The sequence below is a fragment of the Eptesicus fuscus genome, chromosome 3, assembly GCF_027574615.1.
Source record: "Eptesicus fuscus isolate TK198812 chromosome 3, DD_ASM_mEF_20220401, whole genome shotgun sequence".
NCBI lineage: Eukaryota > Metazoa > Chordata > Mammalia > Chiroptera > Vespertilionidae > Eptesicus > Eptesicus fuscus.
The window spans coordinates 40866079-40938167 of record NC_072475.1 but is presented as its reverse complement, the minus strand read 5'-3'; the positions used below and the strand labels follow the sequence as shown (position 1 = coordinate 40938167).

Genomic DNA, 72089 nt, shown 5'->3' with positions numbered 1-72089 from the left:
TAAGTATTTTCTGAGGATCCATGAACATTGTACAGGACACAGAAACATTGTATGTTTCTGCCCTAAAGTAACTTGGGGTCTAATTTAGAAGATGCAATTTAAGTGTGAATAATTAAAGAACAGCAACTGTGATCCATTTTCAAGACATGGCATGGAGATTAGGAAGTTATTGAGCAGAGGGTTTTGGAGCCGTGGAAAGGGTCAGTCTTCCTGCCTACCCGGGGCTGGTTTCTAGATCACAAATGTTGCAAATGCAGGTTGCAGGATTCACTTGTGCTCTGTGGTCTTGATGAAAGCCCTGATTTCAGAGGAAAACATCCCTGGCCTCCACTGATAAGGTGGGTTGAGTAATGCCAAATGGAACTTGCGGTTCCATTTTGGTCCAGGGATTCCTTGTCTTTGGTATAGCAACAACCTAGGTCTTCAAAAAAATTGTTCTGGCAAATAGACCATGCAGTGTCCTGCCAAAAATAGACAGGTAGCAGGGCCACCAAGCATGTAGCATGGGAGAATTAAGTTGAGAAAATGCATTCGAAGATGAGATTTTTAATTCGCCACGTTTGAGAGAGAACTACAAAGCAGCTCTGATTTCAGATGTTCCAATCCCATCCCACAGATGAACATAAGTCTGAAATTCAGAGGGATAAACTCCTGAGTCTACGCAATTTCTGATGAGGTAAAGAAAATTCAGGAGAAATTCTCATTTTGACACTTCTATTTGAGGTATTCTAAAACAAAGGCATGAATTCAAATGTACAATCTTCAAAAGCAAAAGCAACAGTGAAAAAGGTTTAACGCTTAAGTCTTTTCTTATTTTTATTTATATGTTATTTGGTAAATACTTAAATGTCTATCTTTTAAACATTAAATGCCATCACCACATTCTGAAGTGTGTTAAGTTGCAGCTTACATGTATAAAGAAACTCCAGGGTGTGGTAGAAATCTGTTCTTTTACCTTCTCAGCAATGCTTCCCCCCGTCTCCCTTTATAAAAGTATATTACTACTCTCTGAGTAAGTTGTCTTGCCCTCTTTGCATAGGTTTCTGTGGGACTGTTTATCAAAGGCCATTATCCCTTCTTCTCCAGGCTAAACACTCTGAGAAAATGTTCCAGGTCTGGCCCATCAGAGTATCCCATTGTGCTGGTCTTATCGGACAGTCAATTAGAATCCTTCACTGGGTTTTATAGATAAATCCTAGGGAAAGAAGCTCACTCTTCATCCTGAGGTCATTAATGTGCTATGATACAATTCCAAGGCTGACCAGCCTCTCTGGTTCTAATGGTAGAGGATACTTATCAGGTACAAGAGAAAATGAGGCCAATAATCAAGAGAAGGGGGTGGGGAAGCAGAGACAAGAGATGAAGAGAAAAAAGAGTGAGTGTGTGCATGGAGGTATGTGAGGAAAAAAGAGCTTATGGCACCTTCTGAGTCCCCTGTAGTCTCTGAGCCCAGCTCCATACCTGAATTTCTCAACCATGTGAACCAAATATTTGCTTAGGTTAGCTTGAGTTATATCTCTTTTCATCTGCAGCAGAAAGAATCCAGCCATATACATAAGGTTAAAATGTTATACTTTAATTCCTTCCCTACCAAAGAGGCAATAGAAACTATTAATTCATTCCTATATAATTCATTCATTCATTTATGCATTCACTCATTTATTTGTCCATCCATCCATCCATCCATCCATCCATCCACCCATCCATCCATCCATCCGTCCACCCACCCACCCATTTATGCAGCAAGCATCTAATAAGAACTTGCTGTATTCCAAGCTCTATGCACAGCATTTTGCGTACAAAGGTGACCAAGACACGATCCCAACCCTCAAGGATTTTCCATTCTAGAGGGACAGATAGATATGTAAATGGATCATTCATAATAAAATGAGAGAGTTAAAAATATTGATATAAGCATATACTCATAGAAGTGGTAAAGTAATAGGCAGGGGAATATAGGCAAAGAAGACTTGAAGAAGAAGTTGGAATGTATGAACGAATGTGTAATGACCTGAAAGTGCCTGGTACTTCTGAGAACCAGTGAGGAAACGACCACTGTGGCATAAGGTGGGCATAGTGAAGGTGGTGATAAATGAGGCTGGAGAGATGGACTATGGTGGAAGTGTGAAGGACTCAATATGGCAGGCTAAAAACTTTGCATAATCTTAAAAGCAGTGAAAAATGAATAAAAGGGTTTTGTGTTTTGTTTTTTGTTTTACTGTTACATGTTGTTTTGTAAGGGGAAAAGGAGGGCATGGTAAGCTTACATTTTTAGGCACCTTTTTATTTTTGAATGAATGAATGAATGAATAAGAAATTCATGTACTATAGACATTAAGAGAGGAAAGAATTTTGGAAGTAGGGAGTGGATTGTCCCTCTCTGAAATTTAAAAATGCAATGGTAAGTAAAACAGGAGAAAAAATTAAAAATGATCAACACTGGTCTGCTTTTATTTCAATGTTTCTTCATTTTTTTTTTAATGTCTGAAGTCTAATGGCTCTATAGCCTGTAGAATTAGACCTATTATTTATCCAAGTGGAAAGAATCAGAATATGCCCATGACATTGAAGGGAAAAGCTCATTACTAAGAACATGAAGCTTTTGCATTGAAGACCAGCCTCACTGTGTTACTGGGGACTCCTCATTGACATTCATGCCACGGGCCGCCACTGAGGCACTGTATGGGGCAGAGCCCTAAGGTAAGCCTCAAGGCTGCCATAGCACACTTCCACCACCTTTCAAAGGAGGAAGTGCTTGCTTATCAGATGTCAGGCTTCTTGATTCTAAGAATCTTCTTCTCTGTTCCTTGGAGGAATAGCTGACATTTTCTTCAGGCTTGTAGAGACAACTGGAAAAAAAACACACAGGTTCATACAAAAAGGAAAAATAATCTTTTTACAGCACCTTCTACAATTGCATCTTGATAATAACTCATTTCATTTCAGAGGCTTCAGGAGTTCAAACAGAGGGAGCATGATTCATAAACTTTAAATAGTAGCAGGTAGAGTCAGATCTGTGATAGGGAGCAGGAGGCTGCCACGGTGCAATTAGAGATTTCTGGATCATGGGGCCGAGAAGGTGAAACTAATTAAAGTGGCTGGAACTCCAGGCCATGGCCTTGCTCAGAAGACTTTAAAATGTTCTCAAAATGTTGATTAGCACATTTAAATGATTAACTCAGCTGGGGCTCCAGCTCGCTCAAGTAAAAGTGGCCAAAAGGTGGATGTTAGGCATGGAAACGTAGAAGACCATGCACATTACGACCCACTTAGGCAGAAGAGAAAATGACCTGATAGGTCTTTTCCAAATAATAGTTAACACACCTAGAATCCACCAAGTGCCCTGCACTGTTATAAGTGCTTTAGTTATTCATTTAATTCTTACAACTCTGTGAGTTGGTATCATTACTACCCTTGTTTGTGAGGAAAGAACATTAAAGTACAGAGAACAGAACTTGTCTTAGACCAGACAGCTGGAAAATGGCATAACCAAGGACTCAAACCCTCCAGGTTTTCTAGCTCCCATGTCTGAATTCTGAGAAGTCTGAGAGTGGTATGAACTGTTTACGTATTAGAAAGCATCGTGTAGGGAGAAGTGCTTTGCCAACCGTAAACACCAACATAATAGAAAGAGGAAACATGAAAAAGAAGACAAGGGGAGGAGCAAGAAAAATGTCAAGATAGAGAAGAAGTAGGAAAAAAAGGTAGGAGAGAAAGAAAAGGAGGGAGAGAAAATGGATGAAAATAAAAAGAGATAAGAGGGTGAAGCCTACTATGAACTAGTAACATCAAGGCTAACTAGCTCAGCCTTGTGTCTGGCTCCACACTTATTGATCAGCTGGATTTCCTGTGGTGATTGTCTAGCACATTCCCTCACTCCAGCTAGGATGACACTCATGGCCCCAGAATCATTGCTTATTCCTTCTAATTCCTGCTTCCCTGAATGTGCGTTCCCTCTCCCAGATTCCATCCACAGAGTCCCATCAAAACTACCTCCAGTCTAGTTCATCTTGGCCAACGTTTGCTGACTATTCCAGCTCTTAATGATTTTTTGGATCACTTTGATAACCACAGAATTTTAGAATTTAACCACCTTTAAGCATTGTCTGGTTAAAACCACTCATTTCATAAGGGAGGGAAACAGAGACCCAAAGAAGATAGGTTGTTTGCCCAAGGCCACCAACTAGCTATGACAGTTCCAGAAGCCATCCCAGTTCTCCTGCCACTCTACACTACTGTTCTGCATTGTTCAAGCCGATTGCGTGTGTCTTCTCTGTCCAACTGGACTGTCACACTCAAGAGCCAGGCTGAGGTCTCCCTGACTTTTGTGTCCTCCGCTTCATGTAGCATGCTGGAGCACATAGTGGGTTCTCAATAAATGACTGACTGATAAAGAGCCGTTTGGAAATAATATGAAAACTTAAGAAAACGATCAGCAGCTCTGCTTTAATGCAAAATAAATATTTTCCGTAGCATTTACCTAAGAGCAGTTACAACTCATGCCTATTAGAGATTATCTTTGATTTAAAAAAAATAAATGTTTTTCTTAATAATGATTGAAACCATTGCATCCTCATTAGCCCTTTTTGTGTTCTGTTATGCAAACAGAATACTTGTCTCTTTCTCAAGGCAGCAGAAGAACTTCTCCAGTGACAAAATATATGAATTTTCCTTTCTTCAGTTTCTCCACAAATGGTAAACGGAGCAAAGGGGCAACTTAAACCATGCAACAAAGGCCTCATTAACACTTTCTGGCAGTTGATCAAGTTAATGTGTGGGCATATTTACTGGACAAAGTGCATGGAAGACTCTTATTAAACATAACAAATTACAAGGAAATAAATTGGTTCATTACCTTTAATTGTAACATCCCCGATTGACCACATTATCAGGGTCAAATATGACAACATATATGAACTTTGGGTTAACATCATTTTATACTATACATTTATCAATTACTCCAATAGTAGTATTAATAACAAGTAATAAGCACATTCTTAAAAGCATTGTTAATAATGTTGTGAAACCAGAAATCACTAGAAGAGGCAGGGGAACTTGCTGCAGACATGAAGAGAACAAGAGAAAGTCCTCTAGTTCTAATGGGAACACATACGCTGAGAGCTATCCAAAAGGGAAGCCAAGGGAAACGGAAAAACCAACAGGCATTAAGTAACTATTATGTGCCAGGCTCTGTGTTATACCTTTCACAAATATGCCTTGTTTAATCCTCACCAATCACCTTTGCAGTAGATATTCTTAACCCTATTTTCCAAGTGAGGATACCAAAATTTCAAGAGGTAAAATTGTCTAGGTTTGTAAATGGCGAGCCTGGATGCAAACCCAGCTCTGTATGACTTCAAATATCACAAGGACATTGTTGGTGTGCTAGTCAACATCCATTGCCACGCTGGCCTGCTTACCAGTCCCAGGCAGTCAACCTTGACTAGTGTAGGGACTTCTTGCCAGTGATGAGTTTAAGAGTAGACCATGACCCTGCCTGGCCACTGAAACATGAAGGGCAGTGTCTGCTCTGGAGGCATCTGGAAAGATTCTTCTTGCTCTTAAAAATAGGTCCATGGAAGAAAGACACTCGTTGGCTTTTGGATACTGTTGCCACCTGTAATCAAGAGAGATATAACTGACCTGCTGACATTTAAGGGAGAAAAGATGTGAAGTACCTGGGTCCCTGATGGTATCTTTGAATTGTTGAATTCTCTGGCCTAGGGCAGCCCTAGCCCCAGTCTCTTGTGATGTGAAATAATACATTTTCCTTTTTGCTTAGGCTACTTTTTCTTTTGCAGCCCCAAACATCTCAGACACAAATTATATGCCCTTTCAACAAAACCGAGGTTGAATTAGAAACAAAACAAAACAAAACAAAACATTGCTGCCTGAGAGAGTTCCTGGGTGAGCTGAAGTTGTGCAAGGCACGTGAGGAAATAGTGTCTTAGAACAAAACAGCAAAGGACAGTTGAGCAGGAAAGTGCTGAGCGTGTTTGCAGTGATTGTGCTGGGCCCAAGGCTTAATACCAGCTGTTTCACCTCTAATGACACCTTTCCTCTGGGAAGCTTAAGGGACTTAAGGCGGAGGCAGCCCTTTGTTTTGGGTAGGTTCTGATGAATGTATTCTCTTTGGTCCTTAGCTCTCCTCACAGAAGGTAACAACCTTTGGAGTGGGTCCGACTTTGCAGAAAGGAGTAAAAGTTGGCCAAGCCGGAAACATGTCTTGCCATCCCTTCCTGTCTGCACATTCCATGGTCTGTGTGCACTGCCCAGATCGTAGAGTAAATAACAGTACCATTATTTAGGATTGGTTCCTTGAAAACCAGTTCTGTGGGTCCCTGATCCTTGGCAAGACTGACCCAGGTTATTGCAGCTCTTTTAAGTAAAGTGGGTACGTACTCCCAGGCGCTGCTACAGAGGCGCTCTGGGCATGTTCACAGGAAAAAATGAGAAACGTTAGAGTTGCCTCACACTAGAGATGCTTATGGTTGTAGACCAAAGCAGGATTTCTGGGAAATAAGAGTATACATAACTATAGACATATTTATGTATAAACAAAGCAAGAGGACCAACTGGAGAAAAACACCAGTGCGTGCAGCGAGAGATTAATGGAAGAGAATAGATACAGCATAGTAATTCACCTGGTGCAAATTCTGACTCTGCCATTGGCTAGCTCCGTGACCTCCGGTAATTTATCCAGACATCTCACGTTTGGCTTCCTAGTCTATTTGTCAGAGGTCACAGTGCCGATGTCACAGGAGGCCTCTAAGGTTTGGCGATATTATTAGCTTACATCTTGGACACTTAACACAATACTTGCAGCCCCAGCACATGGAGTGGGTTACCTCACAACTGCATGAGGTAGATCTTTTCTTCCTTGGCCCATTTTGCAGATGTGGAAATTGAGGACCAGAAAAGAACAAATAATTTTCTTTTCTTTTAAAAAAATATTTTTTATTGATTTCAGAGAGGAAGGGAGAGGGAGATAGAAACATCAATGATGAGAGAGAATCATTGATCGGTTGCCTCCTGCATGCCCCCCACTGGGGATTGAACCCACAACCTGGGCATGTGTCCTGACCAGGAATTGGGACCGTGATCTCCTGGTTCATAGGTCAATGCTTAACCACTGAGCCACGCCAGTCGGGTGTGGATAAATAATTTTCTGAAAGTCATGCAGGCATTGAGATGGAAAAAGGAGTGGAATGCAGGGTTGCTGACTCCTTTCATCCAGGCTCCCATCAGGCCCTGGGACACAGAGCTGGATGTGCTGCCCCATTCAGGCCCTCCCCTGTGAGCCACCCAGGGGAACTCCTCTTTCCTGAGGCTTGCTCGCTGCCTCACTTAGGATTTCTGAGTACTGGCCCATCCTAGTCATAACCCACTCCCTTGTTCCCACCAGAATTTTTTCCTTTTCATAATCCAGCCCCAAACTAAGATTAATCGTAGTGGGTAAACTTTCGCATCCAAATGTAAGCCTCCTTTCATTTTAAAAGGGTTTATTCTTTCTAGTGAGATCCTTAGTGATTGTAAGAGCCAGTACTGAAGCCTCTAGAAAAGAAGCCGTTGAGACAAAGGCCTCTGCCAAGAGCGAAATTGTCCAATTACAGGTCATCAGTGTGCTGAAACGGGTGTGCCCTTTCTACTTTCTGGGTGGCCCGCATGCCCTCCCTTCCACTTCGCAGACAGCCTGCCTGTTCCTCTGCCTCCTGCCTCCACCTCCAGTCAGTGGTTGTCGGGTTTAAGAGGATTGGCCCCAGGGAATTCCTTCCCTCCAGCTTACCTTATGAGCCGTCCCAGTCAGCCACAAATCCACTGGGGTGAAGATTCCCACACTGCAGACTAATCAGGCCGGCATCAGAATTTATATGATTTGCTGGTGCTGCAAAGTCCTCTTTCTGACCCACCACACATTCACAATGTGCTGCTTCTGGGCTCTGTCTGCGTGACCTGAGCTGTGTCAAGCGTTATTAACATGTACAAGCTTTGCTCAAGATGGATGTTTTGGGTCATCTGGGTGGTGTAGTTTTCCTTTTTCACTTCACTCCTTTCAGAGTGACATGTTTTCCTTCCTTCCTTCCTTCCTTCCTTCCTTCCTTCCTTCCTTCCTTCCTTCCTTCCTCCCGTCTTTATCTCTAGCATTTTGTTTATCCTGCTATTCAACTGTTTCCACTGGTGTCACACTTGGAATTTGAGGATAATCTAACATCAGAATCATGTTTCTTTGGGCCTGGGCATCACTGTGGGTCCTGGTTTCCTGTGACAACCCATCCCTGTGTCAGCTACAGAGCAGGGGCCTCCAGGTAAGACTGCATCCCAGGTAAATGAGTGCAGCCCAGGAGTCCCTGAAATCCGGGGGTGGGCCGTGCTCCACAGCCCAGCTTAATATCGGTTTCTCTGGAAAGCCTTCTTCAAACCCACAGTCCCCATTCCAGGCTGGCTTAAAAAGTCCCTCCTCCGCCCTCCCCCAGCATCCTCTGTTTTGCAGTACCCTGACTTGTCTGTTTCTCCAAATAGACAGTGGGATCCTTGTGGACAAAGGCTGTATATTAACATCTCTGTATCCCTAGTGCCTACTACATTGTCTGGTACATAATAAGGGTCCCCAAATGTTTATTGAAACAATAATTGAATGAGGTGGACCTGTGAATTCTTTTTAGAAAACACTGGTTCTGACCTCGTTTCACTTTCTTCTCTTTGGAAGATGCTCGGGCTGTATCAATACATAACGGATGAAAATGATGGATAAAGCACATCACAAATAAGTGGTGTGAAATAATTAAAATACCTCAAAGCTTCTAAACTGTTAGGGATACATGCCAAGTAGACCATCAAATAAGAAATAACAGGATTTCGCCAAAACCGGTTTGGCTCAGTGGATAGAGCGTCGGTCTGCGGACTGAAAGGTCCCGGGTTCGATTCTAGTCAAGGGCATGTACATTGGTTGCAGGCACATCCCCAGTAGGGGGTGTGCAAGAGGCAGCTGATCGATGTTTCTCTCTCATTGATGTTTCTAGCTATCTGTCCCTCTCCTTTCCTCTCTGTAAAAAATCAATAAAATATATTTTTAAAAAAGTTACCTTTTTAGAAAAAAAAAGAAAAAAAAGAAATAACAGGATTTTGTTTGTTTGTTTGTTTGTTTGTTTTAGCAAATGTTGTTAGATAGGTGTGTCTGTGTTACTTATGAAGGATCTCAAGTTGTGGATTGTTTGGGTGATCAGGTATGTCATAAGTAATGCCCTAAATGCCATAAAGTTATACAGGTGAAGAAGAGAACATTTAAGGCATAGCCAAAGAAATCTCTGAAAATGTGTATAAAGATATGCTTTAACTGTGTTCCCAGGTTGTGTTATCTTCTTACAAATACTGCTCCCTTGTCCTGTGTAATTTCCTGTCTTGAAGTCAATGGTCACCTGCACTTTTGTGGTCTTCCGCATGCATTTTCAGTCTCAGCCTCCTTTTGGCTTCCAGTTCTGTCTGGCCTCTTCCTTAATCTCCTTTGTAAGCGATGTCTCCGGAGGAGCTAGCAGTCGGGATGCCTCTTACAGATCAAACAGCGAACGCCCTGAGCATCTTTATACACCTCCCTGTCTCTAACAAGGTATCAGACCTAAGTGGTTTCCTCAACTTAATGGATGATATGTTGCCCTTTCCCTAAGAACAATCCTGGAATTTGCTGCAGAAAAATTCACAGGCTACTTTTTAGGAGCTTTGTGATGAGTTGATACCAGCTGACAACCTTTTATCTTGGTTTCCTTGAGAGGAAACAATTGTGCACTTGGACATCCAAGCAAAATTTGCTTTCTGATGCCAAACTGGCAAAAATTCCTGGTTCCTGGTATTGGCCTGTGAAAGGGTACAGGATAAGGGTGAGAGTTTCTTATGTAGTACATCTCTCCAAAATAATCAACAGGTTAGTTTTTTGTTTGTTTGTTTGTTTTAGAGTACAAGCAACAGATTGCAGGATTACTTACTTGAGCTCAACTCACCTTGCCAGTCGCTCAGCTATCTGGCAGTTAACAAAAAGGTTTTAAGATAGAACCTGGACTATTTAACCTTCATTAATCATTCATACTGTTCAAACACATCATCCAGTAACTGAAGAGGGGGGTTAATGGTAGCTAAGCTTGAGTCTGTTGTCAAAAGTGGGTTTAACTTTCTATGAACTCACTGGACACAAAGAATTCTGCCTGCTTACTATTCCAAATGTCACCAGCTAGGAGCAAACGGATGACTACTAATGGTAATTAAATACCTCTGAAGCCATTTGTACCAATAACAAAGAGTTACTGTCAGAACTTGAATGAAGTCCATCTGCCCATTTTAAAAGAATGTTAACATTATATAAGTGATAAAGCAGACAGCAACAACTAAATAAATAGACAGACAAATAAGTTTGGTGATAACATTTCTCCAGATGAACACTTGATTTCTTTGGTCGTTCCTTAGGAAACAGGAGATTAATGAAAATATTCTGTAGTCCTTAGTGGTTTCCATCCCTCTTTGGCCCATGAAGTAATTAGAAGGAGGTTTTTAGTAAAGTTTCTCCCATCTTTATTCCCAAAGCTGGGGGGGCGGGCGATAAGGGGGAGAGGGGAGATGCATTAAATTTTTATTTGACATTTTTTTTGCTTTCTGCCTTGCAAACTTTCTGGATTCTGTTTCTACTATTGATTTTTAAAATTTCATATACTCTCATCTCCTTAAGTGAAAGCAGGGGAAAGAAGGGTGGATTTTTCTGCTTTTTGTCTTCAGAGCAGAGAATCCCACAGTTGCTACTTCTTGCACAGGTGGATTGGCAGTCTGGGGTTTTTCTTTGGTGGGATCGTCTATTCAACTGCCTTGAGGCTGCTGTAAGGGGCCGTCTGACTTCTGTTGGACGTCCACTGTGGTTTCCTCTGCATCTTCATCTTTTTCTACTGTGACGAGACAAAATATGAAAAGATATTGCATGAAAGAACTAAAGGGTGAAGAATACCGAAATGCTTTTGAAATGCACCTAAAATCCTAGAGCAGCCAGAATAAAAGTGCACCGAGGGTTCTGAGAGGGAGCCAATGCATTCATCAAGCCTTTGGAAAGGCAGTTTCTTGTCAAGATATGGACTTCATTAAATCAGTCAAAGGTTTTTAATAGCTCTCTTTCTCCAGGAGGTAGAGTACTTGTATATCTGATGGCTCAGTTCTAGTGAGATGAGAAGGTGGCAGGGGAAGAAGAGGAATAGCAAGAGTATTAGTGACAAGGGTACAGTGTGGGTAAATGAGTACTGAGAACTTCAACATTCAGCCATGCCCTTACATAATGTTCACAGCAGTGCTGGAGAAGGAATGCAAAACATCTTGGAGATATAGAGAACAAAGCGAAGAAAGAAAAATGGGGGTATAAAATAAAAAATGGCAGCCTGTATCAATTAGGTCTTTTAATGTCTCAAATAAAAAAACTTAAACTGTTTAAAACAATGGGAGAATTTATTGACTTACATAACGGAGCAGTCTAGAGGTAGTGCAGGCTTCAAGATTGGTTTGATCTAGCTCAGCAATGCTTCTGAAGGCTCCATCCCTTTGCTCTGCCTTTTGTTCATGGTGCCAGTTTTATCCTTAGTCTGATTTCACACATGGTTGCAAGATGGCCCCAACAGCTCATTTTTTTTCCTCCTATATATCCAGAGAGAGAATGAGAGAGGTAGATGTCTTTCTCCAAACCAAACAAAAATCTTGGATTTCATTCTGATAGGACTAATTTAGATTACATTTGTAATGACAATGGGCTCAAAACTGATTAGCAATTCAGTGCTCAGATCTAGAATTAGGGGTAAGGGATCAATGATCCTCAAAGTGCAAAATGATGGTGGTGGGAGGAGAGTAATAGAACAGATGTGGCAAGTCAGTCCACACAGCGTGCCATTCACCAAGCATTTCAGTTCTGCATGGTTCCTGAGAAAGAAGACATTCCATCAAATAAATGTTTTCCCTGCTTCCTTAATAGAATTATCTTAGAAGCATTTACAATGTAGTTCACGGACCAAAGTGTAGTTCATGGACCAAAATGGTAAGAGTTGATTAAATTCGATTCCAGGGCCCCTTCCAAGACCTTCTGAATCATCATCTCTGTGAGTGGCAACTGGGAATTTGCTTCATTAGCAAGTTTCCTAGGTGGTTTTTATGCCCATTAAAGTAGGGAGATTTCATAGGAACTTTCTCAAAGGTAAAGGTATCAGGATACTTTCTTGCCTTTGAAAGATTGACAAAGTTTCTTACAGTACCTGTGCAAGCTGTCTTGAACAAAAATAGCTACCAATAGTTGGCATCCTAGTTATATCTGATGTTAAACCGGACCGTATTTTATCTCAGTAAAGTGTAAAAATCTTTTAATAAAGTTATCTATAAAATTATATACATATTACTTTATGGGGGAAATAAGTCTAGCTCTTTGGCATCATGCAAACAAAATACTTACACATCACATTTTTTTCTTTTTAAGAGATGCTTTCGGGATTATCCACATACACTTAAACTTCATCTTCACTTCTTTTGGATCCAGGGATGGATATTGCCATATTTATAAACATTTACTGAGAGAGATGATTCTCTATTATATTTGGGAAAAAAGGGTAAGCAATGTCTGAGTTTACTTGACTTCTTTATATCAATTAAAAATTCATTTTTTTCTGTTGAGAAACACGAAAAGAGGAATGAGGTTTTGTCCTCTGGCTGACTGGTGATTTACAGGCAGAAATCTACCAAATTGGTTTATTTTGAATAATTTGTCCTTATACACTGAAATAGGTAAATATCAACATCTTTATTATCATTCTATATTATTCTGGTGGTGATGATGAGTGTCATCAGAGAACCTGAGTGAGTTTCCCAATGTGCTGGCATCTTAGGGGCATAATTTCTGCATGAGTTATGTGCACAGATTTTAAATTTACTTTTCATTTAAAAATATGATTGTGTAACTAATATATACTAGGGAACTGTGCTAAATGTTGAGGACATGGCCATCAGTAAAATATATGTGGTTCCTGCCGCATGGAGTTCATAGTCTAGTACTGTGCTATCCAATATGGTATCCACTAGCCACATGTGGCTCTTTATATTTAAATTAAATAAAATTAAAATGTAGTTATTCAGTTGGATTGGACACATTTCAAGTGTTTAACAGCCACGCATGGCTAGTGGCTTTGTACTGGACAGCACAGATACAGAATGTCTCCATCATCACAGAAAATTCCACTTGGCGACACTGGTAGTGAAATCAAAGAAACTTTACTTTAATTCATGGTTCCAACACCTAATAGTGGAATGATCTTGGAAAAGTTATTTAATTTCTCTGAACCTCAATTTCCTGATCTGTAAAATAGGGATACAATAGCTTTGCATAGAGCCATAATGAAGAGTGCATGAGAAAATGTTGGGAAGGCTTATAGGTGAATATCTAGCACATGATAAACACTCAGTAATTCTGGACCATCAACAATACCTTCGGCAGTGAACATTCTGTTGATCAGGGGGGCACTATGCCTCTTTAATTTTCATTCAGTGGACACTGGAAGGATGGGAGAAGATGGGTCTTGGCTGTGATCCCTTTGGCCCTTAGATTCCATTCTAGAGTTCTTTGAGGTGTTGTCAGATCTCCTGTTTTATTTACTTGAATTATGAACTGGGTGGGTGTTGCAAATCACTATTTCAATATATTAGACAGCTTCTAAATATGAGAGGATTTTGAGAGCCAACCAACTCTTTCTTCTTGTGCTAAGCAATAAACCAGATGGTTATATTTTGTGACTTTAAACAAATTCTATTATAGTAAGTGGACACAGCTAATTGGGCAAATTCATCAACACTATCTTCGGCAGAATTACCTGCTAATATAGGTTAGCAAACAGTTTTTCTTTCTAGGGCCAGCTACAGCCACCTGATACTAGCTTTCTATAGAGCTTTTGAGAAGTATTGCAAGGCCTATCAGAACACAGCAAGAAAAACTCTGTAGATTGATTAGTGTTGCCTGCCATAGACATGAGAGTTAGGGAGGCATATATATATATATATATATATATATATATATATATATATATATATATATGGACAGGAGGAGGTTGCGCGTGAGGCCCGGAGTGGAGATGGAGACAGAGACGGGGGGGCCTGCCTGAGTTTGTGCGGTGGCTTGGGCGGCTCTGGGGTGGACACAGACAGGGGGGCCCGGGGACACTGCAAGTCAGATGAGGGTCCCGGCCCCCACAGTGCTGGTCCAGCCTCCCGTGGCGCCTGTCCGGCCTGACTCCCGTGGCGGCCTGTGCTGCGCAAGTCAGGTGTAGGTCCTGGCCACCTGTGGGGTGCCTCCTTGCACAGCGAGAGGTGGGGTGCCTCCTAGTGCGATTTCAATCGCTCACTGGGCCTCTAGTCTATAATAATCTATAATAATAAAAGCAGAATATCCTAATTAGACCAGACGACCTTCCGGATGAAGCTGGGGCTGCAAGAGAAGCCTGGGTCCCAGGTGCCAGAGGGAAGTCCGTGCTGGCAGCTGGGGGAAGGAAGGTCTACTCTTGCAAAGATTTCGTGCATCAGGCTTCTAGTATTTACATGTTTATTAACTTTTTTTTAGAGGATAAGTTGATTTCAGAAACAAACAGGTTTCTTGTTTTTGGCTACTATTACTAATTGAAGCCAGCTTCAGTAGATTAAAGTTTATCTGTTTGAGGTCTAAAGCCATCTCAGGCCTTTTTATTTAGACTTTAAACCCATGAGCCATAGGCTTTGCCATCTGTAAGTGAGAATAAGGTTTAAAATCCTGTACTATGCATTACTTGATGACAGGGAGCAGATGACAACTTTTGAGATATGTACTTTATACTACTCCTTAGCTCCCAAATGAGTAAGAAGTGGGAGAAAATAAATACAGACCTAAATGTCTCCCGAAAGTGCCAGTTCACTATGCCACTCCCTACTCAGGAACCCACAGTGGCCCCACTCCCTACTGCTAATAAGCTTCTCTTGATCACTTTCTAGGTAGCCTATAATCCAGCTCCACATCCTCTGTCTCTAGTCTTATTTATTTATTTTTTACAATTCACCAACAGCAATGGTCCACCCCAGAGCATACCAAAGCCACACAGTGCCCACCTTATTTTTCTTGATAATAGTCCATGTGTGTTGATATGATTCTTTCCACCAGATTATCTGCATTCTAAAAAATAGGACTACATCTTATGTGTCTTCTAAACTTCCCAATTCATTGATTACAGTGCTAAGTAGGTACCAAACAAGTAAGATCCTTGAGGATATGGACCTTCTTAGCAGTTACTGGGCTTAATAAATATTTGTATTTCAGTGAATGTTTGATTGACTCCCTGAATGAAGAAAAACCAAAATGATGTATTACCATTATTTTCTGTTAGAAATTCATTGCAGCAGGAATTCTGTCTGATTTGTATAAAAGAAGTAAAGTGATGTTTTCTACAGCAGGGATTGATTGACAGTGAAATGAAAGTACATCATTCTTCTAATAGCTTCCCTGAGGCAGCTTTTTGGGAGAGACCTGACTATCTGACTCTAATTTCTGAAGGGTGATTTATGGTATATTATGTATAACTAATGAGAAAAGGGTAACTCTAGACATATATGTATAGCCATAAATTATGATTAATAATTCCAAACGTAAAATTCCAAATCATTAATATGTAAAAAAATTGACTCATAAATACTTTTACCCTAATATTAAAAATTTATATTACCTCAATATGTTGTAAAATAATTCTAACAAAATTGGATTCTCTTGCAATTTTTTGGACTATAGATTTAAAGTATATTAGAGTCATTTCCAACCCAAACATGTACTTATTTCCTTTTGTTCCAAATAACATCATGGATGATTTAAAGGGGCAAAACTGAGAAAGGGTGGAAATGGATGAAACCAAAGTGATATTGTTTTATTAATAAAACAAGTTTACATAGGAATTGTTAAATACAAAAGAAAACAACTTTGTTTAGTGACAACTAATAGGCTGGTATAGAAATGTTATATATAATATTATTGATAATTGTGGGGAAAATTTACTCTCAGTACTACATTTAAGTCACAGAAGTAGTAAAATGATTTGAATTCTGGAGGTGTAAGATTATATGATACCTCTCCTCTCCTTCCCTGTCCTCCCCTCACTCATGAATTTGTCTGATTATATATTAGGTCTACCTTCTTATTCAAAACAATAGTTTTACAACAAAATTCCAACATGGAATTAAATCCTGGCATACAAGTGCACAGATAACTTTTTTATGAACTACAGTTTGGTTTGGTTTGGGACTCTTCCCAGTAGGCTAATATCTGAATACGAAAATGAGAGTGCATGCTAGTATTCCTAAGTAGGAGGAATACTCTGCCTCTGGTCTTACTCACCTACTTGACATCACCCAATGCACAGGTCTCTTATGGCTCTACTCATGCCATTCCTTATTGCTAGAAACACTTCCCTGCCTGTCTTAACCTCAGTAATTTATCCACTAGGTCCTGCTTAGCCACCAGCTCCCCCAGCGTGTGTGCGCTCACACACACATACACACACGCATGCACACACATACACACACGCGTGCGCACACACGCACACATTTGGCTAGGTCAGGGTCATTTTCTGTTCTCACAGCACTCTGGACTTGCCATTATTACAGCAGGTAAACTCTGTACTGTCACTTGTCACCTTACTTGACTTTCTCCACTCTTGCTCTTTGAGGACTGGAGATGTATTAATTTCCACACAACATCAGCACCTAGCCCAATGCCAGGCATTGAGTAGAAACTCTCAGTATAAATGGTTTAATGAACAGATAAGTCAGTAAAATTTTATTCAGGATTCCAGAATTACTAAATTAATAAATGCAATTTAGCATTAAATTATGAACTTTTCAAGGACAAGAACTATATCTGGCAGATTTATTAATCCTTAACACATAGGGCAATTTTTGCTCACTAAAGTGTTGACAGAAATGCTTGCTATGGGGATTGAATTGTTACTGTCAGGTATAATCAGTAACTAGAATAAGGTTGGGATAGATGGAAATTGGTTTTCTCAACAGAGGCTACTGGTTTGTACTTTTTATATAAATTATTTAGTCAATGCCTCTAGAGCAGCATTTTCAAAATTTGTCCGAGTGAGAATCATGTGAGGGGCATTTGCTAAAAACCTAGCTCTCCTGTTCCCATGCCAGACGTACTGCGTTAGAATCTCCAGAAATGGAGATTTTTACATTTTCCTCCTGTGACTCAAGAGGTTTGGGATACTATTCATAGGACTTGAAAGCATTTTCACCTAAGCACTTTAATAGCCTCATTTTATATTCAAAATTATAAATTTACTTTTTTTTTCTCAGATTATACAAAGTACTTTCCAGCTTTGTGCATCAGAATGATTCCAAATACTGAAAAATTCCAAATTAGAGGCAGTCCATAATAATGAGGAGTCTTTTGTGAGCCAAACTTTCTGATTTGAGCAACCTGGTTCTGTTCAAAGTAAATTTAAACACAAGCTCAAAGAGTGACAGTGAGACTTAAAAAGCATCTCAATCTATTTTTGTCCCACTATTTTGTAAATAATTATAAGTTAAATGATGGTTCCTACCAGTGACAAATAATTCTATGTTAGCTGGGACCATAAAAATCTTTCTCAATCCTTTTGCAGTTGGTTACAGTAACAGCTATTCAGAGAGCAATTTTGTATGCCACTCTGTTGTCAGTGTGCCTTTCTAAACATCACAGGTATATATTTTTACCTGGTAAAGAGAGTGTTGCATTAACAATTAAAAACAAAAACAAAGCATAACATATCAAGCTAGCATTTGAAAGAGTCAACCTCTCATCCCCAAGATTTCTCCTTAGACACCACTTTGAAGACTTAGGGTCAAGGAGGCAGGATTTGACCATTTCTGCAAACGGATTGTATTCACCAGGTGAGTCTATAACCTCCCTTGTACACCAACATGCAGACAAATGTCTAACCACTCCCTGCCACCACTGTAAAGCAAATTACGAGGAACAAAGGACGTTAGCCTTCCGGTGCTGAGGAGCGAGGTAACCTGCAGAAACACACAAGAGACAGAACAAACAAGGAAGAACTAACTGACTAATGAACAGGACAGGAAACCAAACCAGAAAAACAAACAGGCAGAGAGAGCAATTGGTGATCAAACAAAGGAGCAGAGTGTCTCTGCTGAACCCAGGAGTCTGGAGCTCACCTGGGGCCCACCTGCTGCACACCTGGGGCTGCAGCCTTTTGTGGGTTCCAGCTCCCTCTCCTCCACACCCTGAAACAGGTAGGGTGGTGGAGCAACCAGAAGAGCTGCATCTGTGGCTCCACGCTCTTTTCCTTGATGGAAGACCCATAAATGCTTTATTACCACGAGCCCATAGTCAGGGTAATGGTCACAGCAAACAAGCAGTAGGCAGAATGGACTGAAGCTTATCAAAGTTATAACTCACCTGGATTCAAAGAAAGCTTCTGCTTGCTGTGTAATTAGGTTCAGTTATAGCCATACTCGAGGTGAGGATAACATTGAGAGTGGTTATGAATAAATATTTAAAATTTGTTTCCAATACAAAAATCCTTTCTTGGGTCGGGGTGAGCTCCAGTATAATGGACACTCACATATTAAATACAACTAACAAATATTTATTGAGCACCTCCTCTGAACAGGTTATTGTTTTGACCTTCCATAGAGCCCATGCTATATAACATACATACTCACTACATTTAATTAAGGACAGTCAACCTGACTGTGATGCTGTACGTGTAAAGGTGCCTGAAGAGATTGGTTTTATTATTAACACGTGTTTCCCAAATGCTCGTTTGAAGATATTCGGGGTGGAGTAGAGGTGTGGGTGGGGAATTGTTGGAGAATATTCAAAGAGATTGATCCTTTTTATAATGGGACACAATGGATTTGCCATTTTCTGACTCATGTATAGCTTTTCATAGTGAAAATAACCAACTTCTATTTTCTTAGTGAAATTATATTTGTCCTGCTTCAAAACACTCTTGCAAATTTTCTTAAGAAAAAAAACCTTCAAAGGTAAGTCAGAAACAGAATTTCTCTGTTTCTTCACTTTAGATTGATCAGAGGGTGGAATGTTTTTTATGGCTATAAAAGTGAGATTGATGCACAAAATTCAAGCCATGAAATCTTACGTATTTCCCCAAAGGTGAGGCACTAATGTGGCGCTGTGATTTCTAAGAGGCAATGAAAAGGGGGAAATGTGGCCAGTGACAAGACCCAGTGTATACATGAAAGCAAAAATAAACCAATATCCCAGACAAAGAACAAAAATATGGATATCAAGACTAGAGAGGAATGTCCCCCATGGCTGCTCTTAGAAAATACTCTGAGCTATAGAAGAAAAAATATTTGTACACTGTCCTTATGATAAATATCCTTTGCTTCATTTTCTTATTTTTAATTTAAACTATCTTGCTGAATTGTATGCATTATTGTAAAAACCTCAGATTTGTTTGGAATGAGGTTGAGTTCGGTGGGGAGATAGAAAATATACCTGTTTGGAATAGGAAATAGAGACCCAGCCGTCTGCAGCCCCTTTTTACTTAGTTTTTTAAGTGTCAATTTGGGCTCACTGTACTACTTTTCTAAGAACAACTTTGAGTATACTTTCTTCACTCTACAAATAAAAGTTCCTTTGGAATATTGTGCCAGAGAAAATACAGAGCTGTGGCTTTCTTTGTCCTGGCAGTTCTGGGCCCGTTCTGTGGATGTTCAAGAAAAGGAACTAAGTCCATCTCTCTCCATTCGTGTTGACCTTTAAGCAGAGCAAACCACAGAGAATAGCTTGGCACTTGGGCTTATTAAAAAGTGTACCCTTGGATTTTTGCTATTTTCTCAGACCTGCCTGTACTTTCCCATCTCTGCATCTCTGCCCAAGTTAGTGACTGCCTCTAGAATGCTTTTCCTCCCCACCTCTGTGTCTCGTCCACCATAGAAATCATATTATCTTTTCTAGGTGAATCCAAATGACACTCCTCCCAAGAAGCCTTGCAAATATGATGACTCCTACTGAAATCTCCCAGAGTCCCTCAATTAACACATTCTTCATTGCATTGTAGACACCTATACTGGTAGATAAACTCTATTTTCTCTTTAGATCCAAAGTTCCCTGAGTTATTTTTTGCAACTTAATGTGAATCTGTAATTCCTTCAAAATAAACAGTTAAGTTAAAAGATATTACCCGAGGAAGGTATTCATCTTTACATAACCCCACCTCCACTCCCTCCCCAGCCACCACCACCACTTCCAAAGGTCCAGAACAGTGACTGGCACTAAACTGTGTACTCTTCATAATGATTGTGGAGTGAATATCCATGAATGAACATTGAGGCAGTACATGTGATGAATGGGATTGAAACTTAGAATACCTGGGTTTGGGTCTTAGCTTTCCTTCCTACGTGGGAAAACCTGGGACAAATTGCTTAGTCTTTCTAAGCCTCAATTTTATCTGTCAACTGGAAATAACACTAAGTCACTACACTGGGTTATTGTAAGGATTAAATAAGATAATGAATGTGCTAGTAGTTCATTAGCTGTATGGCAATATTAGTTACTATGATTGGTGCTAAAACAACTGTTTGTACACAATAATGGAATTACTCTTGGTGTCAGTTGTAGGTGGCATGATCATAAGGCAGTTTTAGCTTGACACCACTTTCTATGTCCTTGTTACACTTTATAACATTCTAGAAGCACTATTTATCATTCCATTCTCCCTAACAATCCTCCAAATAACCTATTCTGTTCTCTCCAGTAAAAATTAGAAAGAGTTGGAAGAACAGAAAAACTGGAACACCTTTATAAAGTTGTATTCCAGAGCTTATAAAATATGATTCTATATTTAATAGGTTGAAAACATTTCTAATTCATTTTATGTTCTGAACATTGTTATTCGTCTATGAAATATCTGTATGAAGAAAGTCCCTAATGTATAAAGACCAACTCTGAACAGTCCATTCTTAACAAGGGTCTTACAACAAGGACTTCAGCTATATACCAGTACAAACAGACAGGGTCTAGAAGTCTGGCAGGAGAGGCCACTTCTTAATAGGAGAGAGTGAGAGACCTCCTGGGAAGAAACTTCACTATCAAATGGAGTTCACTGACTGGACTCAATAATTATACGTCATTCTGTATCTTATTCAGATATTCTTCCTAAGGCTCCATACTGCCACTTTAGCAGGGAGAATGTATTAAAATAGCTGAATTACTACAGAAAAATGCTTAGAAAAGCAAGTCAGAACTGCTTTATGAGCCCACTGACAGTGAAATGGAGAGAAGAGGAGGTTTAGTATCTTTTCCTCTATAGTTCAGAGACTACTAAAAACCAAATTAAAGCAAGGATTAGAAGTTTTGCTACAACCAGAAGGAACTGATGATTTGCTTGGTGTGACTTGGGACCCATGTGGCCAGTATTGGAAGCAGAAGAGGAGCACAGTGTCAGAGGAGTTGATCTAGTGTCCTGGGACTTGCACAGTCATCTCTGAGCTCACATGGGGTAGACCCCTTGTGGTGACTGTGAGGTCTGTATTCAAGGAGATGTACTCTACAAACACCTTGAATTTGAGAAAGATTGGAGTTGCCACTCTTCTGTGGAAAGGGACTAAGCCAGACAAATGCTTTTTTTTTTTTTCATTAATGTAAACCTCTCATACCACTCTCCAGGGCTTGGGAAACCATGGGTTATACCTACACAATCAATCCCCCTGATTGACTGCTCTCTCTGATCCAACCTCACTTGCTTACCTTTGCCATCAGGATCACCGTGAATGTATGCTGGCCAAAGCCACCTCGTTTCCCCCCTCCTTTTTGGCTCTAGTTTCAACTACTGTTCTTCCATCTTCATACCTGTGCCAGGAAAGGAGGTGGAATGACCCCAAGAGGAAGTGTCCTTTTGTCCTGAATTGAAACAAGGAAACCCCTTTTTCATGGAAACAAAGTTTTTCATAGTGTGTGGTTTCCAAAGAACTCTCAGAATTCTAGATGCGCTGCAATATAGGCTAAGTGGTTTTGTTGCTATCTAACCTTTATTACATTGATTATATCATTCTCATGGGACTATGAAATTTGTATTTCAGCCAACCACTTTCTTCAGAAATATCTGCCAGACTGAAAGGTCTATATGGAGAAGGACTTGACTCATTTATTTTATACTCCATAAGACAGTCTCACTTCGTGTTGGTTGAATTAAGGCATGTAATGTGTAGGGATCATCTATTTTAGCCAACAAGGCCTTGAGATAGGAAAAACTTTCTTAGTCTTATCACTTCAATAATCTATTTTCTCCTAATTCAAATGATATGTTTCATTTAATTAAGTACATGGTCCATACCACGAAATTCAATCATATATTGTCTTATCATTCATCAATATAATAAGATAATATGTTTTCCCTTCATTTGGTTAAGTGGAATACTTGGTGGCATTTTTCCTCTATTTCCTTTGAGCTCAATAGTTAGATATGATTTCTTTTGTGCTAAGAATAACAAATAGTATTTGGAAGAAACCAGAATGGATGAGCTGCTAAATTATTTATAGCAATTTCCAGTAGCCTGCCAATCTGTTTTGTAATGTAGTTGAATCTTAATTTTTAATGAAGGAACCTATGAAAATCTGCTGGGGTGAAAACCGTGACCTCGAAATGATACCATAAGAAAGCCTGGTCACGTAGGCAGGTAGCACCCTTCCTTTCCCATGGCCTCATTAGGGCTTCACCTCCGGCTGACCTTACCTGGTCCAAGATGAGAGGAGTTGTTTGGTACAAAACCTGACTAAGACAGGAAAGGTGGAGTGAGGGAGAAGCCAGCTCTGTAAGGGGATAAAACAAACCATTACAGGGGACTATTGTGTACTATTTCAAAAGTCTGTTTTGACTAATGCTCTGTGCTATTCAACTTTACATCCTTAATCTGTTGTGTCTGTTCTAGTTAAAAATAATAATAATTGGGGGGAAATTAAGGACAATGAGAGAGTATTAATGGATACAAATAGAGGAGAGATGAAAGCAGCCCCATGGAGGGAATGCCCAGCTCTGATGATACACCTGAATGGGAATTTGGTCGATCCCATTTACCACTTGTGCTGCTGCAAAAATGCATTTGACTTGATATGGTCTTGCTCCCTGATCAAATTCTTCAAATTGTTAATGGACCTTTTGCTGTTCAGAGAAACCTAACAGATGTATCATTTTTGAGTCATTAAATATTAAATATTAGAACTTAAATGATCTTGGAGATAATTTTCTCTGAACTCCTCACTGAACAGTTGAGGAAACCGAGGCTCAGAAATGTTAAATGGCTTGCCCAAGGTCACACAGCAGCTAATGTAAAAGCTCATGTCCTTCAATATGATAGAGCTTTCTAATAAGCTTTCTGTTCCATACCTTGCTGTTCCCACCAGAGACCTAAGCACAAGGTCTGAGCCCTAACAAATGCTTCCTTAAAACATGTCTTCCTCTGTATACCTATTGTTTTAATTACTAGTAAGTGCCTTTCTGCAACATTAAGAAGGTACTCTATGGAGAAGAGCCACACTGTCTTTGACCAGGGGGCTCTCTGAATTTCAAACAGCAGAAGGCAGTGAAATGGTGAGAGTACATTGGAAGAAAAGAGGACGGACCAGCTGATGAAGAAAACAGAAGGGCAGAGCTGCATTCTTACCACTCTGAGAGGAGCAAAGGAGACTTCCTTTATGAATGGGGAAGAAAGAAGTTATAATCTGTTTGTGCAAAATTTCAAATCATTTCACCAGACAAAACAGAGTTTAACTTACCTGACAAGAATGCTCTGAATCACTGAGGTGGTGGAAGGCGAAACCCTGTTTGGTACTCATAATTAGAGAATTGTGAACAGAAATTGCTTTTGTAAAATAAACTTTCTGTTGTGTTGCAACATATTGGAGAGACGGGTAGAGATGAGTTGAAAATTCTTAATGGTTGAAATTCTTGCAGCTTTTGTAAAGGGCTGTATAAATTGAAATCTAAATCTATTATCTTGTCTTTGCTTCAGACTAGCTATAGCTCACTGGATAATAATTTAGGCTAAGGAATTACCAATTATGTTTATATTATAAATTGTGTGTTCATTAAATGCAAACTTATTTTAAGATATTCCTGCAGCCTCATTGACTCTCTATTTTGCCATCCACTGATTTAAACTTGAGGGGATATAGTGAAGAAGTAAAAGGGCCCATTTTCTATGAATTAAAACAAGATTTAAAATACTATTGCTCATCAAACATAATTTTTGTCCTTTTGTTATTAAGATTTTTAAACAAAATAAGAGAATCCTATAGTAAACACCCATGTATCCATCACTTAGATCTAATAATTTTTAGCACGTGTCATACTTGTTTCATATATTTTGTTTCTGGTGAAGTCTTTGAAAATAAATTGCAGATATCATGACATTTCTCTTCTAAACACTTTAATATTCATTTATAAAAATATGAATATGTTTGGTATAACCACAATACCAGTATCACAATTAATATAATTAACAAATATTCCCTAATATTGCCTAAAACCCAACTTACACTCAATTTACCCAATATATATTTTATTTTATTTCATTTTATTTATTTATTTTATTTATTTTATTACTTTTTTTCAGTCTGTAGTGAGTTTCTTCCTGGGCAAACCAGGATCAATTGAGACTACACATTACATTGGCTGTTATGACTCTTAAATTTTTTATCATCCAAATCAATACTATCCACCCATCCCCTGCTTAATCCCACCAACAATTATCAATGACTTTTTTACAAGACTGTAGGCCAGTTGTCCGGTAGAATGTCACATTGTTTTCTGGTGGCGGTCTAACCTTTTCTTCTATTTCCCATGTTTCCTATAAACTGGCAGTTGTGTCTATAGGTTTGATTAGATTCAAGTTAAACATTTTTTGGAAGGAAGATTTCATAGAAGAACTAACAGTTCCACTCCTATATATATAACCAAGAAAAATGAAAGCACATGGTCACAAAAAAGTATTATTACAATAATGTTCATAATGTCTTTATTTATCATCACTACAAATTGGAAACAACCCTTATATCCATCAATAGGAAAGTGAACAAACAAAATGCCAAATATTCAAACAGTGGAATATTACTTAAAAACAAATTAACTAATGATATACACTGAGTGGCCAGATTATTATGATCTCTGAAAGCATAATAATCTGGCCACTCAGTGTATATCCTATATAATAAAAGGCTAATATACAAACTGTCCCCTCGACCAGGAGTTCGACCAGCAGGCAGGTCGGCCAACCATCCATGTCCCCTCCCACTGGCCAGGCTGGCTAGACCCCACTCGTGCATGAATCATGCACCGGGCTTCTAATATATATATATATAATATATATACACACACACACACACACACACGCACATACTGAGTGGCCAGATTATTATGTGTTCAGAGATCATGCCTAAACGGGCAGTTGGACATCCCTCTCACAATCCAGGATTGCTGGCTCCCAACCGCTCACCTGCCTGCCTACCTAATTGCCCCTAACCACTCCCCTGCCAGCCTGATTGCCCCTAACTGTCCTCTCCTGCAGGCCTAGTCACCCCCAACTGCCCTCCCCTGCTGGCCCGGTCACCCCTAATTACCCTCCCCTGCCAGCCTGGTTGCCCCCAACTGCCCTCCCCTGCTGGCCTGGTCACCCCTAACTGTCCTCCCTTGCAGGCCTGGGTACCCCCCAACTGTCCTCCCCTGCAGGCCTGGTCGCCCTCAACTGCCCTCCTCTGCCGGCCTGGTCACCCCTAACTGCCCTCTCCTGCAGGCCTGATTGCCCCTAATTGCCCTCACTTGAAGGCCTGGTCCCTCCCAACTGCACTCCCCTGCTGGCCTGATCACCCACACTGCCCTCCCCTGCTGGCCATCTTGTGTCCACATGGGGGCAGCCATCTTGTGTGTTGGAGTGATGGTCAATTTGCATATTACCTCTTTATTATATAGGATGCTGAGATTAATCTCTAGAAAACATAAAAATTTTCAAGTTATACTTTTCAATTTTAAGAAAAACCTGAGTTAGAGCCTGATGAGAATTCTAAGATCAGACACCTTTTGGATACCGTCTTAATTTGTTTCCTCAGATTAATCTGAGCCCTCTGAAAAGGAAAAGATTGTGTTGATCTTTGTGAGAAAGAATGGGGATATGGTAGTAATGGATGAACCTGAAAGAAAGTTCCATAAAAAAAGTACGGAGTGAGGAGGAGCTGATCCAAAAAAGATGAGAATTCAAGAAAGAAGGAGAAAAAAGTTCCCAGGAACCCTTCCATTCACGAATCCTAAGACAGGAAAGTATATTATTCAGAGAGAGGAGGGATCAGGAGGCAGGCTGGTGGAATGTGATAAGCAGCATCTTCCCTGTTTGTCCAGGCAGGGAGATTTCACAGTGCCCAGCACTCTGCAGTGCCCTGCTTGGTGCCCGACCACATCTGTCACGCCCTGGACCCCTGGGCAGGGAACTGAAGCTGAAGAGGGGTCAGTGCTGCCCGGGTCTGACAGTTGTATACCACTCAACACTTCTTAGGCTAGGGGCCTGCACGGCTCCTGCTTAGATCTGAGAATGAAATGCTCACTAACAGGTTTTGTCCTGTCATTCCCAGAGGGATTCTTGCTCTACTGACAGCAGTTGCATCATACCATGTAATGAAACAACGTCCATCTGAAAAGCAATGTGGGCCTCACCTAGAGGGCCGAGACTTCTGAGTTTGAGTTATTTATAATGGTGGATCTTACTTTGAGAAAATCCGATGTACAGCTTCCTACACTTTAAATCTGCTTTCACATGGCAGGTGGGGGTGTCATGGCGTGGGGGAAGGTTCACATTCAACTTGCAGAAGGATGTTTCACTTTATAAAATGGTTGCCACAGGAGTCCTTATACGGTATCCCTCTCACATTGGTCACAGGACTGACAATCCTCCTGCTGTCCCCCAGCCAGTGGGAGCACAGGCCCTGTATCACCAATGTGCACACACGTATTTCCACATTATATGGGATTCATATTTTCTTTGTGATGTGGGTACTATTTTATGAAGTTCTTTTTTTCTGTTAATCTTAAACCTATAATCTTCCAAAAGTTCTCCTTAAGGAATGCTGTGGAAGAATGATTATTAAAACGTATACTGAATGAAAACATGCTCTATCCTAATCTTAAATTATAAATCAAGTTAAAAGGATATTGTCTTATCAGGAACTATATTATTAAAATATGACCATTCTCTATCATCTCCTATGATGTTAATTATTTTTATTTACTTATTTATTTATTTATACCCCAACTCTTCAAGGCTTACAAAATACATGCAACCCCAAAAGATAAAATAAAAAGATGGACAAATCAATGAAGAAGATATAATATGGAAATGAAACCAGGGCAAAGATTAACTCGTGTCTTTATGTCCTTTCCAGCACTAGCTAGAGGCAAGCACAGATTTAGCCCTGAGCTTGCTGGGCCCAGGAATAACAGGAAAGCCTTGCTCAGGAGAAATTCCTCCCAGTGGATTCTTGTAAAGAGAGCCAGGTGCAGTTAAAAAGACACTTTCCATCTCTACATCAGTGAGTTTCATTGAATTATTTGTCATGATGCCCCTCAGTACATGGCTCAGACCAAAGTTATACTTAGTGAAAGCAATTTTCCAAACAACCCCCAACCTCTTGCCCTCCAAACAAAGTGTGGTCTAAGCAGGTAGCCTTTGTAACAATGGCTTGATTTAGAAAAATGTATGGGCAGCACATCCTTCAAATTGTCCTATTTGAATATTATATTCCATACCTGTGTATTTGTCCAGAGATGGAGCGTAGGGAGTTTTAGATTATATTATCTGTCAAGAAGTGAAATAACAGCTCAGCTTTTATTGAGCACTTACTATGTGCCAGACATTCTAAGCACCCTACATGTATTATCTCATTTAATCTTCATGGCTATGAGGCTATCATTCTCATTTTTACAGATGACAAACAGGCATGGGAAACTAAAGGCTGAACAGCTGCTAAGTATTAAGGAAGACAAATTAGACAGTCTGACTGCACTTCAAGAATGTGGCTCTGATAGGTTTTGGGGTAGGCCAGAACCTAGAAAAGGAAATATTTGGCTTATGTCTTCCCAAACTCCGAAGCCCAATCACGTCAATTGCCTGAATATGCCAATGCCACCTCTGCACAAATGTGATAATGTCCATGTTTATCAGTCTCAAAAATATCTTGGGATACATCCAAAAAGATATGAACCAAAAAGAGATAGTCGCCACCTTTTACAGTATACCTTTCTAGGGTAAAGGAACGGGTTTCTTCCCAATCAGAGGAGTCTCCCCCAGCTCTGTCATTTAGTCTGATATGTTTTAGAACACTTTTAGGTTAACCGAAAGTGAATTGACCTGCAGAGGTGTTTATATTCATCCACAGTCCACTGAAAAGCCTTGAAGTTTTAAACCAATGATCCTCAAAGTGTGGTCCCTGGACTAGTAGCACCAGTATCACCTGAGAACTCAGAAATGTAAATTCAGGGGTCCCACCCCAATCTATTGTTTCAGAAACTCAGAGGGTAGGGCTCTGCAAGTGATTCTGGTGTACACTTCAGTTTGAGAACTTTTGCCCTAAACCATTGTGGCCTAAAGAGCTGAGGCAGGAGTTGGCTTTTCCTTCTCAAAAGGAATTCTGAAAGTGGAGGGGCCCAGACATTGTTGCTCAGTGGTTGAGCATCAACCTGTGAATCAGGAGGTCATGGTTCAATTTTTGGTCAGGGCATATGCCCAGTTGCGAGCTCAATCCCCAGTAGGGAGTGTGCAGGAGGCAGCTTCTATCGCTCTTTTCATCTCCCTTCCTCTCTGAAGTCAATCGAAATTAATTTTTAAAAAAGTGGAGGGGACCTTGGCAATAACCTTTCAGGACCCAATTCCCTTTTTCATAAATGAGAAAACTGAGGCTCAGGAATGTGGAGTGATTTGCCTGGGATCACATAGCAACTAAATGGGTTTAATCCCCATTTTCCTGACTCCAGGTCTGAGGTATTTCCCTCTGGCTTCAGTTCTTACTTGTCCTCTGACAGTTATATTTCCTTCCATGGGATTTTTGCCCTCCTCGCTCTCTTCTGCAGTGTCTCTATGGGCAGGACCTTACTAAGAGTGGTTGCTGCATTCATTCCCCTGAATCTTTCTGTTCTTGACGTAGGATTCATCTAGGCCAGTGATGGGCAACCTTTTGAGCTTGGTGTGTCAAACTTCACCAAAAAACTGAGCATAACTCGGGTAGTGTGTCACTTTGAGGAAAAAACTAACTCCAAGACTCTAGTCACAAATGTTTCACCCTCAGGATCAGCAAATGTTTCATCCTAGGCATGCGGCCGCGTGTCATCAGAAATGGCTACGCGTGTCAGTGCTGACACGCATGTCATAGGTTCGCCATCACTGATCTAAGAACATGAATGAGCAGGTAGTGCTGAGTGTGATTCACTCCCCCATGGAACCCTGCTCTGCGTACATTGAAAATGTTCCAAACTGGTCAACCCGCTTTAGATCTCCCGACACTCAGCATTTTGAGAGCTTGTAGAAGAACTTACATTCCGTTCTCTGAAAAACCACAGGATGACCTTTCAAATCATTGCTTGTAAGGATCATCAGGGAATGCAAAAATCCTAAATGATGCCTTCTAGTTAGTGTTTCTAGCTTTCTGAGTTTTCCAAAAGTTTTAAACATATGGAAGACAAATTACCTAACTTTTCTGTGCCTCAGTTTCCTTGTCTAAAATAATGCCTCATTTAAATGTTGTGCAAATGTAAGTGAAATGGTACACCCAAAGCCCAGGGCCCCACATACATGAGATGCCTAATAACGGTTAGTTCATTCTTCCTCCTTTTTTTTCTTGTTGGTGTTAATACCTGATAGGGGATCAGAGGTACCATGTAATTATTAATGAGTTTTCCAAAACGAACATAGGAGCAGCTCATCTTGTTCCATAAGAAGTTGTCCCCTAAGATGTCTCCTTTCTTATTTTTTCTGTTGGTAGGTATTAATTCGACTCATTAATTTCCTAACCTTTCTTTCACTATGGGACAGGGAAGACCTGAGACAGCATCTCCCAAAGAGGAGCAGGTCATCTGTTTGGCTTAGGAGACTGGACAGAGGGACTAGCTCTATGTTATGCTCTTGGGGTACATCATCAGTGATTTTTAGGACAGTAATTTAGGTTCACGTTGAAGAAAAGGAACTTTATCACATAAGATTTTCCAATGGCATGTTTTAGGTGAGCACTAATGAAACATAGGATAAAAATAATCCCTTGAGTTATAATATGGTTGCTCAAATTCTGCAAAGTTTAAGCATGGATTTCATATTTTTAAAAAGAATACCTATTTTAAAACTAGAAATAGGGCTTTATCCCCCGTTAGCAAGTTAAGCTTGCTTTTCTTAAAAGCCTGCTCCTGAATCCTCAGCTACCATTTCATTTACCTTCTAACTTTTTTTGTTTTAATGCTATCACAGACATCATTTTTCTATAAAACATTGCCCAGTGTATGTTTTCTAAACAATAGGTCAGGCTGCCTGACCTGCAGACCCAATTCTTTAGCCATCATTAGTATTTCCTAATATTCACCATTACAATTGGTGAAATTAGGAGATGATAATAGTGTTCACACAAAAACTACAGTGGTTTGTGGTAACATACTCCTCTGATTCCCCACTGGGTGTCCTAGAACTCTGTTGGAGAATTGAATCAATATTCCAACTGTCTCAGAAGCAGCTGGGTGTTGTTTTTTATACTTTGTTTTGTGTTGCTTTGCTTTTAAGAAAAGATTCTGAAAGAGTTTTGAACTATATATTCCACTTTCACTTTACTGTGCACTAATTTGGTTAGTTAAAAGTTGGCACTCCCAGTCTGAACATTCTGAAAATTATTTTGGTCACTTTCCTATAAAAATATGCCCCTCCAATAAAAATCTAATTGACAAAAAGGTAATAGAAATGGATGGTTATTCAACTCCAAGAGAATGAGGGAAAAGAAAATCACCTTTGCGAGGGTTAACTTTCTCAGAATCAGATATTGGTCCAAGCTACAGTTTCATGTCCCCCACCCGACTGCCAGAAGGGCAGTGAGAGAGGTGAGGGCGATGCTGGAGATAATTGGTGGTTTCTCATGCAGTTCTGTTTACCTCAGAGAATGGCTCAGATTCATGGGGTGGCTCATCTGTTTGTTTCCCAGGAGTGTCCTCCTCATCGGGTACAAATGACTTGTTGTTCCCCCTGTCCCGTCTGCCTCCTTGGTGACGGATAGACGAGAACTGTTCCCTGTGCTCTGGGACTCTAATGTGATCTGGGTCGTGCTGGTGGCAGGAGGGGAGGGCGGTGGGGGAGGCATCGAGGGGAACAACGGGAAGTTAACACTAGGGGAACTACAGTCTTTCTTGGAAAAGAAAGTGTGTTTGTGTTCTAGGGCTAGTGCCCTTCTCTCGCAGCTGCTATAATATTGATTTAGCCGCGATTCAGGATTCGATGTTAACATCACCCTCGTCAGTGGGAAAGTGAGCCAAGGAAATGGAGAACTCAGTATTTCTTCTGATGAAGCAACTCAAAGAAACTAAATATTACAAGGAGGGTGGGGGAAGGAACTCCACTTCTTTGAGTCTCACGGCAGATACAGGAGCCTTGAAATGAATAGTAATACCTCTGGCTTTTATAGCTCCCCTATAACCAAGGAGCTCCAAGCTCAATTGTACATTAGTCAAAATCACCCTGTCAGGGGAGGCGATCTCAGGATACATATTAAGCAGGAGGAAATTGAGGCAAGAAGATTAGCAACTTACCCAGATTCCCATGCTAATACCATTGGCAGAGCTGGGAACTCACAACGCCCCATTTATCCCATGACCTGTGGGTTGGATGGATGGCCACCTCACAGGTGCTGGCAGGACACCCTGAGAACTCGTGGCTTTCAGCCCTCAAACTTTCCACTATTTGCTTGTTAGCATGCCTTGCCTTTCCACCACTAGCAAGACAAGTGTTTGAACAAGTTATTGTATCTCTGCAACTATTAATAACCACCATGCTTTGAGTGTCTACTATGTGTTGCCAAAGCACTTTTATAAAGCATGTTTAATCCTTAAAATAGCCCTACCAGGTAGGTATTAATATCTGAATTTTACAAAAGAAGCAACTGAGGGCTTTTAGAGTCCAAGGAACTTGCCCAAGGAGGAAAATGAAGCTCAGAGAACTGAAATCATTAGTTCCAGGTCATGTAGATAAGAAATGCTAAAGCTGGAAATTGAGGGTTGCCAGGTTCCAAAGCCTGTTACTCTTTTTGTGAAATCATGCTTCATCTTCTAACCTTTTCCAGGGGAAACTTAAGCCAGTTGCATCTTTACTTGATAAGTTTATCAAAGATTAGCTGACTAAACACCTTGCAAACTGGAGTGAAATAGTGTGGGGAAGGGAGGGGGGGGGGCGAGAAGTAAGGGGACTGGATGGAGCAGAAGAGGAGAGGTGGCCTCATATGGAAGGCACACTGCCTCCCTCATAATCCCATCTGGGTCCTGACAAGTTGACTTCTAGGTGAGCATGCTGCTGCCTCATGCTGCAACTCAGCTTCTTAGGCACTTGCCCATTTAGGAGAGAACCACCCAGAAGTCACATGCCCCTCATCACAGCCTTTCTATGAAGATGGACATGATTATAACAATTTTTATCGCACACAGGGATACTCCTTAACACTTAGCCATCACTCCATTGCCATCTAGACCGTGAGCTGCTCCTGGGCAAGGAGTATGTCCTACCCACATCTGCGTTGCCATTGCTGTGTCCTGACACATGTGAGGTATTCCATAGATGCTTGTATGGAAGAACTATTAGAGGAGTGTTGGTAATGACTTGCTATCTTCATCATCATGGCCTACAGAGGATGAAAAAAAAATGGTATTGAGGCAGGAAGGAAGAGTGGGACCTTCTCTAACTTTTACTCCTTTAACAGATATTTATTAATACCCAGTATGAACAAAGTGTTTGGGGAAATACAAAGGTTTGAAGAACTTGTTGGTGGCATTTACAATGTAGTTGAGGAAACAGAAAGATAAAGAACAAAACGTAGTAGAAATGTAAGTACTTAAGAGCAGAATTGAATTAATTCTACAATGCAGGTTCAAAGATGGCATGACAGAGTAACTGGTTAAGTCAGTATGAGAAATGTTTAATAGAGAGGATGACATATACAACCTTGACTTTGAAGGATAAGTAGATAGAGGAGAGGGATCACTGAGAGGGAGCTATTCTGGGTGTGTGAGTAAGGTCAATGAGTGGTGACTTCATTTAGAGGAATGGCAAATAAAAAAAAAACACTTGAAAAATATAATACATGGAGAGTAGCAGATGAGAGAGAAAGATAATTTATGGAGAGCCACAAACCTTATTTTGGAGGAAGACGGGAACAGTGAAGATTTTTGAGAAGGAAAGCGACATGACCAGACTTGTGTTTCAGAGCCACCCGGTAGATGATATGGAAAGGAAATTGCTCTGTGAAAGCAAGCCGGCTGAGTGATTTCTTGACTATTTTCTTTGATCCTAGGATAAGAGCCCTTTGCAACATTTACTTTGCAGAGGCCATAAAACCACATCAGGTACTATCATCCCCTATGTTTCTGGTTCCAGTGGGCCTGATGCAATGCGAAGGTTTACTGAAATTTCAGGTAATCAGAGCAGGAGGGAAATCATTTTAGCAAACACAGGCCATTTGTGTGGAACACCAGATCAACTCACAATCAAAGTCTGTGTGGAGGAGAGCTGGAAGCATCGCCTGGCAGGTTGTGGAGAGCCCTTCTATTTCCAGTGCACTGTGTCAAGCCACATGGGGGTCCATTTTGTCTCACCCAGGACAGTTAGGACTTGAGGCACCTTCTGCCGTGAATCTTGGTATCTTGGCCCCAGGAGCACTTCCCCTGGTTTGGGTAGTTTGTGTTTTTGTCCCATCAGGCATAATGCTGCCGAGCACTTAGAGGCACATTTTCTGCACAGTGTGTAGGGATTTAGTGGTACAACTCCCATTCATGTTAATGGAAATCCCGCCAGGAAATCTCCACACTGGGCCACATGGAAAATTCACCCCTGATTGTTCTGTTTGATTTGTTTCACCTGTGTCTTCCTCCGTTGTGCTCTGAGGATGTTTGTGGGCTCATTAGTGCCAGCCTGAACTCAGCGCTGAGTCTTAATCCCATGCAGAAGTGAGCACCCGGCTGGATTTAGTGTGCTTTTATCTGAAGCTATATTGGTTCTAAGAAAGCCAAGGATCCTCTGGATGTTGCTCTCAGGAGATAAGTATGTTCATATTTAAAGGTGAATTTTGTTGTGTTCAGTACCTGAGTGAGAGAAAGGGGAAACCCTTTCTCTATGACTGGGAAAACCCTTAAGCTACCCACCCACCTGAAAAGACACAAGCTGGTCAAGTGCCAATGCATGGAGAGGACCCAGTGAAGGGATATGAATTATCTCCAACAGATGGCTCAAAAGAGTGATCACCTCTTTCATATCACATGCCAGGTATGGACTTTTGAGGGTAGCAAAGATTATTGCTAAAAGTCATGGGCTGTTTTATATATATAGTTTCTTTAATTTAAGTTTATTTCAGAGTGACTTGATTTGCTCTTGCCCATTTAGGTGCCATGACTAGCTGCTTATTGGATTTTTCTCTTCGGAATGTTGGAACATGATCGGCAGGTCTGACACCAGGACTTAGCTGACAAGTTCTTCCTGTCCTTGGCCACTGTCACATGTCCTGTCTGATGTTCATGCTGGCCTGCGCACCCCCTGGCTTTAGGCCCTTTCCATTGCTCTTAGGTACTGACAATCACATGAGACCTAAAGATGTGAACTCTGACTCTTCCCTTAGGATCCCAATGCTGTACATTTAACCAAGAGCTGAGAAACTCGACTTCAGATTCAGGATAGGACTTTGCCTTATGGCCTCTTCACCACCTACAAATGTTTAAGATGATGGGCTCTGGAGTCAGACTGCCAGGCACTCATCCACTGTGTTTCCATAAACAAAGCAATCAACCTCTCCAAGTCATGATTTTCACCTCTGTGAAATACAAAGAATAATAATGCTGTGATGTCAGCCCTGGGATAAAACTTGAATGAGATCATTCATGCAAAGAACTGGGTACTATGACTCCCTCAAAAAGTGATTACAATGATCAATTACCATTCAGCAACTCCAAATAATGCTGTAGGTATTTTCTATGTAGAAGCAGAAACATTAAAAGGGGCCTTTGAGTATGCTACTCTTCATTCTGTGCAGATTAGTGCCTCCCCCACCCTTGTTACCTGTGATTTCACTTTTCTCAGTTTCAGTTACCCTTGGTCAAAAATATCAAATGGAAACTTCCATAAATAAACAACTGATAAGTTTTAAACTGTGTGCCATTCTGAATAGTGTGATGAAATCTGTTCCATCCTACCTGGGGTGTGAATCACCCCTTTGTCTAGTATATTCATGCTATAAGTGTTCCCTGCCCATTAGCAGTGTGGTGTTCAAGTAATTATCCTACTTAATAAAAGAGTAATATGCAAATTGACCCTAACTCCGCTACACCCACAAGCCACACCCACCAGCCAATCAGGAGCAGATATGCAAATAAACCCAACCAAGATGGCTACAGCCACAGAGAACAAGGTTTCCCAGGCAACGGAGGAAGCCAAGCTTTCCGCCTGCCCTTGTAGGCCTAAGCCTCCACTCAAGCTACAAAGTTTCAATTATAGAAGGTAAACAAATCCAAACAGAAATGGCGGCAGCCACGGAGCTGGAGAGAGCAGGCCAGGGTTGCCCCTGGCAATGGAGGAAGCAAAGCTTTCCACACACCCTGGCCAGTCCCAGGCCTCTGCTTAAGGATACAAAGTTTCAATTGTAGAAGGTAAATAAATTCCAGATACCAGGGCCTCCATTTGGGTCGCCAGGGGGTGTGGCTGGCCTGCAAACCACCACAGGCCCCTTGCTCAGGCCGCCCCACACCCAAGGGAACCCCCATCCTGATCTGGGACACCCTTCAGGGAAAACCAGCTGGCCCCCACCCATGCACCAGGTCTCTATCCTATCTAATAAAAGAGTAATATGCAGATTGACCATCACTCCAACACACAATATGGCTGCCCCCATGTGGTCAAAGATCCTGCCCCTATGTGGACACAAGATGGCCACCACAAGATGGCCAGCAGGGGAGGGCAGTTGGGAGGCACCCGGCCTGCAAGGGAGGACAGTTGAGAGGGACCAGGCCTGCAAGGGAGGGCAGTTGGAGGTGATCAACCCTGCAGGGGAGGGCAGTTAGGGGTGACCAGGCCAGCAGAGGAGGGAAGTTGGGGGCAAACAGGCTGGCAGGGGAGCAGTTAGGCATCAATCAGGCTGGCAGCAGAGTGGTTAGGGGGTGATTAGGCTGGCAGGTAGAAGCGGTTAGGGGCAATCAGGAAGGCAGGCAGGCGAGCAGTTGGGAGCCAGCAGTCCTGGATTGTGAGAGGGATGTCCGAATGCCCGTTTAAACGGGCATTCGGACATCCCTTGAGGGGTCCCAGATTGGAGAGGGTACAGGCTGGGCTGAGGGACACCCCCCCTCTGTGCATGAATTTCGTGCACCGGGCTTCTAGTTTTACTCAATAATGTGTAAGAGTAGTGATGTTGGCAATTCAGATATGCTAGAGAGAAGCCTTAAAATGCTTCCTTTAAGTGAAAAGGTACTTATATCTAAGAAAAAACATAGAGTATATAGAGTTCAGTATATCTGAAGTTTCAGGCATCCACTGGGGTTCTTGGGACATATCCCCCAGGGTAAAGGGGGACTACTGTATTGTCTGCACCTTTACATAATGTCTTCCTTAAAAAATAATCTTTGAAGATTAGCTCTAATAAGAATAAAAGAGAGATGAAGATGAAGAAGAAAAAGAAGATGACATTGTACATGTATTACATTCTATGGTTTACTCCCAGCAACCATGGGAGATATGCAACAATGATATGCTCTCTTCATTTCACAGGTTAGGGATCTGAGTCACAGAACAGTAAATATCTTCCTAAATGTATATACCTCATATGTGATATAACTGAGACTTAATCCCAATTTTTCTTTCTCTAAATCCAGTATGTTTTATATTTGCAAGAAACATAAAATGGAAAGGAAAAAAAAATAAGATTTTATTGGGCAAAGGGAATGGGAAGAAAAAATCTGGGAAAGCTGATGTAATTCACTATCATAAGAAGCCAAACAACATCATTCTGATGCCCTTGTAAAACCAATGATCTTGGACCTGTCAATGTTTAATTGGAAATGATTTGGAGAAACACAATTCTCATTCTGCAGTAGCAACTTTATACAAACAAACAGAATATCATTAAGCCAAATGGATCAACAATAAACCAATTATACTATATAAGTGAGACCCTCTGGATCTCTGTTAAGAATTTTATTTTTCATGCCAAGTTTGAGTCTGAATTACTTTTGGAACTGGGAGGAAGAGCAGCAAATGGTGTGGAGACTGCTTATTTTTCCAGGCTCTTGATGACTGATTTGAACTCTTACCTTGCCTTGTAGCTCAAGCACTTGTCATAGCGTTGACACATACTAGATGGTGAGTAAATGAAATGGGGTAAATCAAGTGAGATAAAGGATAGGTACACCATTGGAGCTCTATGGGCAAAGGGAAATTTTCTAAAATATCCTGAAAGGCTTCACAGAAGAGGTAACTAGGTTAAACAGAGGAGCTTGACCATTGTGTCACTCTTGGTGAGCCTCTGTGGACAGAGGGAGGCCCTGCCCACCCACCACAGCACCACCGCTGGGTACCCTGGGCCCCAAAGAGGGAGGCCCAGGCTGCTGGCAGGGGCTCTGTGAGGGATTGCCCCCGCAGAGGGAGGCTCTGCCCACCTGCCACAGCCCGCAGGTGGGTGGCCTGGGCCTCCCTCTTTGGGGCGATCGCGGAGCCCCCCCCTACCCCATTGATTGCCCCACTGCTGGTGGCCCGGGCCTCCCTCTGCTGGGCAACCAATCGCACTGCACCGCACCCGCCTTGGCTAGCCTGGCTCCAATGGGTGTCATAGCATGGTCATCTGGATGGTAGTTCTGCTGTTTGGCTGTTTGGTCGATTTGCATGTTACACTTTTATTATTATAGATAGGATTAATATCTAGTAAAATGAGATGTGAAACACTTTATTTTGTTCTATCTAGTCAAACAAGTGGTAAGAAGTTCAGTTTGTAGATTAATTTACCAATAAATTAATTCTCTGGCCTCCATCGATCAGTTAATGTGAGAGGGAAAAGGGTACCATAGACTGATCCCCAAAGAAAAAAAGTCAGAAAAAAATTTCTTTCATAAGGATTGTTCACCTCACTTAACTCCTGGTTCAGAAAGCCATTGGCATGAAAACTTTAATTAAAATAAGCAAAAAACAAACTGTCTCCTCAAAAATTTCTATCATCTAGGGTTTGAGGGTTCCTCACTGGTCCCAAATGCCATGATCCCTTTTTCCTTATCTCCCCCTGAAGAGTTTTATCCCCCCTTTAGGAAACGATGTCTCCTCTCCCTCGTTGAAGGTCTCTATCTCACACTTTTGCTTTGAATGCTGTGTCTTAACTGTATCTACACTCAGAACCAGTTGGCTGATTTACCAGGCAGAAGAGTCCCATTAGCTTGCCTGCCAGCTCATACACTGCAGGGAGGTGTCCATGGGGGCCTGGTGGCTCCTAATGAGAGGTGGCGTTGTTTAAGCATCGTTTGGAGTAGAACTAGGTTCCCGGGAATGCATATCAGAACTAGATAGTTTTTCCTTAGATCTTGATCTTCTTTTTAAAGCTCTCTAACAAGGGAAAATGTCCTTGCTAACAAATGTGTATATTATGCCTTTCCTATATACAGTGCTCCACTTGCAATGAGGAGACTTTGGCCAAGTTCATCATGCACTACAAGCATTCCAGTCCTTGTCCTCTGTGCCAAAGACCTTTCAGTGCTTCCCACCCGATCCCCAAGCAGGAGAAATAGTCTCCAAGGAAATTTTGCCATTGGCCCCACTGTTTTAATTTGGCTTGTTTAATAAATATTGAATTTACACATAATAGGAGGATGAGGTTCAGCTCAGATAAACAACCAAAATTCAAGGCAGAAAGTGACAAAAACACAAAGGTTTTGGGGTAACATGCATGCCTGTCATCCAGTTAAAATGATAGGTTTTAATGTTTGTATTACTTTGTGGTGGTTGTTGGGGCTGTTTGTTTTGCGGCAACAATCTTGCAGTTATGAAAGTGCTTTGTAGATCCAACTGCTAATGGTTTGGGAAACCAGTGCCTCCATCCAGCCTTTGAATTGCATTGGATGTTTTTGTTTCCTAAATGTTTCATCAGAATTCAGAAACAATTCAGAGAAATTAGGCTAATATAACTTTCTCTGACATGTCTGGTATTTATTTCTTTAGTTATGATGTTGCTAGTCCTTTATCTCTCTGAATAACACGGAAAGCAAGTCTTAATCTCAGCCAAGGAATGTGAAACTAAAAGACTGAAAACTCATTCACCAACTAATAATGTTGCTTCCCACAATCACTAATAGTTGAGCACTTAATCTCTACTAAGTAACTCCTTTTTACATGTTATTTTATTTAATCTCTGTAAGAATCCTAATAGGCAATACTATTATTTTGCATTTAACGGATAATCTAAAAATATTAAGTAATTTACCCAAGGCCACACAGATCATAAGTGACAGGTCTAGGATTCAAACCCATACAGTCTGCACACAGATAGTATTAGACCTGTGCCTTCTACTAGATTTTAAGTATTTTTAGTCTAAGAATTATTTTTTAATCAAATGTGAAATTTCCACAGGAATTCAAATATAGTACGTGCTCAGTAAATTCCTATTAAATTGAATTCAGTCCTTAATACTCTTGATAATCTACATGTTCTCAATATACTGATGAATTAGCTCCAAGTTCTCTTTTGGTCCCTAACCAACTCTTTGTTGGGGACTCTGAATGTCCTGCAGCTGGTGCCTCCAATTCAAATTGTCCCATATCCAGTTTAGCATCATCGCCTTTCCCTTTCCCCAGATTAGTCTTCTTCTGTGTTCTCCATCTCTGTTATGGCATCCCTATCGACCATGTACCCAGCTGAAAACTTAGAAGTCATTTTTCACATCTCCATTTTTAATATTCTTTCTTCATCACCCAGGAAATATAAAGCCTTTTAGAAAACCTATTACACATTTTGTCACTTTTTAATATTCATTCTTTTCTTTAAAATACATGTATTGAGCACCTGCTCTGTTCCAGGCTGGGCTTTTCTAGGGACACAAGGTACAAAGATAAATAAAATGAGACCATCCTCTGAGAAGACTTTATAATATAGTGATAATTTATAATATAATAGGTTGGATATAAAGATGAATTATTGTTATTTATTTCTGTTACCCCAGAGAGAATATAGCTCCATGAAGACAGAGATTCTGACACACAGTAGGTGACATATATGAAGGTTTAAATAATGCATTAATTAAACTATTACCTATATCATATATTGTGGACTCTTTCTCTATGATATGGTACTGATGCTTGCTCCACCTAATTCTTATTCATCTCTGATTTATTTTATGGTGAGTTATTGGATATTATCTCTCAATCTAAATTATAAGCTCTCTGAGTCAAGGCGTTGGATCTGTAAACTCACACAGCTCAGCACAATGTTTCAGGGTCAATAGACACTCAATATTGATTGAACTGAGTGGGCACATTTGGTGGAAAGTATGGGAGTCCTGGGACACTCTAAACATTTTTGCTGTAACTTCTGGTTTGTGATATGTTTTAGTAATGGGTCATTAACATCTCAGGGTTTCCACCTGGATTATTTTATTATAGGATTGAGGTTAGGAAATGGCAAATTTAGGACAGGATCACTCACTGAGTTGAAAAATAAAAAGGGAACATACTTTTGAGTCAGGATTGGAGCCCCATTTAGTTAAATGGAAGGTAAACAGTAAGTGGGACATAAGGAAAAGCTTGGTGGTTTCTGCCAAGCTTGTCCCTTCTCTTTGCAACTCAGATTTGCTGCAACCTCACACTTGTATGAGACAGTGACGAGGGGACCAATCAAGTTTTTATTTATTTATTTATTTATTTATTTATTTATTTATTTATTTATTTATTTCCTTCCTTACTTATTACCAGAGTCAGCAAGATCTTTTCCCCTCTCTAACAGTTAAAACAAATAGCAAATTGAAGAAAGAATTGCAAACCCTTGTTCCCATAAAAGACTCTGTGAACTGGTTCTGATAACACCAAGAGTTACCTGACATATATTCCTCCTACAGTGTTTTAACAAGCTGGACTATTTTTAGGGAAATTCTTTGCCTTGAACTAAATTTATGGCCTTAAAGTCTTCTCGCCTATTTTTTCGTGTGTGCGTGCTCCAATGGTCCAATTTATAACTGACACCTTTACTACCTACCAGCATATCGGTTTCATCTCCCAGAGGAAGAGAAAACCAGACCCTGTGGCTAGTGAACTGGATTGAAAATCTAGTCTAATGCTGACAGATAAATGCACTAATTTTCTTCTGCATGCAGGGTGAGCCTGCTTCTAACAACTCCCTCAAAAGGCTCTGTAACCCGTCCAAAAGATGATGTCAAGTGCTACAAGGACCCAGGTCAGCCCTGCATCAGAGGTAACAGTTACCCCAGTGATAAAGTTACCACGCAGGTTTTGAATGAGATTGTGTTTTTAAATGAAAGACTGGCTGGAAACGTAGACTTGGACCAAGCATTAATCGGGGAAAATTTGAGACAAACAGAGGTTAGCATTTGGTTTCTTTGCGGTGTTCAGCAAAGGTCAGGGAAGGTTCTAAAACAGAAGGAACCCAAAGTGTCAATGAGGAGTCATGGTGTTCCACTAATGCGCGAGCTTGTAGCCTAGACAAAGTAAGCTCTAGGTTTAGCCAAGAGCTGTTTTGTGACGTGGAAACCCCGGCCATTTAACTGAAACTGGTCACTTAATTTGGATAAATCCATGAGCAGTTGAAGATCCACCAAGTGTCTTGTTTCATTTTATTCTAAGGAAGAAGTAACACCCCTCCACCCTCATGCCAACTGCTTAGGTCAGATGGGAGGGAAGACCAAACAGCAGGTATGGAACCCATCAGATAACCTTAGAGATTAACTTTATGGTTTTCCTCCTTTACCCCCAGAGTCATGGCTGCAGAGGCAGCTCCTGAATCCACCGGAGCCCAAATGGCAACCATGGTCCCATTATCCATCTGTTGTGTCTCCTCACAAAGGTTTAAGTACAAGATTGATTGTGCATATCTGACAATGTGAAGGACCTCTGAGTAAAGAAACTAGAAACAGTTTCTCACTCTGGACAAAAGAAAGAAGACATACATCCAGAAGATAAATGTGAAAATCCAGGCAGTAAGAACATAGAAGATACTTGTGTTGTTAAAAAGAAGAAATATTGAGAGATATCTGGAATTTGATATATATTGGTGTTGAGTACCTATATGAGTGGATTTTGACAATTAAAAAAAAAGCAGCTCTCTTTAAAGCAAACAGAATGAGTAAGAAACCACATCCCGCTAAAAACAAGCTTTATAGAAAGAAGAGTAAAAGAATTGTAAAGTACAAAGCTAAAATTAAACTAACTGCAACTCAAAGGAGGAACCAGATTGTTTGCTCAAATGAAGAGTCTATTACTGTTGGCATAAACAGATCCAAAATATTTTAGAAAGACAACAAAAACTGGGAACTGTGTTGTGTAGATGGTAATCAACACGGAGACTGAAAACACAGAAGCACGGAGCACCCGTGCTGTTGGGTTCCTCTCTGTGCAAGGTGGAGATTATACTGACTTCCTGCTGCAGAACCATGAAGACCTGTTTCCCGATGTCCCACTAGCTGCTGCTCCAACACAGGCTGCCCACCGGGCTCAGCCTGGCCCAGGAGAGCCAGTGGGTTCACAGTAGTCAAGTCTAACTCTGCGTCCTTCCTTGGTGTCATGCCACTTGCTTCTTTCTCTGTGACCCTCTGGATTGGGAAGCAAGCTGTCTTGTTGATTATTCCTGACTCCATGGGATTTTAGGAGGGTCCTCTTTCTCTCTTTTCCCTTTTCATCCTGGAAGGTGATGCTGCTTGAAATCTCTCCTGTAGGAAGACAGAAAAATCAGAAAAGTATACCCTTACAATATAGTATTTTACCTCCAGAGCCCTTTCCAACACTTTTGCTCCTCCCATGCTACCCTATGAAAAGGGAGGGCAGGTGTTCTTAAGCCCCTTTTGCAGATGATGACCCTGAGGCTCAGAGAGGTTAAGTGTTTTACCCAAGCTGGCACAGCTAGTACGTGAAGTCCGGCACAAGAATATAGACTTCCAGTCTTGTACGTTTTTTCCAGGACACGTTGGATTTCATCATAAATGTGTGCTGCATTCTGTAAAGAGCTTTGGAATAATACAGATGACAAAAGGTTTTTCACTTCTTATTTACTTGTGTGTACTGCTATGAATACTTTACTTTCACATTTCAAAATGATTTGTTTACTATCCATCTTCTTGAGAGGCATATGATTAAGTTTTTATTCTAGTTATATGCTACTTATGTGTCCTTGGGATGGGTGGATGGATAGAGAGATATATAGATGCCAAAAAAAGATATATAGATATAGACTTTGGGGTATTTCCAGTAATATATTCATCTCCTAAGAAGTAGTATTACTTCATAGTATTTTGTGTTTTCCTCTAAGTCTCATTCAAAACTATGTAAATTTTTAATGTCCCAAATCTTTTGAAACAAGAGTTTAGGAGGAAATCTTAACCACGTTATACCCAATATCTTCCAATGATTTTAAAGTTTCACTAGAGGGCACTCCCACTTCATGGCCAGGAGGCAGCAAGGACAAAGGGCCATAGTGGTCTGGATGCTTAACTAGTACCTATTTTGTTTTCTTCCTCACTCTCTCTCCTTTTTCTCACCCATTGTATAAAAAACAAAGTGAAATTAGACAAGTCTTCCTTTAAACATATGAATAGAAATAAACTACATTGAAGAACTAGCAAACATCTACACCTGTGAATTATGGTTCACCTTGTCACATAGAGAACATTATTAGAAATTGTCTGCATTGAATTTTTGGTTGTCAACATAAATAAGAGCACAAAATAGCATGAAATGGTAGCTTAGTACATCAAAAAATGTGACTTTATTGGGCAACAGGGAAAGAAAAGCCAGTGATTGCCCAGCACTTATTTTCAACTTGTGAGATCTTTAGAATCACCTTTTCAGATAAATATATGGGTAAACCCAAATCACAAAGGTCTGTGGGTCAGGAAAGAGAAGACTTAAAGAAGAATCCAAGTGGATAACCAGCCCTAGCTGGTTTGGCTCAGTGGAAAGAACGTTGGCTTGAGGACTGAAGGGTCCCAGGTTTGATTCTAGACAAGGGCATGCACCTCAGTTACAGACTCAATCCCTGGCCTTGGTCGGGGCGAGTGCGAAGGCAACCAATTGATGTGTCTCTATCACATCGATGTTTCTCTTTCTCTGCCTCTCCCTTCCACTCTCTCTAAAAATCAATGGAAAATCAGGTGAGGATTAAAAAAGAAAACAAAAAACCAAATGGATAATCAAATGACATTGCTTAAGAGTAAATTAGACATTAAGCCCTGCTTTCTAGTTTATACACTTTTATTTATCAAAGAATATGAAGATAGTTTTAAACATATATTTTAGCAAAACAGTAAATAGAGCATTTCTTGTGGGAAGAAAATTAGGTATTTCAAAATCAGAAGGAAAGTAGCCCATTTGCCAAGTGCAGAACCTCACAGAGCCTTCAGGCTTGAAGTTTTAAACTGATCTCAACCCTTTGGGGGTTTGAATTTCTTTACTACTGGCAAAACCCAACTTCCTGCTTCAAAGAGAAATGGCATTAAGAAGGACTGTTACAGAGAGATTCAAAGACTTTGTGGACACCAAATCACTCTTACAAAATACCATTTTGATGAGTTTAATAGTGATTAATCAGAAGCATATGGATTAAGCTTTCTTTAAAATTATACTGGTTTGTAAAATAAGAGAAAGGAGCAGAGTAAAATATGTTTCAGGCTTTGCAGAGCCCCAAAACATTTGAAAAACAAGTTAAGATGCTGATGGACCCAGGGATGTCACCAGATTTTCCTTTTGTCAACTCTAACCATCCTTATTTGATTTAACTTTATATCAAAGGCAAATTAACATTATGACTTTCCACCATTATTAGCCACAGAGGGAAACACATATTTGCTATATTTGCTTCTCAACCATGGACTCAATAAACTTCAATGAATGTAGGCTTCTATGTTTATTTTGAAATTACACAAACTTAATTATTCATATGACCTACAAGGTTTCATATTGTTTGAATAGAAGGCAGTACTTCCAAAGTCGAAGCTGAAGAGTCCTTGGGAAATTTGTCTCAAATAATTAATTACTGGAATTAAATTCTTCTCTGACAGCTCCTGAAGTAAAATATACCTGATATAAAAGACCTACAGTGACTATCACAGGGAGAGATTCTTACTGCAATGGGGCAAAACATAACTTCACTACCAATTACCAAACCATGAGTGAATGAGCCTTAAACAAATTGTGTTTTCAAGGAACCTAAGGTGAACAGCAAAGGAAGCACAGGTAATTAGGAATCGGTGATAGAAATCACTAGAAATTGATAGGACCTACTGAATTTTTCCCCCTGGTGCAAATAATCATTTAGAATTGTAGCACAATAATAATAAAATGAAATGAACATCTATTAGGATGCAACTAATAGACTTTATAAGCCATGAAATATCAAGTTCCACTCTCTTGAAAATAAATCAAGGGATAATATAAGAAGTTGTCTTTATTTTTCAGAAAATAAATATAACATATATGTACATTTATTACCCCATTGAGTACTTAGTAACCATTTGTAGCAGGATTAAGCAAATTTAGGAAGTCCTGTCTTTAGAACTATTTCTAGTAAATGTTATCCTTTCAGACAACCAAATAAAAATGTTTCCCTCAGGGAGTGTGGTGATGAACAGTTGGTCTGTAATCAAAAGGTTCTTGCTAGAAAGCATGTTCAGCTTTCCTTTTAAACATGTACCTGGAAAATAATGCCAACTTTGGTCAAGCATTGGATTTAGCCCATTATCATGTGCAAATGTACCTGCCTATTAACTTACAGATTGGGCAGGTATTTTACTAAGGTGCAGTATTTCTGTTCCAGGTCATAGCTTGAGTTATTCTCCCTTTAAAGGTCCCCAAAAGCTTCATCTGTCACTCTTATTGTCAAATGTTCTATTTTTCTTGTCCCTGCCAGCAGTGATTTCAATTTGGGCTTGACTTCAAGAAGGCCACATTGTATCTGTGATGTCAATGGAAAGGGGATAAAAGTCATTAAAGATATTTGTTATTTTGAAAGGTTAAAAGAGTTTTTCTTGGTGGGTAACACTTTCTCTGGAAAGAACCTCAACTAATTGTCTGGCCAGGGGATGGGCACCTAAGTGAGAAAAAATATACTTAATAAAGCATTGGCGTCTATTATTTTCCTCTTTTATTGTCCAGTGCCTCTGGGCCTGGTGGGCTTTCTGGAGGCATCTGAGCTCAATATTCCTTCAAACAGCAGAGCAATGATTACACTGCTGGGCTGATTCTCTTTCTGTCTGCCCTAGGTAAGGGATTCTTGCTTCAAACACCATTTATTGTAGAAATCATTGCTAGGGTTCTAGAAATTGTATGTGTGTGTCCTTAAAAAAGCCCCCAAAAGGCAGAATTGGAGGTTCACTTAAAATACTTCTTTGTTGTTTTTAATACTCACCTCACTTAATACCCATTGCTCCATAACAATAGAGTAAGAAATTAAGAATGGAATACTTTCTAAAAGCCAGTGGTACCCAAATTATTTGAGTTATTCTCTAAGAAAGCTATCAGTTATAAAAAGTGATGAACTCAAGAATAGACCAAACTCACACCAACACACATCCATCTGTATGATTCTTTGAAAAGAAAAAAAAGAGAACTGATTTGCATCATTTACTTTTGTCAGGTTACAGAGAAAAACACACACCACAAAACCAAAAGACAACAGTTTTAATTGTACTAGGTTTTGACTGATTTTAAACACTTGTGGATTAAAAACAATCAAAGATAAGATATTTCCTCTTGATATCGTTCACATGTGGATGGCAATGATTCTCTGACAGTCACCACTTTCTAAATTGTGGTTACCCGAACACATCTGAATAACACAAAAGAGAAAGGAACAGTTTGATGTATCGAGGAGAGTTGTTTTGACAAGTGTCAACGCCTGGGTCTTGCTAGCTGAGGCCCGTTGTTAACTTCCCAAGACTGCGTGCGAACTAGAGCTGATGCCACACTGTCAGGGGAAATTGGACATACCCAACACAATTTCATTTCCATTTCTCTACAACATTACAAGCTTCCTTGGCAGCAAAATCACATATTCTTATCACAAAAATAAATGAGAGAAAAGAAGACATACATTCCTGTCAAGTTATGTCAAGACATATTTGGTATGTATTTCACTTCACTGTCATTGACAGCTAAGATGTCACGTATTCTTAATACAAAGTAAAGAAGTATTTTCCTTTTTTCCCCCTGGTAGTCATCAATTTCATTTTATTCACTTACAAGCATCAGTGACAGGAAGGTGTCTTTTTAAAACAAAGCTTTAAAAAGGACCAAAAAAATAGTTTGTGTGTTTTGCTGGATTTCTGAATGGACATATTGTACATGAATTTAATTTGACAATATCATAACAACCACAAATAGTCATCTATCGCTACTTTATTACCCACTTTTACAACACACATTCTTTGTTCTGATTTACTTCCTTCCAGGCATGGGATGGTATCTGGCTTAAAATAAGTCATGGAGATGCTCATGTTTTTGTTAATGTTGCCAATGAAATAAAAAAAAAGAAAGGAAGTTTGGAAGGAAAAAAGGAAGGAAGAAAGGAAGGAAGGAAGGAAGGAAGAAAGGAAGGAAGGAAGGAAGGAAGAAAGGAAGGAAGGAAGGAAGGAAGGAAGGAAGGAAGGAAGGGAAGGAGAAAGGAAGGAAAGAAAGAAGAAAAAAGTGAAATAGATTCTTAACACTCTATAAAACAAAAATCTTAAAAGACCTAAATGTAATATACTAGTAGAGTTAACATTGAATTATCATATTAAATGATTAGTTGTTTCATTATGTTCTACTTAATTATGATATTTAGATAAACATGCATTAGGGTTGAATTCGTGAGAGAGTGCCTTATTTAGCTACCCTGCTGGAAATGGGTGGAGCTCTTGCTTCTGGGAGTTGACACCCAAACCACACTCATTGGACCTACCGCACTCAGGGCCGTGGGTTCACCCAGCCAGCCTTGCTCTGTCCTCAAGAAGAGCCTTCCCTGACATTGCTTTGGTTATTGCTCTTTGAATGCCATGTGACTCATATCAGTGATACTTATAAATCCATAGAATTTAAAGACTGAGACTCGAGAGAGGCAGGAGAGGAGGAACCAAGATGGCGGCATAGTTAAACAACTAATCTGCTGCCTCACACAACAATTTCAAAAATACAACTAAAAGACAAAACATCTACCACCCAGAACCACGGGAAAGCTGGCTGAGTGGAAGATTTACAACTAAGAAGCAAAAGGAACACAAACGCTGAAAAGCTGAGGTACGGAGGCACGTGAATCGGGCTGGCGGCGGGCGGCTGGGTGCGCGGTTTTTCTTCAACCCGCAGGGAGACAAGCTCCCGATCACTCTGAAATCCAGTTTCTGGGGACACTCAGGGGACCCAGATACCTATGGGGAGAAGCTGGACTCTCAGCCATCGGGTCAGAAAGTGAGAGTGACTTTTTTGCAGAGGTGCGCCCAGCAATCATTGTTTACTGCGCTGGAGCGCGGGGCGCAGGGACTTGGAAACGGGAAAGGCAGAGACGGCTGACACCAGCCATCGCCGTTGGCCACGTCCCAGCCTAGTGACACCCTGAGGCCCCGCCCCGCCCTGAGGCCCCGCCCCGCACATTCTACAAACCCGCCCAGGCTCCACACAGCGGCTTTTGCATATAAATGGCCTGTTCTGTGGCAGCTCAACCAAATTAACTGCAGCTCCAGTCAGACTGCTCCAAATCTGCCCAAGCAAAGGAGGAGAAAACTAGTTCTTGCTGTAGCTCCTGCTGGGGGACACACAGTACACAAGGGTATACCAAGAGTGTCCACCTCAAGTAACTGGGAGGCTGACCCGTTGAACCAATAGGACACCTAGTACACAAAGCTACCCTACCAATTCAGGGAAGCAGTGAAAATGAGAAAGCAAGGAAACAGATCACAAACCAAAGAAATGGAGGAGAACAAGCGACTGAACATAGAGTTCAAAACCACGGTTATAAGGTTTTTCAAGAATTTCATGGAAAAGGCTGATAAATTCAATGAGACCCTTGAGGATATGAAAAAGGACCAACTAGAAATTAAACATACACTGACTGAGATAAAAAATATTATACAGAGACCCAAAAGCAGACTAGAGGATTGCAAGAATCAACTCAAAGATTTGGAATACAAAGAGGCCAAGGACACTCCTCCAGAGAAGCATGAAGAGAAGAGAATTCAGAAAGTTGAAGATAGTGTAAGAAACCTCTGGGACAACTTCAAGCGTACCAACATTAGAATTATGGGGGTACCAGAAGAAGAGAGAGAGCAAGATGCTGAAAACCTATTTGAAGAAATAATGAACGAAAACTTCCCCCACCTGATGAAAGAAATAGACTTACAAGTCCAGGAAGCGCACAGAAACCCAAACAAAAGGAATCCAAAGAGGACCACACCAAGACACATCATAATTAAAATGCCAAGAGCAAAAGACAAAGAGAGAATCTTACAAGCAGCAAGAGAAAAACAGTTAGTTACCTACAAGGGAGCTCCCATACGATTATCAGCTAATTTCTCAACAGAAACCATGCAGGCCAGACGGCAGTGGCAAGAAATATTCAAAGTGATGAATAGCAGGAACCTACAACCAAGACTACTCTACCCAGCAAAGTTATCATTCAGAATTGAAGGACAGATAAAGAGCTTCACAGATAAGAAAAAGCTAAAGGAGTTCATCACCACCAAACCAGCATTATATGAAATGCTGAAAGGTATTCTTTAAAAAGAGGAAAAAGAAGAAGAAAGATAAAAATTATGAACAACAAATACATATCTATCAACAAGTGAATCTAAAAGTCAAGTGAATTAAAAATCTGAGGAACAGAATAAACTGGTGAACTTAATAGAATCAGAGGCATAGAATGGGAGTGGATTGATAATTCTCAGGGGGAAAGGGGTGTCTGTGTGGGGAGTATGGGAAGAGACTGGACAAAAATCATACACCTATGGATAAGGACAGTGGGGGGGGGAGATAAGGACAGAGGGGGGTGGGAACTGGGTGGTGGGGAGATATGTGGGGAAAAAGGAGAAACAATTATAATCTGAACAATAAAGATTCATTAAAAAAAAAAATAAAGACTGAGACTCATTTCAGAGGCTGTTTAATCAAGCAACCTCATTTTCCAGCTTAAAAATGAAAACCTAGAGCAGTTGAGATCAAACAAACAACAGTTTGTAATTAAGTTAGACTTAGGAATTATACTTATTCTGATAGTAATGAAGGACCATTACAGAGATTTCTATGTAGGGAAGTAATGTGATAAATGTAATGGGTGTACATCACTGTTTTCTAGACTTGCAAATTTCACCATCCAAAGAAGTTCTGTGAAATTCATAGACCTCCAGATATGCACACACACACACATGTATACACAAATAAAAATGGGGGTGGAGGGAGGAACCAAAGAGTGTTGCAACTTTTTCTTATGTCAACTAGAGAAATGAAAGCAAATTAACATATAGTCACTGAATAAATATTTATTATAATTTTACATGAGAGATTTTTAATACAAAAATGTTATGAAATTCTAAATTTTTTTTCATAACTGAAATTTAAGTCCTTCCCTGGAGACTTTGATTCCCCAGCACTAGGTTGAGGCCAGGTTTGGGGGAACTACTGATTTATTCCACCCTGTCCTCCAAAGCAGGATGCTTTCCCCTCATCTCTGAGAGGCAATGGCATTGACTCTGTTGGATGCCTGTTCCATTTGGGGGCCCTTCTTCCTTGAAAGAGATTTTTAAAAATCTGTGTCTGAAAAGAGCTGGAGATTTGGGGTTCAAAGATGGGCATCACAAGCTCATTTTCCTCACATAGAGAAAGAGGATTATAATAAGAAATTCCCATACCACAGGACTGTCGTGAGGATTAAATTGGAATATAAATGTGAAAATGTCTGAGTGAACTGTAAAACACTCTACAAATATCAGTTATTGTTAATAGTATTCAGGAGCTGGCATTGAATTTACCAATTTTCTCAAGGGTTAAATTAAAAGTAAAACAATGTCTTCCCCAACACACACACACCATACATGAGCACAAAAAGCTCGAAAAGTAGAGCATACTAAATCAGGGCTACTTTTCTTTAAAGGGACCTGAGATGATCCTTTGGATTTTCCTCATTTTAACACTAAAATAACTGATTACCAGATGGACATCCTGGAATCACAGAGTTGTTTCCTGAAATCCTCTCAAGAAGAAACAATTGCCTCCTTCTTCTAGCTGACGTTTGTGTTGTAGAATTAAAGGGCATGTGTTTTCTATGGACACCAAGAGCTCCAAGGAATTCCAGGCAGTGCTTATTGGCACCCACACTAACTGGTACCTATAGTATTAGAAGGAGTGAATTCAACCTGTGTGAGAACTGAAAGGTACTTTAGACTTCACAATTCAGCACCCTTATTTTATAGAGGACAAAGACCCTTTCAATGAGCAGTAACTTAACACAAGACATATCTTCCAGACCAGTCTTCTTTTTGAAACACCACAGCCAGAAAGGACTTATTCTGATGTTCCTATCCCACCTGTGAATGCTCCTCAAAATACACAAACAACACATACACTATAATATATGTCAGACATACAAAAAACAGCGAGGTGGCACATGGTGATTTTGCCTCCCTTCCTCCCCCCTCTCTAGGGACCAGGTACATCCATTCATTTGTTCCTTCCTTTGTTAATTCTTCTATCAGTTCATGCATGAAACAATCAAGTGATCCTCAAATATTTGGTGAACATCCACTATGTGCAAAGCACTGACTGGGCTCAGCACAGCAGAAACAGGAAAACTAAAGGCAGTATGGAAGAGAAGACTTACACATAGAACCATCATCAGAAGGGTAGAGGTCTAGTACAAAATGCAAGAGTTAGAGCAAGGCATACCATTTCAGTAACCCAACACATTATATAGGTAAGCAGGGAGCCAATTTATAGCAGCTTGAAAACAAAAGCTTAGTGAGAAATAAACATCCATTAAAAGCAAACAAAATGCCCTAGCCGGTTTGGCTCAGTAGATAGAGCGTTGGTCTGAGGACTGAAGAGTCCCTGGGTTGGATTCTGGTCAAGGGCACATACCTCGGTTGCAGGCTCTTGGCCCTGGTCGGGGGCATGCTGGAGGCAACCAATCGATGTGTCTCTCTCACATCGGTGTTTCTCTATGTCTCTCCCTTTCCCTTCCACTCTCTCTAAAAATCAATGGGAAAAAATATATCCTTGGGTGAGGATTAAAAAGGTTAAAAAATAAAAATAAATAAAAGCAAACAAATAAGCAAGCAAAACCAGTTAATTAAGGGCTCAATAAAATGCGAATCCCATGACATTAGGCTCTGGTCTATCTGAGGCACCTGTGTAGCATCAATGCCTAGAAAATGTGTTGCATACAGGGGCTGTTCAATGAATATCTGTGACTGAATGTTTAAGTGTAGGATGCCACTCCTAGAATCTAAGCCCTCAGTGCCTATCCTGGAATAGAAACTTAACCCACAATTTAGAGGACCTGAGACCATATTTGTTCCATGTTTGACCCAGAGCTTTGGGCCTTTTTATCATGTCTGGCTTTGAGGAAATGACAGAATTTGAGGACTGATACTTATGTGATTTCATTCCTTCAGGAATGATCATATACCAAATTTTTCAATGTTTCAATACTTTTAAACAACATTAACGTTCAGGATAACATTACATAAAAACCTATTGATAGGGGTGCACAATTTTTCCTTTCACTTCAGACTCCCATGTGGTTTGGCATGGTACTAGTCTTTTCATAATTTTGACATTTTCTTTATCATGGATTTTTTGGCATTAATTTTGATTTTAAAAAATATGGCATTAAAATAGTATTTATTTTGATTATGAGTTTTTTTTGTCTCCCCTTTAAAGTTTTGTGCCTGAAGCTAGTGTCTTGCTTGCCTTAGGCTAATCCTAGCCTAAAGAACAGCCTCTTATATGCTGCTTTCCACAGGGTCAGTCTAAGGTGTCTCGGGAGAACCTGGAGACTGAAGGAACATGGAGAGAACAATAGAGAGGTCCTAAGAAGTTGGGAACACTCACACCTTTAACAGCTATGTTGTATTTCAAACACATTAGGGCAGATCCTAAAGGTAAATTTATCATATCACATTTTTTATCATATATTTGGTTTTACAGAGTGTGGGTTGTATTTTGTTTTGTTTTTCAAAACAAGGCACACATGCCTTCTTGCTCAGTGTGACTATTTATTATTTTCATTTTCCCCTCATTAATATAAGAAAGACTAAGGTGTGCATGAGGTAGGAACTCACCAATGGATGAAATGGAGAAACAATGGTGGGAGGTAGGGGCAATATTGTGAACAGCCTTCCAAATGAGAAACTCTGACTTAAAAAGGCTTGGGATTGGGAGGTGGGAATGGAAAGTGTTTAAAAGTCATGATTCAGAATTAGTTTTAAGTCTTCCCATGATAGAATTAAGTGGTATTTGTTATGAACAGACATAATTAGCTCCTTTTGTAAGGTCTAAAACAACTATAACTGTGCAGGATAATTTTATTGTGTTTTTAAAACTAATTATAAAATTACAATATGCACATAGTTTATAAAATTAGAAAATATTATAATAGAGAAAAAAGAAAAATCAACCATAATTTCACACCCAAAGATAACCATCAACATTTTAGCACATTTCCTTTTAGTCTTAATACTATATATTTGATATCAAACTTCATTTGCACTTTTGTGTCCCTTTTTATTGAATAGTATATCTTGAGCATTTTCTCCATATCTTTAAAATGGAAGGTCAATGGGGGAAAAAAAAAGGAGATATATGTATTACTATGTGTAATACTTTAAACAATAAAATAAAAATTAAAAAAAAAGAAAGAAATAGCCTTGCCTGAAATCCTGGATTTTACTACAGCTGAAGTTTACTAGTACTAACTGATTTGCATACTGTTGGAACTAGAACAACAAAAGCTACTCACGTGCTCTACTCCTTTCACTGTATATCTCTGAAGGAAAAATAAAACTATTATTATGATTAGTATAAATCAGAAAATATTATAGTTGATTCTATTTCATAAACTGCCTAATAAAATATATTTTAAATTAAAAAAACAAAAAATAAAATGTTCACATACATCATCCTATCTAATAAAAAGGTAATATGCAAATTAACCATCACTCCATCACAAAGATGGCAGCGCCCATAGCCACAAGATGGCGGCGCCCAGTCCTCTCAGCCCCGCTGGAGTCCCACAACCCCGGGGGGGGGGGGGGCGGCCGCTGAGGACGAGCAGCATGAGCGGCCTAGCGGAATGCTTGCTTTGTCACCACGGCGATGAGGCAAGCGTTCCGCGCCGGGCCGCGGACGGGCCTCTGGGCCGCGGAGAGCCTCTGGGCAGTGGACATGGAGCAGCCAGGCCCTGCAGAGAGCTACTGGCACATGGATTCGTGTGCAGGGCTACTAGTTTATAATAATGGTTTAATATACTATCATGTAGATTTAACAGGTCCTGTGTTGTTACTAGTCGACATGCAATTTATTTTCATTTATTGCCATTGTAATAATTGTGTAATAAATGTCTTTGTACATAATTCATTGGCTTAATTTTTGTCCATTGGCTTATGCTAGATTCCTAACTGGAAATATTTTTATTTTTATTTTTGAAGAGCATGAATTTTAGCTCTGTTTTAATTTTTTTAGATATCAAGTACCATTTCACACTTCATTATATATGCTTTCTACTGGACTCTCTACTGATTTAATATCTATGAAAATACTAAGATTAGTATAATAATTGGGGAAATGTATTAGTGAAAATGCTTATGGTAAATATTTCAATCAGAAATGTTTCTGGTGAAATCAAATGCTATAGTTTTTTCTTTGGAATAAAGATTCTCTGGTTTATTAAGAGTTATTAAAATTTTCTTGTTTCTCCTAATGCTTTACTTACTTCTTTATATTATGCTCATGAAAAATAAATAGAGGTTAAAAGCAATGCAGCCTCTTTTGCTTTTCACCTCCTCAGACATTCCTGGGTTGGAATTAGGTTCAGTGCTCTTTGTAGGCTGTATTTGAAGAAATGACCAAATTTCTTTTTTTCCCCAATTTTAGCTAGACGGTTTTTGTTTTTTCATAAATGATTATGCAGACAAATTTCTAAGTACTCCTTTAAGCTGCTTGTTCTTGCTTTCATGGATGACACCCTAGAGCTCCCTGAGTAGCCCCATGTTGGTCCCACACACTCTCTTTTCACCAGGGTCTTCCCTCGTGCACTGTCCCAAATGTTTGTAAGAGTCACAGTGGGGCCAGAGCCCTCAGGCCTGTGAGGAGCAGAGTTGGCTAGAAAGGAGTTTTCTCAAGAGCCATCCAGTGACCCATTAGTTTAATGTAGTTGATGAGAGTTAGGTGTATCTTTAGGACAACTAATTACTGATGTAACCTTCCCACCTCCCTAGCTTCTAAAAATAAACTGGCTAATCTTTATTTTTTTTTTTCTGTGCTTACCTTGTGTCAGACACTGTGCTAAACTCTTTACAAACATCATCTATTGAATCCTCAAAGCAACTTTATGAAGTTTCTATTTTACAGATGAGGAAACTGAGGCCAAAAGGTCCCAGACCTCAGACCTTAGAGCCCATGCAGCTACTGTGCTGTCCAAGCCACCTCTCCTCCATTCTCACCTCACTTTTACTTTCTTAATGGGCAAGACCTGTTAGGTGCCTAGTGGCAAAGGCAACTGACCCAACAAAGGACAAGGTGTCAAAAATCTCCTCACTTAATCTTCAGGTGGAAGAGGGGAGAAGAGGCAGAACAGCAACCAGTGTTTTGTGGAAGAGGTGGAAGAGGCAGAACAGCAACCAGTGTTTTGTGGAAGAGGTGGAAGAGGCAGAACAGCAACCAGTCTCACCTACCTCTTAGAAACTTCTCTACCTCTCTTTCCTCCCCCAACCTAGGAGCTTAGTAACCTTTTTCTGACATGGGATTGCCCAAAGTCCCCTTCTTCAGTAATCGAATGGCTGCAGTTCCTTTCAGAGTGCTCCACACGCTAACAACCTCCTGGAGACTGAAGGGGATGCTTGCTCCTTCACCTCTTCAGAGTTCCTTCTGCCCAGACTAGCCTGCTCGGCTCAGTATTTACAAAGTGCCTGATAGTGCCCTGGATATATGGTAGTCCCCCCTCATCCTCATCCTCAACCTCATCTGTTTTTTTGCTTTCTGTGGTTTCAGTTACCCAGCATCAACACTTTATCATAAGAAGGGCAAATACAGTTCAATAATATTTTAAGAGAGAGAAACCACATTCACATAACTTTTTTACAGTATATTGTTATAATTGCTCTACTTTATTATTAATCTTTTCCTGTGCCTAATTTATAAGGTAAACTTTATTGTAGCTATGTAAGTATAGAAAAAAGCATAGGGTTCGGTACTATCCATGGTGTCAGGCATCCACTGTGGGTCTTGGAAGTATTCCCTGTGGATAACGGGGGACTACTGTACTACATATAATGCTACCCCAGCCCTTAGTCATTTCCAAAATTAAACTCTCTCAGAGAACCAGTGTGTGGTTGCAGAAAAATACTCAGATTCAGAGCACTGAATACCCAGTACCTTGAACTAAATTGGCCATGGATTTAGGCAATTGTCTAGACAAGGGAAAGCACCCCAAAATAAAAAACATGGGTCTCTGTCCTCAAGAAACTCCAATGGAAAGCTGGGGAAATCTGATCAAGTAAACTAACAGGAGTTTCAATTTCATCATGCATAGAAGGGTAACTAATAATATTTTCATGGTCTGCCAAACAGATTAGTAATATATTCCCTCCCGATCCCCACCTCAGAAGGTGTTCTACTGCTCAGCTGCTGGAAGAGTACTAAAAAACACTAAACTGATTGTGCCATTCCTTGCTTAAAACCTTCAGCAATGCTCTGACTAACCTCTTTGGTAAAATCTTCACTTGTTAGCCTGCTCTGCAAGACCCTTCATGGCCTGACACCTGCCTGCCCATTCTGCATCAGCTCTCTCTGTCCTCACATGTCCCTACATACAACTAGGTCAACTATGCCAGATTGTCTTTCATCTCCTCTCCTTTAAACCCTTTCCAATCTCCAAACCTAATCCTTCGGCCCCGCTCAGTGTCCTGTGCTTATGTCTAGGAGCACTTGTCAGACTATTAGTCTCCTCCACTTGACTATGGGCTTTTGAAGATGGAAACTGTGCCTAGCTCATAATAGGTGCTTAGTAAATGTTTGTTGAATGAAAGAAGGAGAAAAAAACCCCAAACAACTCTTAGGCTGTATAAAGCAGTTTTATTTCAACAATTTGATCTTCACAGTGCCCTTAAATATTAACACAGCAGAACTACTGTTTGGTTATGTTCAATCTCCATGATGGGAGCAAGCAAATGCCTCTAGGCCTCTTGCTTCTAAGGGAAGAAGTCTTGATTACCCATACCTCTCCTCAAAGGAACATTCGTTCTAGCACTGCAGACCTTCTGGGCTACCATGGCTCAGAGATTATCATCAATAAACATAGATAATTTCATGAGATATAGCCTTGTATGACCCAGCTAAGAATGACTCGGACATTTAATACCTTTTCTTTCTTGGTCCCAGTGTACAGGGGAGATAGTCAAACCAGCAGAGATCAGCCAAGGCTATAGGGGACTCAAGACAAGGAAACAGAAAGTACCTCCTAGGAACTGGATAGGGATATAGAGGTCTTCAGAGAGTCTCAAAGTTGTGTATAGTTCTAGTTTGTTTCTCAGCCAACTCCAGAAATACTGTGTGTCCTGATTCCCATAGTCCCTTTCCTCTTACCTCAGCCCCAGAGCTTGGTCAGTTGATTCTCCTGAAGAACTTTGGGCCCAGGTCTCTGCTTTCCTGGCTACTTTCCAAGAGAAGGCCTTGATCAGAAAACTAACTCACTAAACCACCATTGATTGCAGCCCCATTCTAGTTGATCCAACCAGCCTGGGAAGCTTTTCTACAGGAAATAGAAGGGGATTCAAATGTGAATAAACTTATAGCTGACTTCCATTCTGTCAGCTCACTTTCTAAGGTCACATCCAAGAATCCTTGGCTTTTATATCCTTCTAGTATGGACCATGCTAGCATCACTTTTATAAAAAGAAACAGATAATTTAGAATAAGTTTTTCTTTAAATCTTCTATGTAATATTAGAAGTTCTATTTTTCTTCCACTTATATGTCCTATTCCTCTCCTGCAGTCACTCTCCCCTCTCCACACACACAAAAACAAACACACACACACACACACACACACACACACACACACACACACACCACTAATGATTGTTCCCCACTGTTATATCTTTATTCATAGTGATCCACCTGCCTAGGATTTACCTAACCAAGTTTCTCTTCCAAAGCTAACTTAAGCTATTCTTCTTTCATGCTCTTGCAGCACCTTCCTCTCCAAAACCCATTCTTGCCACTCACTGCACCAATTTGAATGTTATGTTAATGTGTCTTTCTCCACTCTAGACCTTATTTGGCTCTGTTCAGTATTGGCTCATGGTAGATACTCAGTCAATATTGATCAACTCCAACAATTTTGTGGATTTTTCCCTGACCATGGCAGCCCATGCTGAGTCATCATCCTTCTTTCAACTTCCATTGAACACACCACTCGGGACTGTACACTTTGATGCCTAAACTGTTCTTGAGTTGGTTCATGCTCTGTCAGTGCTGTTCTAGCAGTCAGAGCCTCAAGGCTGGAGATTATGTCAGATATTCCTTCTGTCACCTTCATGGTGACCAGAAGTGCTAGATGGACAGTGACACAAAAAGTAGTTATGAATCCTTTGCTTTCTTATAAATAAAAGACTAGTCATAAACTGAAAAAGAACTACAGCAAAACAGAGGGATTTAAAGAATTACGTAGCCCCTGATTTTCTCAGGAGTGTAATTGTCCTCGTCAAACAAGGTTTCAATTTTCACAAGTAAGTCCCATTTACTGACAACTTCCTATAAGCCAGGCATTTTATTGGACAGGGTACACACATCAAGACGTTGGATTTTCATGAAAACACTGCAGGACTGATACCATTGTTTTCATCTTACACAAGAAAAAAGTTGAAGTTTGGTAGGATTTGGTGACTTGCCAAAGTCCACCAGTTAGGTAGAGAAGATCCAAGAGCCAAGCCCAGTTGTGTGAGACTCTACAGCACTGTACTCTTTCCAAGCACTACTTCGTTTCACTGGCCAAGCACTCTGCGCCTCTTTTTCTGTTGTTCCTCAGTCACTGCAAATATCCCACCTATGTGTCTCTTTCCTGGATCAGAGAACCTGAAGGCCATGTTTGGGCTTTCTAGGGTGACTAAATTTCTGTTGGGGAGCCAAGCTGTCCAGTTCATCTTGGGGTTGTGGAAAGCTTAGAGGCTCCTAAAGCAATCTGGTTTACCCAGAGTCTAAGAGGTTGAGAGTGACCTAGGGCCAGCAAGGAGGCCCCCAAGGGTCAGTGCTAATTGGGGCAGATGCCCCAGGGGTACATAGCCCAGACTGTTCCCAAGGAGTTCAGCTGGAACCAGATTGCCTCAGGAATGTGAGTGAGGCAAACAACTGCTTGATTGTTTGAGCCCCTACACTTGGTACCAGGGGCTGCTTCCCAGCTAAATGTAGGCCAACAGGATTTCTGAAAACTGTTTGCAGAGCTGAATACAACACTTTCTTCATTTGCATTTAAAAAATAAACTCAGCCTTGAAATGGGCATTTGCCAAGCCCTTCCTGAAAATTGAGAAAGAGTGTAATGGGAGAGATCTCTGCTCCCCAACTGTTCCTCTCCCCAATTCACAGGCAAGCAGAGGTTGCTTTGTTTTGTAAGCCACTCTTTCCATTAAATTCTAGCTCAAGAACTCGAACAATGAGCTGCAGCCTCTCTTCTTCTAGGGTGAAACAGGTCTGTATTGAGGGACTTGCAGGCAGTATTAGAACTTTTCCCTAGGATTACTGTTTTAAACATTTTATCTTACATGTCCCACATTTTAAGTGCATCTTCACAGTCAACGCCAATCCATAGTGTCCGTCATTCATAAATTAAGATGAGGATAGCACCTTGATTTCCCTCTTGCTGTCATAGTGAAAGGGCTTAGTGACAATCAGAAATGGCTAGCACTTTCTCCTGGCTAGCCCTCTGCTATTGCCCTCTCATTCCCTGACCACCTTCACCACATGGGTCAAATGAGAGTTTCGTGCAACCTTTATTCGCTTTCGAGAAAGTGGTTGTCTTTCTATTACTAGTCTTCTGTAACTCTTGCATTAGATCTAGTCTAAAAATGATAATGATGTGAGAAAAATAAAATATTAATGCAAATTTCATCCCATCATAATATTCCCACTTTTCCAAAATCAAACTCTATCTTTCTTTTTCACCTTTTGGACATTATCCCTATATCCATTTCCTTAGTCATCAAAGAAGACACCACTGACTTGATTGTACACTGCGGGCAGATGTGGCTGAAACGGACAATCCATAATCAACTTATGGCTAATGTACTTACAAATTTAATGATAGGGACAATTTTCAGCAATGTTTCTTTCTGCCAAACTTAAAACACCTTCCTTCCTTTTAAAGCTTACATTTATCATCTCTTAAGAATGAAGTTTTTAAAGAAAGCAGTAGTTAAAAAGATATCTTAGATATTCTTGCCTTAGACAACTAAACAAAATAATTGTATTTTACTGATTTAAATACAATTTGGGACTGTGTTTGCATGTCTGTTTGGTGGTATTATTTATAAAAACTATGATTCTGTTGGAATAACTGTGGGCGGGGACAGATACCTCTCTGGAGAAGTTTGTTTCCTGTGTCCATAATGAAATCACTTATGAATGATATGCCATGTTGCATAATGTTTGAAATTTTGCTGTCAGAAACACATACATAGGCTTTGTGGTTGAATTCACCGAGACTTCATTTTAAATCATGTAGGTCTCTGAACCATTTCCACCAAAATGTGGTAAAATGCAGAAGTTGGCAATTCAATTTTTATTCAGCCTTTCAAGAAGGAAGGCCCAGATAAGTTTTGCTTGTTCATGTCACTGATAATATTCATCAGTGAGGCCTAAATCTAATTCTGTGGGCTTGCTACTGCTTTGTTGTACTGTCATTTCTGAGCTTCAATCTCCTCTCTCTCTCTCTCTCTCTCTCTCTCTCTCTCTCTCTCTCTCTCTCCTCTCTCTCTCTCTTTCTCTCTCCCTCTCCCTTTCTTTTTTAATCACGGCAAAAAAGTTTCTTAAGAGCTTAACTTCCAGCCAAGTGCCAGCTCTCCCATTTAATTTGTCCTGCTTCCCCACAGCACTTGTACTTTATGTTCAGGCAGAGGTGAGGTCAGTTCTCAGGGCCCGGCTCTCTGGACACCCTCAATGATGACCTCATTAGAGTCACAGATGTTTGCTGCACTTTGGGAGATCTGGAAAAAACAGAGCAGTAAACTAGGCCAGCTTGCAGTGAGGCTGTTACCCACAATTCAAGATAAAATGCTGGATAGTTCCCACTAGGTTCTGGTCGGCTAGGAAACGGCAACTTATTAATCTTGTGTCAGAGAGCCAGCTGCAGCCGTGGCAGTTACCATATTTCACCACCAACTCCATGTCTGGACAGCCATTGTCTTTTTTTTTTTTTTTTTTTTTTATGAAAAAACTCTACAAATCAGCTGCGTTCTCCCTCTCCCTCTCCGTTCCCCCCCTTTAACTTAGCAGAGCCCCCGCGTGTCCTCCTTGGAGAAATGGCACTCCGGCACCGATAGAGTTCGGGTGCATGGGCGATCCTGTGGTTGGTTTACTAATTCAGAGAGATTGCTTACTTTCCAACTTTAATGATATTCCCTCAGCATATCACTTTGGTTGCCTGGCGACAGGATTTGAGCTAGGCCTCTCATTTGATTCCCACACATCAGACCCTGAAAAGCACTTTTTTTTCCCCCGTCCCTCAGCTTTTGATTCTTTCTCCTCTGAAACCCTTCCCCCTGCGGTGTCGGTATGGGTGGGCAGAGCGGTGGTTGAAGCAGGGCAAGGGTGAAGGGCGGCCTGTAGCGTACTGGTCACACATCAAGGCCTCCAAACAAAACCTCCAGGAACCCTTCCTGACAAACACAAATTCCCCTCAGAAAAAGCAAATTTGGCTTTCCCTTCGTAGTGTGGGTGTCATTTTAAGACTTTTTCTAGATACTTTATTAAATCTGATGCGTTGCATTGTTTTTCATGCCGTTTCTCACAAAAGATGTTCCATTATCAACAAGTTGCTATAGGAGAAAGCAGCTTGCGAAGAGCTGGAACAACCTAACGCATACCAGCCTTCTGCCCATGCCCTTATGGACTTTACCAGAAGAATTGTCCATCATAATTTTATTACAGCACACTGCTTTTCCCACAACGAAGAAACGTTTTATGCTTAAATCTACATGCTAAAACCCAAGGCGTCACTGCAAAGGAAAATGGAAAATTTGCATCTTTTTAAAGAAAAATAGAGATGCTTATATCTATTGTCTGGAAAGGCTCAACTGAGAAAAATTGCAGTGAGCACATATATTGCATATATGCATATAAAAACCAATGCATTTTATGGTTGAAGCGACTAAGAAAAAGGAAAAGAAGAAAGTAAAAGAAAAATTTATATGAAATGCATTTGAGTTTTCCCACAGTGGTATTTCAGTTATTTAAATGAAATTTTATATGCTGTGCTCATGTCCTCAAAAGAGCACAACAGCATATAACAGTTGGAGCACTTAATGAGCTAGTTAGTTTTACTGACTAGTGTTAGTGCACAATCACACTGACATGGATTTCAAATACATACTAGTATGTATGTGGTTTATATTCATAAATGCAAGTCTATACACTTAGACATGTATTTGTAGATTGCTCTCGAAACATTAAAGTTTCCATATGCATGTCTTTTTTGATGACCAGTCTATTGTAAAAATGTAGTTCAAATATTCTCGTTAGAGTTTATTTTCTCACAGATCCCTGAAGGATTTGCTCATGTAACTCCCATTCTCGTGTGCAAATCCCCAGTGTATTGGTGGGAGAATGGACTTCTAATTCCACACTGGGCTGAAAGTAGGATTCTTAACCTTTACTCTCCTGTTGTTGAACTTAAATAAAGCTAACAAAAGTGCTTTACCCTTTTTACAGCAATGATTAAAAATGTGTACAAAGTTGCTGCTTTTCCACTAACACTTTTTGAATTCCTCCCCATATGCTCACCCTCACACCTCCTTCCATTTTCTGTACTTACAAGAGGTACTTCCTGCTCTTATTACTCACTTAGTTATTAGGTAGTTGAGAGAGACAGTTTCATACTGTACATTTTTACATGGGAAAAAAAGGATGTTTTCAGATCAGTGTTTAAGCTTCATTTTCATTCTGTTCAAAGTTGTAATTAATATGTTATGTGCATTTTAGCTGTGCAGATGGGCAAAGCCGATATCTATTTATAAATTCTATTGATTTTGTTATTCTAATATTTGGTAGTTTTGTATTTCATGTATGCCAAGAACATTCTGGTTTTTGAAAATTCCAAGTAGATATTGAATAAGTACAATATGAAATATTTCTATTGTCAGAGTATTAATAAAACTTGCTAAGCATGCTCCCTTCAATTTTATTTTTCCCTCTGAATTTAATGATTGATAGATCCAAGAACATAAAATTCAATATAAAATATATTCAATATGAAAATTCACTATAACCACACTAATGCTAGCATCTCATATTTGTGCTGTGTTTAAGGAGGCAGAAGGTCAGGTGGAAAAGAAAATCTAATTGTTTTCAGGGAGCAAGAAGCAGGGTACTTGGATACTTAAGGCAGAGTAAATGGAATGACTTAAATAACTAGGAAGAATATCTCAAATGTCCTTATTTTAAAAGAGTTTGAAACCCCCCATAAAGAGCTGACCTGAGTTGCTGTGGCTTTTCATTAATAAAATATTAAAAATTAATACCATAAAATCAATGTTGTGGTTTTCTTTAATACACAGTACAATTGTTATTCTAATTGTTTTCCCCTCTACTTCCTCACTGTAATTGGATCTGAATTAGAAATTTAAAAAAATAAAATATTTTTTATCTTGCAAATATCAAGTTTCTAAAAACCCTGTGATGGAAACCTACTTATTTCTAGTTTCTTTTCAGAGTGTAGACCACTGGACAGACATGTACTTCTGGATGCATGCCTGAATTGTTTTACCTGCAATTTCTATCACTCATAGCAACTCACCTGGGCTGTAGTACTGTCCTCCAAGTCTAGAGACCCTTGTATGTACTAAAGGAACAGAGAACATGAGTAGGGTGATGTTTCATCCTTTTTATCTGTAGAGGACAAAAGAGATTCAAGTCTGAGTTTGGAAAAGTGAAGGCTTATTGATCTCATTAATAAATAGATGGCCATCAGAAACTTAGAATTAGTTAGGTGTTATTTTCATGGTGATAGGCATTTATGTCAGATAAAAGAACATGGGGAAATAAAATATCTTTAATTTATAATTGTTGACCCAAATGAGTGTTTCATTTGTTAAGAGCTAATCACGTTCTATATTACATGTTATCATCAATATGTATGCATAGCATAGTTGCATTAAAAATAGTAAATGTAACACGTGCAAGTGGCACCTAGCTCTTATTTATACACTACTCTTATAAACAATATCTATAAATGATGAGCTGTGTGATAAAGAAGGGAACAGGGAAATGGAGAAGTCTGGATATGTGCCCTTAATCTTGTCATGGAACCCTGAGCCTCAGTTTCCTTAGCTGTAAAGACAAGGAACTGTGTTCCATAGAAAACTTCAATTAATCCTTACAATTTGGTTCTTACTGAATGGTTCTGTGGTCTCTATGAGGTAGGGCTATAATGATAGTTCCTATTTATATGTCAAGAAGAGGAAAAGAAGGTTTGTGTGTGAGTATGTTTAAGAACCACATGACCATCCCAGCCTATCTAACATAATACCACCCAGATGGGTCTACATAGTGAGTATCTGCACCATCACAGTTTTCAAAACAAAGGCTGATGAAGGAGGGAAAAGTAATAGGAAAAAAAGAAACCACCAGTCAATGTAGACTCCAGAAGAAATCGGAAACCCCTCAATTTACTTCTCTTTGTGCGTAAAAAGCTATTAAAAACCAAAACAGACTTCTTTTTGAACATTTCTAGCAGATCTCACTCTTCCTGTTGTTGCATACACCGAGTTTAAATTCTCAGCGCAGATGAACACAGCCCAGCGGAAGTTCTAATCCTCAAAAAGTAGACAAATAACAGGGAAACTCCAACGGCCCCTTAATACAGCTGAACTCTGCGGCCTCCCCGGGATGCAGGATTCTGAGTGGTGCTGGAGTTGGGGTTGCTATTTTGTTTGTCCCCAGGAGCCCCACCTCGGCATGCCGATGCACTGATGTAAGAATTCCAAATGAGCTTGCTCAGAAGGGCCCAGATTAGCTGGGTTGCTAGGATCACGCCATTCCAACCCCCTTTTCCACTTCAGTGGACTGAGCTTTTGACACTATGAAAAGCACCATTTAAAATTAATTAAAGCTTCTTATTTGGTACCAAATCTCATCACTGCTGACTACATTTAATATGTTTTATGTGTGGCTTTAAGTCCCTGTCCCATCATGTGTTGTATGATCCTGCAATGAAGCAGCTGCAAGTTAGAAAACACAGAAGCAACCTGAATTTAGCTCTTTGGTATTTTATCTGGTGTGTTAAACTGCAGAGTTTGTCTCCTACTCTCCTGGGTCATGTAAATTTCTTTAAATGATAGAATGGTGTCCAATCTGAAATTGAAAACAGAAGAACTGAGTTCTAGTCCTCCTTAGTCACTGATTTGTTGTTAAGATGATAGGCAAGACATAGTTACTTTTTAAAACTTCAGTCTCCTCATCTGTAAAAGAAAGAGGCTGATCTGCAATCTCAGACACTGCATTCAGATAGAATGTTTTAGGATGCTGAGTGTCAGAGGCAGGGTTGCATTTTAGGTTAGACCTACAAGTTTTGGGGTCAATCTGATCTGGGTTTAAATCTCAGTTTAACAACTTCCCGTGTAACACGTAGCGATTGGCCTGACCTCCAGAACCCTCAGTTTCATCATCTCTTTAATGGGGTCAGTAATTGTATCTTCCTCATAGGGATTATTGTGAAGATTAAATGAGGCAATGTGTGTAAGTGCTTAGAAGAGAACCTCCTGTATGACATATGTCTGATAAGCCCTCAATAAAAATGAGCTAGTATCATTATCAGAATTATGTCAGAAGTTATTTGTTGACATTGCATTTGGATTCAATATCATTGGCAACCAAAGCCTGTGAGTTCTCAGTTCCCAAACATCTGCTATAAATAATGTCTTCAAATCTGAGACAACATTTTGTCACTTGTATGGGCTACAAATTATTTTCTAGTTTATTAGTTTCAGATGACTTACTAATAACTTTCTCCAAAAGTCAGCGGTCAACTTACCCAACTCATCAATGTTTTTTCAAAAATCAACCAGTGTCGATTAGATCATGATGATGGCAATATAATAAAGACTCACTTAAGTGCAGGAAAGTCTTGTGAACAGACAAAAAGGAAATAAAGCTTTTTTAAAAAAGCTGTGACAAAAATAACACAAATAATTTGCTTGACTAAACCTAGTCTGGTGTTATATGCCTCCAGGAGTCTTGATTTGTGTGTGTGTGTGTGTGTGTGTGTGATTTTTAATACAGTTTGTTTGTATTGCTAAATTATATTCAGTATTTGGACGATGGCAATCCCTGTCAACATTTTGTGCACCTTGGTTGAACAGGAGGAAAAAAATAAAATGTGAGAATAGAATAATGATTATCCTGAATTGCATACCAGAAGACTTCTGCATGTGGGAGACAAAGGATTTTCTTCATTGATTTGTGAATCAAATGAAAAACATATGCTTGCAGAGAACCGACCTTAATGTATAAATATCCAGTACTTGAATGTTTCCTGAAGACTTAGCAAAACATGCCGCATTTGCTATTCATGAAAGAAATTCTTTTTAAAAAATTCTTTATTATTTAAAGTGTTATATATAATATTACATATGTCTCCTTTTCCCCTATTGACCTCTTCCCAGCCACCCCTACCCCCCAGCACATTCCCTCACCCCCTTAGTGTCTGTGTCCATTAGTTATGCTTATATGCATGCATACAAATCCTTTGGTTGATCTCTTACCTCCCACTCTACCCTCCCCTGCCTTCCCTCTGAGGTTTGATGGTCTGTCTCTGGTTCTCTGTCTCTGGATCTATTTTTGTTTATCAGCATCAGTTCATGTTGTTCATTATATTCCACAAATGAGTGAGATCATGTGATATTTATCTTTCTCCCACTGGCTTATTTCACTTAGCATAATGCTCTCCACATCCATCCATGCTTTGTGAATGGTAAGAGTTCTTTCTTTTTTATAGCATCATAGTATTCCATTGTGTAGATGTACCACCATTTTTGAATCCACTCATCTGCTGATGGGCACTTAGGCTGTTTCCAAATATTAGCTACTAGAGGCCCAGTGCATGAAAATTCATGCACTGGAGGGGGAGTCCCTCATCTCACAGTCTGCCCCATCTCACAGTCCTGGAGCCCTCAGGGGTGGGAGGTGACCTGGCGATCTGGGGAAGGCAACACTACATCACACCTCTGCTGCTGCCACTGCCAGCAGTGCAAGCCTTGGCCGGCCCTGGTTACCTGAGACTCAGGCAGCCCTGGGCAGCTGGGCAGCCGCCATCCAAGGCTTGCCTGAGCCCCGGGCCGGCCCTGGATGGCTGAGGGGCTGAGGGGACTTGGGGACACAAGAGGCAGGATACAAAATTAACACCCAGAAATCTATGCCTTTTTTATATACCAATAATGAACTCACAGAAAGACAAACAAACAAAAAACAATCACATTTACCATTGCAACAAAAAAAAATTAAGATACCTAGGAATAAACTTAACTAAAGAGGTAAAAGACCTATATGTGGAAAACTACATGAGTTGAAAAAAGATAAAGGAAGACATAAACAAATGGAAGACTACACCATATTCATGGATTGGTAGAATCAACATCATTAAAATGTCCATACTACCCAAAACAATCTATGAATTCAATGCAATCCCCATTAAAATACCAACAGCATACTTCACAGACCTAGGACAAACTCTCCAAAAATTTATATGGAATAAAACAAAGATCCTGAATAGCCACAGCAATCTTGCAAAAGAAGAACAAAGTTGGAGGGATCACAATACCAGATATCAAGCTATATTACAAAACCATGGTTCTCAAAACTGCCTGGTACCAGCACAAGAACAGACATATAGACCAATGGAACAGAACAGAGAACCAAGAAATTGAGCCAAGCCATTATATTCAACTAATATTTGACAAAAGAGGCAAGAGTACACAATGGGATAAAGATAGTCTCTTCAATAAATGGTGCTGGGGAAATTGGTCAGATACATGCAAAAAAAAAAAAAAAAAAGAACTAGACCACCAACTTACACCATACAGAAAAATAAACTCAAAATGGATAAAGGACTTAAACATATGGGAAACCATAAAAATCTTAGAAGAATCCATTGGCAGCAAAATATCAGACATATGTCATAGCAATATCTTTACTGATACAGCTCCTAGGACAATGGAAACTGAGAAAATAAACAAATGGGACTACATCAAAATAAAAGCTTCTGCATAGCAAAAGAAACCATTAACAAAACAATAAGAAAGCCCACTGCATTGGAGAACATATTTGCCAATGATATTTCTGATAAGGGCTTAATCTCCAAAATGTATAGGGAACTCATACATCTTAACAAAAAGAAGATAAAAAAATCCAATCAAAAAATGGGCAAAGGACTTAGACACTGTTCAAAAGTGGAAATACAGAAGGCCAAGAGACATATGAAAACATGCACAAAGTCATTAATCATCAGATTCATTTATTAAATCCAGTAGTTTTTTAATGGAGTCTTTAGGGTTTTCTATGTACAATAACAAGTCATCTGCGAAAAAGGATAGTTTTACTTATTCTTTTCTAATTTGGATGCATTTTATTTCTTCTTTTTGTCTGATCACTATGGCTAGCACTTCCTATACTATGGCGAACAGGAGTGGTGAGAGTGGGCATCCCTGTCTTATTCCTGTTCTTAGGGGAAATAGTTTTAGTTTTTGCCCATTGAGTATGATGTTGGCTGTAGGTTTATCATTTAGGGCTTTTATTATGTTGAGGTATGATCCCTCTATTCTCACTTTGCTGAGAGTTTTTATCAAGAAAGGGTGTTGGATTTTGTCAAATGTTTTTTCTGCATCAATTGATATGATTATGTGATTTTTATCTCTCAATTTGTTTATGTGATGTATCACATTTATTGATTTGCAGATATTGCACTGCTTCAATTTCTTCCATAGTTATTGACTTATTCAGAATTTTTTATTCTTCCTGATTGAGTTTCAGGAGGTCATATTTTTCTAGGAATATGTCCATTTCTTCTAGGTTAACCAGTTTGTTAGAATAGAGTTGTTCATAGTATTTTTTTACAATCCTTTGCATTTCTGTGGAGTCTGTTGTTATTTTGCCTCTTTCATTTCTGATTTTGTTTATTTGGGTCCTCTCTCTTTGCTTCTTGGTGAGCCTGACTAGAAGTTCCAATCTTGTTTATTCTTTCAAAGAACCAGCTCTTGGTTTCATTGATCTTTTTTTTGTCTCTATGTCATTTATTTCTGCTTTGATCTTTATTATTTCCTTCCTTCTGATCATTCTGGGCTTTTCTTGTTGCTCTCTTTCTAATTCTTTAAGTTGTAGATTTAAATAATTTATTAGTAGTTTTTCTTTTCTTTCTTTTTCTTTTTTCTTTTCTTTTCTTTCTTTTCTTTTCTTTTTTCTTTTTTTTGAAGTAGGCCTGTAATACTATGAACTTCCCTCTCAGGACTGCTTTCACTGTGTCCCATAGATTTTGGATTGTTGTGTTTTCATTGTTATTTGTTTCCAGGATGTTTTTTTATTTCTTCTTTGATCTCTTTGGCAACCCAATCATTGCTTAATAACATGCTATTTAGCCTCCAAGTGTTTGATTTTTTTTTATTGCAGTTTATTTCTAACTAGAGGCCTGGTGCATGAAATTCATGCACTCGCAGGGCAGGGGGATCCCTCAGCCTGGATTGTGAGGGGGTGCAGGCCAGGCTGAGGGACCCCAGTGGTGCATGATTGGAGCTGGGGAGTGACACAGGAGGTTTGCCAGCCAGGGAGAGACCATGGGAGGGCTCCAGGGCGTGTCTGCCCGGTCTTGCTTAGTCCCGATTGGCTGGACCCCAGCAGTAAGCTAATCTACCAGTCAGAGCATCTGCCCCCTGGTGGTCAGTGCACACCATAGATACTTGTTTACCATTGGACTGTCTGCCCCTTGGTGGTCATTGCACATCATAGCAAGCGGTTGAGTAGCCTTAGCATAGCATATGCTTTGATTGATTGAATGGCCAACTGGACAACTGGACACTTAGCATATTAGGCTTTTATTATATAGGATATTATGCAATTATGATCTGAGAAGATGCTTGATACGATTTCAATCTACTTGAATCTGAAGAAACTTTGCCTATGTCCCAATATGTGGTCTATCTTTGACAATGACCCGTGTGCACTTGAGAAGAATGTATATTCTATAGCTTTGGGTTGAAATGCTCTGAAGATGTTGATTAAGTCCATCTGACCTAGTGAGTTGTTTAGGATTGCTACTTCTTTGCTGATTTTTTTGTCTATAGGATTTATCCAGTGATATCAATGGGGTATTAAAGTCCCCTACTATGATTGTATTGCTTTCAATCTCTCTGTTGATATCTTCCAGAAGTTTTTTATATATTTGAGTGCTCTTGCATAGGGTGTATATATGTTTACCAGAGTTATATCCTCTTATTGTATCAATCTCTTTAGTATTATGAAGTGGCCTTTCTTATCTCTTGTTATGGCCTTCACTTTGAGGTCTATTTTGTCAGATATAAGTTTTGCTACCCCAGCTTTTTTTTTTTTTTTTTCATTTCCATTTGTCTGAAAAATATTTTTTTTCCATCCCTTCACTTTCAGTCTGTGTAAGTCTCTTTTTCTGAGGTGGGTCTCTTGTAGGCCCCATATATATGGGTCATGTTTTCTTATCCATTCAGCCACTTTATTTCTTTTGATTGGAGCATTTAGTCCATTTATGTTTTATGTTATTATTGATAGGTACTTGTTTGTAGTCATTTTTATTCTTTATGCCTGTGTTCCTTCTTCCCTTTCTATTTTTACAACAGTCCCTTTAGCATTTCTTACATTGCTGACTTGATAGTAATAAACTCCCTTAGCCTTTTTTTGTCTTTGAAGCTTCTGATTTCCCCTTCAATTTTGAATGATAGCTTTGCTGGGTAGAATATTCTTGGATTCAGTCCCTTGCTTTGCATCACTTAGTATACTTCATTCCATTCCCTTCTGGCCTGATGTGTTTCTGTTGAGAAATCATTTTATAATCTAATGGGAGATCCTTTGTAGGTAACTCTTTGTCTCTCTCTTGCAGCCTTTAAGATTCTCTCTTTGTCGTTAACATTTGCCATTGTAATTAC

The 72089-nt window shown here is 40.0% G+C and overlaps 1 long non-coding RNA gene across 1 annotated transcript; it reads right to left on the bottom strand.

Annotated features, from left to right (window-relative positions):
• Positions 1-43147: 43147 nt before the first annotated feature.
• LOC129147828 (uncharacterized) lies at positions 43148-54675 on the bottom strand. The gene is made up of 3 exons (XR_008555047.1): positions 54658-54675; positions 54464-54490; positions 43148-43202 (listed from the first exon to the last, which is right to left on the bottom strand). It is a non-coding gene; the product is annotated as an uncharacterized LOC129147828 (long non-coding RNA).
• Between the last annotated feature and the right edge of the window lie 17414 nt (positions 54676-72089).